This window comes from Vulpes vulpes, chromosome 8, assembly GCF_048418805.1.
Source record: "Vulpes vulpes isolate BD-2025 chromosome 8, VulVul3, whole genome shotgun sequence".
NCBI lineage: Eukaryota > Metazoa > Chordata > Mammalia > Carnivora > Canidae > Vulpes > Vulpes vulpes.
This window is the reverse complement of record NC_132787.1, coordinates 87,743,973-87,815,332: the sequence shown is the minus strand read 5'-3', so window position 1 is coordinate 87,815,332 and position 71,360 is coordinate 87,743,973. Positions and strand designations below refer to the sequence as shown.

The 71,360-nt window shown below is 47.6% G+C and overlaps 1 protein-coding gene across 1 annotated transcript; it reads left to right on the top strand.

The window, feature by feature from the left end:
- The first annotated feature begins 24,249 nt into the window (after positions 1 to 24,249).
- On the top strand, positions 24,250 to 49,897 carry LBH (LBH regulator of WNT signaling pathway). Its single transcript, XM_026016018.2, has 3 exons — positions 24,250 to 24,635; positions 27,235 to 27,337; positions 47,355 to 49,897. Exons 1-3 carry the CDS (start codon positions 24,610 to 24,612, stop codon positions 47,541 to 47,543), a joined length of 318 nt encoding a protein of 105 aa, XP_025871803.1. The 5' UTR covers positions 24,250 to 24,609; the 3' UTR covers positions 47,544 to 49,897.
- Positions 49,898 to 71,360: the final 21,463 nt, after the last annotated feature.

Below are 71,360 nucleotides of genomic sequence, written 5' to 3'. Positions count from 1 at the left end.
AGGCTGCTCCCCTAACATCATCTCTCACTAGCATGTGAGCTGGTGACAAGGTGGCCATGCAGACACCTGTGCTGGGGAGTTGGGGTGAGGCCGCTGGCTGGCCCTGAGGTGATATACGGAGGGAGAGGGGAATGCCCTGATGTTAGGACACTCCATCCCAGTGCAGTGTGGTTCCAAAGGGCTCTCTATCCCCTGGGGTCCTATGTCCTCAGACGAAAGCCCTGAACCTCAGCTGAGAAGCGTGAGGGTCAGTGATGTGACCCACCTCCCTCTTCCCCAGGGGCCACGGACAGAGTCCCCTCCAGGCCAAATAGCTCAGAACTGAAAGGCAAGAGGGAGCCACAGAGCCCAAAGCCCTGTGACTGCTTACCCTGGCCAGCAGTCATCACAGGAACAACCCTTTACACTTCTGCCCAGGGGTGCAACTTCAGGTCACATTCATAATTTTATTCATCAGGCCACCAATCCTGAGGCAGGTAGGACAGACATGCCTTTAACCTCATTTAACCTCATTCAAGATGAAGAAATGTCACCAGCTTGACTGATCTGTTCAGTCATGCAGTGGTTAAAAAACAAACTCAGAACCTAGTCTTAGGGCTCTAAAGACACTACCTTGCACTAATGTATCAGCATCAGAGATCTTCCATCCCTCTCCATCTGATCCTTCTCTCTTTTTAAATTTCTGGTATAGAAATGTAAGGTCATCATTCTCAACATAGAATATATCACCGTTATCAGGCTGTGCAAAGACCCTCTCTGGCTGGTTTAATTTCTTCTATTTCATCTTCCCATCATCTCCAATTTGTATTCCCACTCCCTCAGACCCTTTCTCTGCCCCCTATTTGGCACCACCTCCAATTTGTTTGGTTGAGTTATTAGTTCATTCATTCATTCATTCATTTGGGATCTAGATCCAGATACATTTCTGGCTACTACTGTGCGATGCTTTCAACAAGTGTTTCTCTTTTTGACATTGTTGTTTTCAACTCATAGAGCCTAACTAACCTCTGGTCCTTCTTCTGCTATATTCCTAGTGGTTTCTCATCTTATATTGATAAGCTTTACTCATTGCCCCCCTCCTGCCATCCTGAAATATATAACTTGCTACTTGTACCTATTTTATTTGCTTTATTCCTACTGGCTTCTGATTTGTCTTATATTGCTCTGGACTTTATTTTTTATTTTTTTAATTTTTTTTTGCTCTGGACTTTAATTCTCACCTTGGAGGTGTTTCCCAGGTCATTTTATATTATTTGCTTATTTGCTGTACATGCTTTCGACTCCTGGATCCAACACAGTGACAGTGATGTTTAGAATTAACTGAGGTTCAGGGCTTTCCTCTGATAGGTCAGTCCTCAACCATCACCTAAAAGTCCAAGTTAACTCGTTATAAGATTTACAGTAAATCACTGCTGCTCTTGCTTTGATCTTGATCCTCTCTACGAGTTTTGCATATTCTAATAGTTGAATGATAGAGCACTGGAGTCCAATGGAACATTCCATAATAATTGAAATGTTCTATATTTTTGTGCTGTTCAGTACAGTAGCCACTAGTGACATGTGGCTATTGAGCAGTTGCAATGTGGCTTGTGTGACAGAGGAGCTCAATTTTAGGTTTGATTAATGTAAAATAAAATTGAAATATCCTCAAATGGCTAGTGGTCGCTACTAGACAGTGCAGATCTACTTATTTCTACTCACAATGTGGTCCCCAGACCAGCAACATTGCCATCACTTGGGAACAGAATATCAGGCACATCTAGTTCTAGTGTATTCGATCTGCATTTTAATAAGAACTCCAGGTGATTTCTATGCACACTCAAGTTTTTCCCCCCAGATTTATTGAGATATAATTGACATAATAGCATTATGTAAGTTTAAGGTGTACAGGGGTGTTGATTTGATATACTTCTATATTGCAAAATGATACCACCATAGTGTTAGCTAACAACTCCCTCATATCACATAATTATTATCTCTTTTTTGTGGTAAAAAAACATTTAAATTTTTTCCTCTTAGCAATTTTCAAGTATATAATACAGTATTATTAACTATAATCACCATGCTGCAGATTCCCCAGGACTTACTCATCTTGCAACTGGAAGTTTATACTCTTGGACCAACATTTCTCCATTTTCCCCACCCTCCAGCTCCTGGTAAACACCCATTTGTCTATTTCCATGAGTTACCTTTTTTAGGTTTCACATATAAGTGGTATCATAGTGTTTGTCCTTCTCTCTGACTTGTTTGCCTTAGTATAATGTGCTCAAGTTCTATCCATGTTGTCACAAATGGCAGGATGTCCTTTCTCATGGCTGGGTAATATTCCAGTGTGTATGTGTGTATATACCACATCTTCTTTTTTTTTTCCCCCACATCTTCTTTATCCATTCATCTGTTGATGGACACTTGGGTTGTTTCCAATTTTGGCTATTGTGATTAATGCTGCAATGGACGTGGGAGGGTAGATTTCTTTTTGAGAACTTGTTTTCATTTCCTTTGACAATATACCCAGAAGTGGGATTGCTGGATCATATGGTAGTTCTATTTTTAATCTTTTAAGGAACTTCCATACTGTTTTCCATAGTGGTGCACCATTTTACATTCCCACCAACAGTGCGTGAACATTCCTGTTTCTCCTCATCCTCACCAATGCTTGTTGTCTTGTTGATCATTGACATTTGAACAGGTGTGAGCTGATAACTCATTGTGGTTTTGATTTTAACTGCCCTACCTAGGGATGTTGATAGGGATATCCCTATCCCTAGATGGGGATATCTAGGGATGTTGCACCTTTTCACCTATTGGCTTTTATTTTATTTATTTATTTATTTATTTATTTATTTATTTATTTATTTATTTATTGAGAGAGAGAGAGAGAGAGAGCGTGCACATGAGTGGAGGGGCAGAGGGAGAAGGAGTATACCAAGCAGTCTCCATGCCCAGCATGGAGCCCTATGTGGGGCTCCATTTCATGACTCTGAGATCATGACCTGAGAAATCAAGAGTTAGACGCTCAACCAACTGAGCCATTCAGGCACCCCCCTACAGGCCATCTGTATATCTTCTTTAGGAAAATGTCTCTTTAAAAAATTAAAAAAAAAAATTTTTTTTTGCTACCAAGTTGTATGAGTTCTTTATATATTTTGGATATTAAATTCCTTATCAGGGATGCCTGGGTGGCTCAGCAGTTGAGCGTCTGCCTTGGGTCCAGGGCGTGATCCTGGAGTGCCAGAATCGAGTCCCACATTGAGCTCCCTACATGCAGACTGCTTCTCTCTCTATGTATGTCTCTGCCTCTCCCTCTGTGTCTCTCATGAGTAAATACATAAAATCTTTTAAAAAAATAAAAATAAAGTCATCATATATATGATTTGCAAACATTTACTTCCATTCTGTAGGTTTAAATCATTTCTGTTAAAAGGTATGATGCTTCTTTGTAAGAAGGATTCTCAAAGACTTCATAGTTTGTAAAAACAAATTTTGTTTTTACTATTCTGAAAAAAATGTACACTTTTAATATATTTCCTATTTTAACATACTTTCCATTGCTGATGTAGAGGAAAGATATTCATCTTAGGAGTATTATCTTTATTCAGCAAACTTGCTGAGCTTTCTTAGTAGCACTAATAATTTGTTGATTATTTGTTTTCAGTTCTCTTTCCTTTCTCTCCTTTGTTCTAATTATATTGCTTTGGCTAAGCCTCCAGTACCTGTGCTGATCCACAGCAGTGATAGCAAGCACATGTACTAGTAGGGAATGCAGGTAAACTTTCTCCATATATGATATTTGCTACAAATATTCAATAAATAAGCTTCATCAAGTTGAGAAAATATACATTTACTCTAGTTCTGTGAGATTTTTTTAAATTCAAAGGTGTTTATCAAATGCTTTAAATACATAAAATGCACATTTTTCTTCTTTAGTTCATTAATGGTAAAAATTACCTTAATAATTTTTTCCCTTTACATTAAAGTTTCCCATATTCTAGAATAAACCTTAATCGGTCATAACTCTTTAAATACATTGTGGGATACAGTTAACTAATATTTTATTTATAATTTTTATATCTATATTCAAACATGAACTAGCCTGATAGTTTGGGGTTTTTTTCTTACAATCCTTATCTGACTTTGTAATAAAGGTTACACCAGTCTTACGACAAAGGAGAAACTGATCTCTAGTTTCTAGAACAGTTTGTATATCTCATGTGATGATCTCTTCCTTAGAAGTTGGTGGAACTTTCCTGTAAAACCATCTGAGCCTAGGGCTTTTCAGGAAGAGGGGAGGTCTTTGATTGTCTCATAATTCTTAGTTGAGTACTTATAACTCAGTGTGCTCTTTATTCCTGTTCTAATTTTGGAAATCACATTTTGCCAAAACCACATCAATTTCATTGGCTCCTAAGACTTCCTGTTGTGTTTGTGGTTTCTTTCAGTGTTTATTCCATGTTTACATCTTCTCTTTTTTCCCCTCATTAATTTTGTCTTGTATTTGTATATTTTATAATCTTTTCAAAATACCAATTAGTTTAATGTCTTGTTGCTACTTTCTGTTTCTCTGATTTTTTACCTTACCTATACGTTTTTCCCTCCCTCCTTCTATCTCCCTTTCTTCCTTCCTTCCTCCCTCCCTCCCTCTCTCTCTTTATTTCTTTCCCTTCTCTCCTTCCTTCCTTCTTTCCTTCCTTCCTTTTCTTCTGTTTCTGTACTCCTTTTCTTCTTCTTCTTCTTCTTCTTCTTCTTCTTCTTCTTCTTCTTCTTCTTCTTTATTCTGGAGCTTTTTTCTAGCTTCCTTCCTGCACTAAAAGATCAGCTCCAAATATATTTCAAAAAGGGCTTTGAGGATAAGCTATCTGAAAGCCTTATATACCTGATACTATTTTTATTTTACTTACATTTTATTTTTATTTTTTTAAAGATTTTATTTATTTATTCATGAGAGACACAGAGAGAGACAGAGGGAGGAGCAGGCTCCATGCAGGGAGCCCGATGTGGGACTCGATCCCAGGACTCCGAGATCAGGCCCTGGGCTGAAGGCAGATGCTCAACCGCTGAGCCAATGGTATTTTATCTGGATATAAAATTCTAGATTTGAATTCTTTTTCCATCAACACTTTAAAATTTTACTTCATTGTCTTGTATCCAGTTCTGTTATTGAAGTTTCATGTCATTCTGGTTCTTTCTTTCTTTCTCTCTTTCTTTCTCTTTCTTTCTTTCTTTCTTTCTTTTTTCTTTCTTTCTCTTTCTTTCTTTCTTTCTTTCTTTCTTTCTTTCTTTCTTTCTTTCTTTCTTTCTTTCTTTCTTTCTTCCTTTCCAGATTTATTTATTCACTTTGGCAGGGCAGGGGCAGAAGGAGAGGTAGAGAGAGTCCCAAGCAGACTCCACATCAAGCACAGAGCTTGACTTGGGGCTTCATCCCACTACCCCAAGATCACAACCTGAGCCAAAACCAAGTGTCAGATGTTTAACTAAGTGAACCATCCAGGTGCTCTGATTCTTTTTTGTTTTTAGTTGATCTACTTTTTCTTTATAGATGAGAATTTTCTGTCATGAATGTTCTTAAATTTCATTACAATGTATCTAGGTGTGTTTCTTTTTATGTATCTTGTTTAACACTATGTACTTTCAATCTGAAGTTTTATATTTTCTTCATTTCTAAGAAATTCTCAGTCATTATACCTTCAAATATATCCTATCTCCGTAATTTATTTTCCCATTCTGGCTCCAAAATCTGTGATCCTAATCACTTCACTGCCCACCCTCTCTGAAAAGAGATTCAACATTTTGTTGCCCTTGTCTATTTAGGTACTACCTCCCTCCACCACACTCTGAAAGGCAATGATACTGAAGATTTTCTGTCTGTATTCCTAGTGCATCAGTGCCCACTGTGTGAATGAGTGAATGAATGAACTAAAAGAATGGGGGACTGAGAAATGCCACAGAGCCAGGGCATGTGGTGCTCTAGGGCCAGGGTGGCAACCAAGATTCATGACAATACTGTGTGCCCACACCCAGAAGCACAACTTCTATCAGAGTGGCAGCCCACCCTTTGGCAGATCACTCCCTGTGGGAATAAGCACCTGGGGCAGCCAGCCTAGCCCAGCAATGCTCTTGAGATAATGCCTTCCATATCCTCAACCAGTTTTGGCCTCTAGTTCTATTCTGACAGTAGTGGGGATTCAGAAGTGAAGCTGGCCTGACTTTTTCCTGTCCAGCTGTGTGACCTCTGACAAGTTGTCCTGCTCTTTGACCCTCAGTTTTCTCTTCAATAACTTGGGGATAATGACATTGCCTTGTTCAACTGGTGAGGGTATAAAGAGCAGCAAAAGAGATGTTTAAGGGCTCTGTAAGTGTGAAGAACTGCACATAACAAGGTGCGACTATCATCAGGGACACATCACAATGCACCTAAGAATCTCTAGCTCTTGCATCTGAGTTCTGAAGGGAGATTCCCCCATGGTGATGTGGAATCCTTGATTTAAATCCTGCCTCCTCAGAGGGAAGTCTGTGGTCAAGATACCCCACAGGACTGCGGCTCTCCAGGTAATTGGGAAGAAACTTCTGAGAGCCATAGCCAGCTTCTATCCAGAGCAGCATGTCCAGGCTGGTGATTCTGCCCATGCTTCACTCTCCCCTCCCACATGCTCAGCCAAATACTCTATACTGTATTTCCCCACTCCATCTCCCCACCCTCCTCTCCTTTGGTTTCATTGAGTTCCCATTCTGGTCTCCTCTGCTAAAAGAGGGCCCCACACTCATAAGCATTTCCCTTCCCCTCTACCCAGCAGAACTTCCTTCACTACATCTGTACCTTATGAACTTGCTCTCTGCTAGGCCTATGCTGAGGAATTCAATCTAAGGATCTCCTAGCTGATATAGGTTTACTCCTCAATATATATACTCCTCTCTCTCTCTCTCTCTCTCTCTCTCTATATATATATATATAGATAGATAGATAGATAGATATAGATATATACGGATAGATAGATATAGATATAGATATAGATATAGATATAGATATAGATAGATATAGATATGTTTCTCCTTATCCTCACCAATGCTTGTTGTCTTGTTGATCATGGACATTCGAACAGGTGTGAGCTGATAACTCATTGTGGTTTTGATTTTAATCTCCCTATCTAGGGATGTTGATAGGGATATCCCTATCCCTAGATGGGGATATCTAGGAATGTTGCACCTTTTCACCTACTGGCCTTTTTTTTTTTTTTTTTTTTTTTGAGAGAGAGAGAGAGAGAGTGCCCATGCACATGAGTAGAGGGTCAGAGGGAGAAGGAGAATCCCAAGCAGTCTCCATGCCCAGCATGGAGCCCTATGTGGGGCTATATATATATATATATATATATATATATATATATATATATGAGAGAGAGAGAGAGAGAGAGAAAGGGCACCCAGAGTCTTAACCCAAAGATGGTATCAGTGGTAAGAAATGTCAGGGGCCACGGCAGCCTGGTGGCAGGGAGGGGGAAGGACATCTTCCAAACCCTCAAATAGTCCACATAGGCAGTAATTTGAATCTTGACAAATACTCCAAGGGTATTGGGGTATACTCAATTGGAGTATTTGTATCCAGACATTTTTCTGGATAAGACTCTTTTTCCTAGACCTAGGCTATCAGCTCCTAGAAAACACCCTTTCACTTTTGGCTTCTCTTAATGGCCACTTCAAGCAACCTTTGAAACCTTTATCAATTCATGTGATTTTCTATCATCTCCTCTTTTTTTATTTTTAAAATAGTTTTGATGTCCTTTCAATATTCTTGCTTTTCTGATCTTTTATGAAAGTCTGACTCTGGTATAGCTTTATTTTAAAGGCTTCAAGTATGAGGTGGGAAATTGAATTGGATTATCTTGGGCACCATCCAACTCTACACTCATTGATACTGTGAAATTTATGACACAGTTAACACTAAACTAGCACCACTGAGGATCACTAATGATTAAACCTTCAATTATGTGGATGGTGCCCTTCTATTTACTAAAAAGAGACAATGTTAACCAGCAACTTCTTTGTTCCCTGTTAAGCTTAATGAGTTACTCTGACATTGTCTAGTTGGAACATTCAAACTGGCCGTATTCCCAATGTGCTTTGGAAATCCTATCTTAGTAAGGACAATAATAGATAACACACAGTATATCCCAACTTTAAATACATTATGGGACAGAGTATGTCCCAACTTTAAATACATTAACTTGTTTATTTCTCATAATAATATTATGAGATAATTAATATTTTTACCCCTACAGTATAGAAGGGAGAACTGAGGCATAGAGATACTAAGTAATTTGCCCAAGACTAGAGTCAGTAAATGATAGAGCTAGGATTCAAACTTAGCAGTCTGGCCTTTTAACTACTACCCATGCTACCTCCTGAAGCTCAGAAAAGATTATTGTACACTCCCTCATATGTAATTATGCCATCATATCTCCTCCCCAGAGACTATGAGAACCCCCTCTTTTACCTCCTTATCATTATAATGTGTGTCTGGATTTTACCTGTTACACACTGAAAAGAGAAGAATTAGGAGTCCTTTGAAATAGGTGAGTACTGGAAGTAAAGATACTGAAGCTATAATAAGAAACAGGATGTAAGCAATGTTTGAGTCAAGGTCAGAAGGGAAGGAGAGGGGAGCAGAGAAGGAAATGAGAGTCTATTGAGGGCTACAAAATTATAAGCACATGCCATACAAAAGAATATGAATAGGAACGCTCAAAATCATAAAGTTGTCAAATTCATCAATAGAATTTTATTTGAAGTCTAACAGGGTGTTTTGTTTTGTTTTGTTTTGTTTGGAACTAGACAATCTGATTTGGAAGAAATTGATTTCTCAAAATGGATTTGGAAGAGCAAAGAGCCAAGAATAACTGAGAAGCAATTTTGAAAAAGTAGAACGTGGAAGAACTTGCCTTACCAGATATCAAGATTTATTATCAAAATATTTTGTAATGAAGACAACAGACTTTGGGCAAAAGGATAAACCTTGGAACCGAACAGAAAGCCTAGCCACTGGCCCACCCATGTTTGGAAACAATACGGCAGAGATGATGTTACAAATCCATGTGGAAAGGGTGGTCTATTTAATAAATGAGTCCTAGGAACAGCTTTTATCCATATGGAAAATACAAAATTAGATTTCTTACTTTGATCAACCCTATGTAGCTTAAAGAACTAAAGACCAAAAGCAGACCTTTTAAGCATAAGGTGAAAATACAGAAAAATTCTTCATGACCTTAAGAACAATTTCTCTTCAAGAAAGCAAATGAACAAAAGAGAGAACATAAAAAATCAATAATTTTGACTTTATTGAAATTAATTTCTTCATAACAAAAGGCCATTATAACAAAGTGAAAAACAAGCCATAGCCTGAGAGAAGGCACTTGCAATGAGTGTAACATGTAAGGAAATCTCTCAAATGAATTAGAAAGAGATAAATAGCACTTGGGAAGAAATGAGCAAAGAATATAAACTACCATTTTGTAGAAGAGGAATCCCAGAAGGTCAATAGAAATACAAAAAGATGCTTGCTTCCCCTATTAAGCAAAGAAATACAAATCAAAACAATAAAATATTATTTGCACCAACAAGATCACCAAAAATTTATGTCAGCCAATGCCAAGTGTTGGCAGAGCTGTTAAATCATGGAAATTCACTCCGTGCTAGTGGAATTGTAAGTTGGTACAAGTACTTTGGAGAGCAATATGGCAATAACTAGTAAAGTTGTTAGGTAGTCATGTCCAGAAGTTCTACTCCTAGGCATCTAGACATGTATTAAGATGTTTGCTATTGCTTGGAAACAACCTAAATGTCCATCAACAAGAAAATGGATAACTAAATCTTATTATAGTTATTTAGTGGAGTACAGGACAGCATGTGTCAACATAGATAAAAATCTCACAATTGTAATGCCAAGGGAGAAATGAACATTGCAGAAAATAAGGATACACACACACACACACACACACATATGTAACTTCATAGCTTTCAGGGCATAATAAGTTCTACTTTTTAATGTTTATGGAAACATTAAAAAATGCAATAAAAATAGTAAAAAATATAAAAACACACATGAGGATGACTAATACTGAATTCAAAACAATGTTAAGCTCTGGGAAATGAGGGAGGAGACGGGCTGGAGAGGAGTACAGAGGGGAACTCCATTGTATCTCTAATATTTACTTTCTTTGAAGTAGACAGACCTGAAGCAAATAAGGCAATATGCTAATATTTGCTAAAGCTGATGTGGCCATCATTAGCGCTGCCCACCAACCGAATATATCTGGCTCTCTGCCTTCCAGGCCCATGGTAGGACTGCATTTCCCATCCACTCTGAAGTTAGGGGTGGCCTTGAGACTGACTTTGGCCAATGAACTGGAGTGGAAGTGACTTCTATTTCTGGCCTCATGAACCAGTGCACAAAAATTTTGTCCAACATGGCAGCACAGAGTCAAATCTTCTCACTTCCTCGGTCCCTGAGCAGACACCATGTCTCCAAGCAGCCCATGGAGGATGGGTGGATTGGTAAGACGAACCTTTGCTGCTCTCAGCCACTGAGATTTGGGATGTTTGTTAGCACAGCACAACCAAGTCTTTTCCTGACTGATACAGCCAGGAAGTTGGTCTACGGGGGTTTCCTGTATTGTTAGTCTCTGACTTCATCTACATATTGAAAAATTACAAATAAAATTTGTAAAATTATGTAATATTTGTGAAATCTGAAACAATTACAAATAAAATTTTTGAAGTTCTTAATCTGGACTGGATGAATCCTATTTCTCAGTCCATAGCACATTATCTTTACTGGTCTGTGCAAGGCCCTGCTCTTATTTTATTAATTCTGAGTTCCTTTTTCTTTTTTAAGATTTTACTTATTTATTTGAGAGAGAGAGAGACTGAGAAATGGAGCATGAGCAGGACGAGATGGCAGAGGCAGAGGGAGAAGCCAACTCCCCACTGAGCAGGGAGCCTGATGTGGGTCTCCATCCCAGGACCCTGGATCATGACCTGAACCAAAGGTAGACACTTAACCAACTGAGCCACTCAGTTGCCCCACTTGTATTTTCTTAATAAGTACCTCTGACCTGGGATGGAAGCAATGTTGATCTTCAGGAGACCTTGATAAGGGGAATGAATGATGGGTTCCCCTCCCCTTGCCTGAGTCCAGATGGCCTCCAGCGCTGTGTGCTAGCCTACAGCATCTCTCAGTGTCTTGTGGGAACCAGAGACCCAATTAGAAAATCTCAGCTCTTGTCCAGAGAAGTGTAAATAAGAATTGTGATGAAAAAAAATAATTGTGATGAATGCAGTGGCCGCCAACCGTTGCTGACCGTTTGTGTGGCTTGTAGAAAAATTGTTTTGCTCTTCCCAATTCGTTCCCAATTCTCTGATGTGTCTGAGAGCAGTAGCCTTTGCTCCCAGGGAGTCCTTTTCCTGCCCCTTTAAGCAAGCACCTGCCCTCCATCCACACCAGCCAGCAACTGTGTCCCCAGATGCAGGTCACCTCTGCAAGAAAGGCCAGGAAAACTCTCTCACCCACCTCTTGGCTTCTAGGTTCCTTTCCAGGGCTGCCTGCAAAACCCAAGGGGAAGTCAAAACCCCAGAGAGAGGTGTGGGGGGCAAGGGGGCAGAGAGCTTTGGAGAAGGAAGAGAAACTTCCTGGCCAGTTCTGTTCCGCACTGTGCAGCAAAACGCACACGGTGCCTGGAAGTCACCGTGAAATGCAATGCCTTTGAGAAGTTCCGTGGAAAGAATGATATCATGGCCAACCACTCCCTGCCCCCCCCCCAACCTTTTTTCCAGTGGGAGTGAGAAGTAAATAGACTGACACATTTTCCAGTCAGGGAGCAATTCTGGAGAGCAAGTTTACCTTGGCACCAGCACTCAGGTGGGGCTGTGAGAAACCTTATCTGTGCTTGCCCAGTAAACAAGGAGCCCTCATCTCCCCGGAGCCTTGGCCACCGCACAGGTGACCGCAGGAGGCAGGTGAGCGGGGCAAGCAGCAGGCTGGCCAGCGCCACCACCAGCAGAGCCAGACTGGCCCAGGGGCAGCCGTGTTAGGTAAATATTGCCCAGATTTGATTGACAGACTCATTACTCTGTCGGTTGCCAGGAGAAATGCCATCAAATCCACCAGATTCAGAGGTAAAATCAAGGTCCCTTAATTCGATGATTCTCAAACTGTAATGTGCACAAAGTCACCTGGGGAGCTTGTGAAAATGCAACTTCTGACTGGGCAGGTTGGGGCAGGGCTGAGAGATTGCATTTCCTACCAGCTGCCGGGGCCTTGCTGTTGGTGCTGCTGGTCCACAGACCACACTGAGTTAACAAAGTCTCAAGGTCCAGATGACTGTGTGCCTTTTATGTGGTCGAAATAGTAACCATTTAAGGAGTTCTGTCTTGACTCTGCCTTGACAGGTTCTGTCACAGGTGTTTTTATCATCTGGCTCTTACCCTTCACACCAGCTCTGCAAGGTGGGTACTTTTATTCCCACCCCTCCTTGACAGGCAAGGAAATAGAGGCTTAAGAGAGGTTAATTCATACGATATACGTGTCATTTCCAAGAGATTTCATTACTAACCCTCCCCCACACCTTCCCAGTGGTCTGAAATAACCCAAAGACAAAGGATAATAAATAGTCTGTAGTCGGGCGGGGTGATTCTGCTTGTGGCGCTTTGCCCTCTTGATGCCCGGGAATGAGCAACTCCTTTTGTACAGAATCACCAGGGCCAAGCACAGGAATTCCGGAATCCTCCAATCAATATCCAGTCCAGTAAGTCCTAGCCTCAGTAGAGACAGCTCTTCAGAAAGGTGGACAAGCCTTGTGTTAAATCCCTCTGGTGCTGATGTGTTCACCCAAAGGACATGCCCTTTGAAAGTCTTAATACCTGGAGCAGATGCTTTGATGCATCAGCTTGGAAAGAATGTCTTTCAGGGCCATTCAGGATTGCAAGAAGAAAAAAATGCCCCAGCCTGTGGAAACACCAAAGTGAAGGCAATTATAACCTGGACTGACCGAACTGGAGATATTTAAATGCCTCGAAGAACTGTGATGTGCCCTTGCAAAACCCAGCCTGCCTCCAGCAATGAACTTGCATCATGTCCGGATCTTAAGGAGCAAGGTAGTTCTACTGGCTGGTCCTGGCCAGGCACCAACACACAGGGCCAAGCAGGAGCAATGAGAGACTCCCCTGCAGACTCTCGGAAGACCTGATTTTGCATGACCACTCAACTAGTTGGGCTCCCCCAGGACACTATTAGCATTTGAGCCTTCCCTGATCTGCACTGCAGGCTGGGGAAGGGAAGAAAAAAGGGACCAGAAGAAAAAAGGGCCCAATGGATCTCTCAGGACCTCCTGGAGATCCATCACAACTCCACCCTAGGAAGTTGTTACACAGAAGAAAACACTCAGAGCAGCAAGTCCCTAGACACAATGGAGGCCTCCAAAGAAGTCATATTAATATTGTTGTTTACATATAACATCATTCTAGGAAGCATTTGAGAGGATTTACAGACACCACATAAAATAGAACAAAGTTTTTAAAAATGAGAGAATATGAAGGAAAGGAAAATGAAGGGAAAAGAGGATAAAGCCTAATTGGGGTTAATACTTTCTCATATACCATAAGGTCTCATATACTTGGGCTAAGGTATCTTCGAATCAAGTTCTGACTCCCTAACCCAAAGAGTGACAGTGAAGAGGAAAGCACACCCAGCACTCCCTGCACCCACCGTGCACAAATAAGAAGCAGTAGCTTCAGAGATGTGCATCCATTCCATTCCTGGTGCTGAGGCTCCCCATGGGGGCGAATCAGAAGACACAGTGGAACGTCATGAAGAGCATCGGCAACACTACTCTATGGGAAACCCCACGGGCTGTTTCCTGGGGACATCTCCTGTAACACCCCACTGCAAGCTGATGGCCATGATGGTGCCTTGTTCACAAAGAGCAGTTATGGAAGAAGACTCCAGAATGACCCCTGCTTAGCTAGCTTAATCCCAGGATAGAAAGCAGAGGCTAGGAATTGCTTTAGGCTGATTTCTAAGGACCTCTAGGCCCTGCTTCTCTGGAAATCTCAATGCAGTCTTTTCCCTGGGTCTGGGGTCACCTTCACTCAGTGCTGTGGGGAGTGAGCCCCTCGTGCCCCCAGCAAACCTGCAGACACTGATGGACAAGTTGGGGAGGGCACAACATGCAGCCTGTCCACAGTAGTCTTCCTGCCATGAGCCGTTGGGCACGGAGTAGGCTCCTTTCATGGGACAAGCACAGGCCAAGGAGCCAGAGGGCCTGGTCAAGTGCTGGTCCCGAGTTCACCCTTCCCTGACTGTTGGAGCTGAGGAAAGGCAACTCCTCTCTTGGGGCCTTTGTTTTGTTGCCTGCAAAATGGAGGGCATGTGCTAGCATTCAGTCTGTCCCCTCCCTGAGGATTCTCCAAGCTATAGCCCTCTGCAGTGTACAGTAAAGTGAAGAGAGGCCACAAAGTAGAGTTGCAAGCTTTGGGGTCTGTGGCAAAACTAGAAATGTGCCACCCAGATCCCCTGTCAGAGGAAGACCTGCTGCCCAGCTGTGGTGAGTGGGGTCATCAGATGGCCTCCAGCTGTCAGCTCCAGCCAAAGAGAGCCACCTCTCCCGAGACCACTCCTTCTCCAGGACAACCCACGCTGTGACCTGAGCAAAGCAAGGGAAGGCAGACCCTGCAATCTTGTCCCAACACAGGCCACTCTGACAAGTAATATTTGCTCCAAAGTTCCCTGTAGAATTGGCCGAGACTTGGGGAGCCTGCATCTCCATTAGCCTTCCTTCTGGGCCTACTCCTACTTCATCCCCTGCCTTTCCTTGGTGTTGGTCCCAAACCCTGTTTCTCCATCTGCCTCTGAAGAATCATCTGCAATAGCATCGAAGCACCCATGGTACCCAGAAAGGCCAGGCACCAACCTTCAAAACAGAAGCCGTGGCCACCACGGACCTGAGAGTGAGAGAAATGACTGGCGTGTGGACACCAGGACAGCACATGCAGCCATAGCTACAGCTCAGGACAGTCATCTCGTGGGAGCCCCACCCACCTAAAAAGCAGGACTGCCTGCTCCCCAGACCAGCCCCTTCTGCAATTAGGTTTTCCTGCAAGTGGTTTGCAGTCCCTCAAGCTCAAGAAATCCAAGCCTTGTCCAGTTCCCTTTCTCTCCTGCTCCTGCATCTAAACAAGTCCTGAGTTCTGAAGTCTCCACCTCGGCACTGCCTCCTGCCATCACCTGCACCTCCCCTGAGTGCCACCCCCTCCTTGGGCCATCACAGCAGCCCCCTGCAGACCTCCCTCCCCAGTTCACCCCTCCTTTCTGTCAGTTGACTCTCCTGGAGCAAGCTCCTATCACTGTGATGCTCGACTCTGCTCCCCATCATTGCTCTGTAGGAGGAGGAGAGTGCTGGAAGTGTTGGAATCACACCGGTCCCTCACACCTGTTTCCCCCGAAGTCACTGGGAGGTGTTCGTTGCTGTTTATAAGAAAAACACAAAGGTGATAAAACAATGTGAATTGGAGAAGTTTTTGTTGCTATTTGGATTCGGGTCAGTGTTATTTCCTTCCCTTAGACCTAGAAGACAGAGCACTTGTTCAGCTGCTGAGATGTCGCTGGCACGGAAGTGCATGTGCTTGTGTGGACATGTAGAGTCTCAAGAACAACCAAAGAGCTGGGTGACTTGCTAGCACTTGATACCAGGGTATTGAGAAATACTCTGTGACACAAATAGCTACGTCCCCTCGTTTAGACGGGCAGGCCGTGCATGTGGGAGACAGTATACCTGCCGGCGAAGCTGGTAGCTGGTACAACCAACCTGGACTGCCACGGAAAAGCAGTGGCTCACACACCTGTATGCCTCTAGCTAGGGTGTCAGCAAGTGCAAAAGCCAGTGCAGATACTCCAAGAATGTGCTGGAAAGAGGGAGAGATGTGATAGCACCTGTTAGATTCAGCATCCTTCTCTTCTAAGAGAACTGACTTGGCCTTTCTTTCTCAGAAACCAAGAGAGGGTTGCTGCCCTTGCTATGTTTTCCTGTTAACAAGCAACAAAATGAAGTAATTAATGTGAGTTTCACTTTCCCTTCCTTTGACTATTCATTTTCAAGCAGATCCAATGGAGGATAATTTGATACTGCACTTTTCTGCCAAGGAAGTGGAGTGCTTGCCGGTCTTGCATCCTTACTGTGCAGTGAGCTGAGGACAGGGATCATGAGGCCCATTATACAGATGAGTAGTGTGAGGCCAACTGAAGAGACCTGTTCATTTTCTAGTTAAGAATGTCAGACAAGGGCAGCCCGGGTGGCTCAGCAGTTTATCGCCGCCTCCAGCCTAGGGCCTGATCCTGGAGACCCGAGATTGAGTCTCACGTCGGGCTCCCTGCATGGAGCCTGCTTCTACCTCTGCCTGTGTCTCTGCCCCCCACCCCTGTCTTTCATGAATAAATAAATTAAAAATCTTTTAAAAATATTTTTAAAAAGGAATCAGACAATATCGTAATCTGGAGTATAATTCATTAGTCTTTATGTGTCCTTCTTTTTAAATTGAGAATCTAGTAAGCATTGTGGAAGATTATGTCCTGCAGATGAAGGCAATAAGGATAACCCTGGGGAGTATGTGTGAAGGGGACCCTCCCTGGGGTAGAACTGGAAACAAAGTGAGTCAAAGCTCTCATTGGCTCACTCTCCAACCACTCTGAAATTCAAAAGAGCAGGTGGCTAGGAGCAAGGAACACCCACACCCTCCTCCCCTTCCAGAAAGACTCCAGTGCAGGTAATGCTAGCTTTTGTCAATAGTAACACCAGGACGGTAAAGCATAAAGCTAGAAAGCAGCCTCAGGAGAATCTCCTTCCATCTTTCTGGTTTTTGGTTCCTAAGAGGAGGCCTGGATGAACAGGTAGGAGAGAGACAGGGGCCTACTCCTGGGGTAGGCAGGGAGTGCAAGGCAAGGTTCTGCAGTAGTGTAGGCTTCAGAAGTGCCCAGCTGTCCCCCTGTCCCCAGTAGCTGCGATGCTCCCACCTGAAGCCACATTGTACCACTCCACTTGCTTACTAGGCCTCGAAGCCCCGTGTGGGAGCCTCTGCTACCCCGAGAGCCTCATTAAGCATGTCATCGGCTTCACTCAGGCTGGTGCAGGTTTTCTCCCCTGGTCCACACCTGGGCTGCTCAGCCTGGCCTGGGCTTGGGCAGGGGCCCCGGGTGCCTGGGGCCCACCTAGAGGAGTCGCCTTTGGTCTAAAGTTCTGCCCCTTAGCAAAAAGGGTCTGCTAAGACCCTCCCCCAGCCTCCCATTGACCAGCAGATTTAATCCACAGGAGGGCTGTTGCCAGATTACAGCTGGGGGCAAGGATTCCAATCTGATCCCTCCAGAAGGAAAGCCCATGGGTTGCACCCACCCCAGCCCTTCTGAGGGGTTCACTTGCTGCTCCATCTTGCCATGGCATGGTTCCCGCCCCCCCCCCCCCCAGACTCCTGTAATCAACCATCATCGGCCTCTGTGATCACAGAGCTCTTTCCTCTCACCCACTTACCCTGCCTGAAATGCCATTGTTCGGCAGAAGCCGTGGATGTATCGCGAGCGAGCGTGCCTCTCTCACTGCGTGTGTGAACCTATTCGGCAGATCAAGTGTGCTTGCCTAGCAGCTGCCTGGGATTCGGGTGCTGAAGGATGGACTCTCCCACAGAAAAGAAAAGCGTGGTTTCGCAGCTTTGCAAGGCTGTTATGAAGGGAGCACGGGTTTCCTGAGATGGGTGCACAGGTCAGAGAGAGGTGTGAAATGAGAGGGAGTGGAAAGGGCAAGTCTCAGAAGACACAGTTCACATAAACTCAATTCGACCTACTTAACACTTCTGCTTGGGCGCTGCCTCACTGGAAAAGAAATGCTGATGTTCACTCCAATGATGGAGCCGTGAGGGAAACTGCATGGGTTTGGCTGATGGAGGTGACGGGCTTTTTTTTTTTTTTTCCTGCGAGGAATTCTGTGCACAGTCCATTCTGCAGAGTACAGGGGCCTTTTCTAACAAATAGGTATCCCACCCAGCATGCAAACTTGGAGTTGCGGGAGGTGCTGGTGCCCATGACCAAGATCGGGATTCCTCTGCTCACCCCTAGTTCCCAGCATGCTCCTGGCATTTTCTCACCCCGAAGCCTTTGCTCTCGCTATTCTTGTAGGATTACCATTCTCTGGCTTCTACCCAAACTTTGAGGCCAGCTCAATGGCACCCTTTCTCTTTAGCTTTCCCTGATGCCATTCATTTGCTCATTCATTCATTCATTCATTCAACAAAGGTTTCTTGAGTGTCTACTATGTGCAAGGCACTCTTCCAGGTGATGAAGTCCAGCAGTAAGCAAAACATACTCAGTCCTTACCCTCACAGAGAGTATATTCTGAACAAGAGTAATCCCATGCACCACCACCCCCCACCCTCATGGTCACATGTCTCTACTGCAGTGGTTATCACACTGTCTTGGAAGGGGCTGGTGTCTGGGGTTCTCCCAGTCTCCTCAATGATGGACCCCTTGCCAAGCACCAGAGGCAGCCCCTGATTTCTTTATACAAGGAACTCAGTGCAGCAAATCTGTAGGAAAGGCAGAGACAAGGGGTCTTATATGCAAACTCCGCAAAACTTGTATGCATGGTGTGTGTGTCTTTTTTACGCAGATTGTGTGAGGGATCATGAAAGCAACTTAGGGAATTTATCCTAAAGCTGTGTTGGCCTGGTAGACACACTGTTACCCCCAGGAGCGTGTTTATTTGGAATGGCTTTGGAGGGTGTGATGGATACAGTTCCCCTAAAGCAATTCCTTGGAGCCACCCCCATCTGGCCCATAGAAGGTGCCTAAGACCTGGTCAAATTGTTGTTGAAAGGGCAAGAAAGTGTAATATGGACCTAGCTATCGGATCCCAAGGCTGGGCACTGTGTGGGTGTGAAGCACACCTGGGACTCCAGCAAGCTGGTGTGAGCTCGGGTTACACTTGGCAGAGGCGGTCTGAAGGAGCTGCTCCCTGGTGCATAATTCACTGCTCACTCCTCCAAGGAAGAGGGGTGGGTATGAAGCCAGGAGGGACGCAGCTGCCCCTGGAGGAAGCAGGGCGACATCCTGTATACTTGAAAAGAAAACTGAAAGTGCCTTTCTTCACAAGAAATTATTGTGTTTTCCTCTTTTTTTCATAACCCACAGGTATGACAGGGTTTCTCTGGTCCGGAGCTGTGGGTGAAACACAGGGTTGGGGGGAGGGGGAGACAGAGGTATGAAGGGAATTTGGATTGTTCCGTGGTGCGTGTTCTTTGTCTAATTCAGGGAAGATATCAGCCTGCTGGAGCCCACCCCGAGGAGCCCCGTGCTATATGATACGGGTCCTGGTGATAGGAACCTCTCTTCTGGCTGTTAAAGTGCATTCCTGTGTAGATGTGGAAAGAGAGAAAGCATGCTGGAGCCGGAGCTAGGATAGGAATGTGAGTATTTCCTTAATTGGACATGAGGGCCTTGAACTGGTTCCAGTTTTGGTGTTTTCTTTCAAGAGCCTGGACCCTAAAGATTCCATAGAGTTTTCTTTCTCTAAAAATCCCTTTGGTTCAAAGGCCCCTTGATAGAAATAAAGAAAAGGCCAGAGCTGAATCTCTTTGATATTTGGGAAGGCAAGAGTTTGTGGGCTGCCAGATATCTGGCTTCTTTTAGGGGGTGAGTGGGTTCTGGGTGGGAAGGAAGGAGGTTCCTCCTAAGATGGCACATGGCAAGAGTACCCACAGGCGTTTACGTCGGGTCTCAGAGCCCGGATGATAGGATGCAAAGCACTTTCCCCTTAAGCATTTATAGAAGCAATTTCTCTTAGCCTTATTAGCCTTCTAAGAGCTGAAAAGATGCATGTTGCCTGCCCTATCGCTTTAGGAGTCTGGGACACGAGAAGCCATGCAACGTGCCTGAGAACTTACAGCAAAGTAAGTCGAAGGCTAGAGGATTTTGTCTGGTGGGTGCGGGTGGTTTTGTATGAAGACTAGCTTCCTGACGGCTGACGTGGGAAAGCATAAGCATGCCCACACTCAGGCCTCGGGCATTCATCGTGTGTCCAGAACCCAGCTGGACACTTGCTGTGAGGCATCAAAGACTGGTGGAACTCGCGGGGTATGAGGGGGTGATGTGGGGACACTGGCACCACAGCAGTGCCCACTGGGCAGAGCTTCACTACTTTCCTCTCATGTCTGCCCCCACCCTGCAGCGCGCTGGAAACTTCAGTCAAAGGACTCCAGGGGAAAATGGGGCGGTCCGTGGTTGAAATGAGTGAAAAACCAAAGCAGATGCAATCGACTCTGCTGAACCCCATCTTTTCCCCCAAACACCTTAAAAACAAGCCCTGCGTCTGCTCAGTGCTTTCCAGCTTACCAACTGTTTTCATAACACTATCTCATTTCATCCTCACATCAACCCACACACATTCTTGCCTTTCAGATTTCTTATGTACTCAAACGAGATTCACTGAAAAAATTGGCTAGAAACTCCCCTTCTTCTACTCAGTTTTTTTTTAAAAACCCCAAGCCTTTGACTGATATCTTTAAGAAACTCCCAGATTCCCAGGGTGGGAAATGTATTTATACTGCCAGTCCTACCCCACTGGATGGACTCCAGTAGTCCTGGTCTTTGCTATTGGGACTAGCATTTTTTAAAAGAGATTGATTTATTTATTTGAGAGAGAGAGAGAGAGAGAGAGAGCAGGGAGAGGGGCAGAGGGAGAAGGAGAGGGAGAGAAGCAGGCTCGCTGCTACTAAGCACGGAGCCTGATGTTTGGGGGTGGGGGTGGGGGGCTCAATCTCCCAGCCCCAAGATCATGACCTGAGCCAAATCAAGAGTTGGGCACTTAACGGACTGAGCCACCCAGGTGCCCCTGGAACTAACATTTTCTATTCAGTCTGTAGTTTATGTGTTTAAACAAATAAATCCACAAGGACCAGGTTAAGTGTAATATTGCAGGGAAAACATAGGCTTTAGAAGCAACAAGGCCCAGGGTCAAATTCTGGTTCAGTCAATTCGAGAACTTTGGGCCATGGCCCAGTTACTTAACCTCTCAAGGCCTCTCTTTCTTAGTCTGACAAATGGGACAATAGTGCCTATGTCATAAAGTCATCGTGAGGCATAAACATGCTAGCAGACACAAGTGCACATTAGCCAACAGCTACTTCATGAAGTCCCTTAGAGCTAAACAAAATACCAGCTTCACCACTACTAAGCAAATTAAATGCATTATTGTCTTTTTGCAAGGCAGGAGGCAGATAAAGCATGGGAATGTATCACTAAGTGAATTTAGATGGAGACTTTTGTACTCAATGAATAATTTGCTACAGGGCCTACAGACTCGGAACACTGGTGCCACAGGCAACTCAATACCTGTATTCCTTTTGTAATTCTTATTTTAGGCGTGAGAGAAAAGGAGCTGGGAAACTGGATTTATGCGATGCTGGAAAGCAAGCCAGTTCTGATTACGGGTGGATTTTTATTAAAGTAGAAATTGCAGTTCAACTCTTGAGTTTCTGAAGACAAAGGTGGCAGAAGGAGGGAGTGCAGAGGGCTGTTTAGTTCACTGAGCTGCACATTGTAGGTGCTCAGTAAGGGCCAACTAGGTGTCAGCAGTGGGCCAACTGGGTTCGGAGGGTCCAGATCATGTGTTTGACTTCTGCTGCTGACTTGGCAGAAGCATAGGATTGTGGTGGAAAGAACATTTGCCCAGTGGTCTGAAGGCCTGCGTTCAGGTTCCATCTCCACCACTTAATAGCCTGGTGACCTTGGACATGCCATTTAATCTCTTCGGTGTCTTCTCACCTGTAAAATGAGGAGACCAGACTCGGTGATTTGGAAGGTCTCCCTTTCAGCTCTAGGGTTCTGGGGCTGTAAGTTAACTTCATTCACTGGTATTTCTGTTTCTTTATTCGAAGGAGGTAGGGATAGAAACCTAGCTCGTAGGATGTTGGGAAGCAATGGCCAGTCTGCATGTTCAAGGACCCTGTGTCTTTACAGATATGATCAGAGCAATGTAGCAGAGTAGCTCTGTGATCTTTGGCAAGTGCCCTAATTTATTTCAGACTCGGTTTGTACCCTGTAAGCTAGGGACTGTATATTGTGCTATGGTAATCTTACTACATTCTTTTGAAAACCGAGATCATGAAAATGCTTTGCAGACCTTCAAGGCACTACATAAAGTATTATGATTGAGAAACGGCATAGTTGTTATAGTTACACCAAAGTTTAGCCCCTGTGCCTCCCATATTTTCATATGAATGAATGCGTCGCCATGGTTTCAGAGAGGAAACAGTGTAGTTTTGGGGAGGTGAATTTTAGCTAAAATGGGCATTAATGCAAAGTTTCCTCAAGAGCAGGCATCAGTTTCTCGTTTCTCTCCAATGTAGGGGATTTTTCAGGAGGCCAGACATCTGTTGTTGGAGATCTTACATCCTACCTTCTTCAAAATGAGGCCATTTTGACATTTTAAGGGTGTGTGTGTTGCAGGGGGTAGTCAAACACTAGCTTTCTGAGTTTAGAAAGTTTCACAAGCGATATTAAAAAATACATAACGTGTTGATGTGTAAACGTGGTGAGTCAGCCTTTCATCCCAGGCCTTGCCAGGGATTGCTTCTGGGGACAAATGGCAGAGGACATGGGTCCTATTCTCCCAGGGCCTACCTTTCCAGTCCCTGGAAAGTCACAGTCTGGAAACTAGCTCTCCAAGCAGCGGCTTCTCCTTTGACTATGTAGATGACAAGATGTCACACCCCCTCTCCCCCCTGTGCAAAAGGCACAAACAGCTCCCTCTGCTAGCAGCAATCCCATACTGGAGCATCTTCCCTTATCACCTGTCCGCAGAAGCATTGATCTCCATCAGGGCGCTACCTCCAGAGGAGCAGCATGGAGGTGGTGCTTGGCAGCATGAATCAATTTCTGATTTATTTTACGGAGTGGGATGGGGGTGGGGAGAAGCTCCTGAATTTCTCTGGTTGGAAGGAACACCTGGGAACTGGGGGAGCGGGGAGAGGCAGGGTGTGAGGGTTTGTCTCAAAGCTATGTTTTCAAAGGAAGTGCACTGTTAGCTACCCAGGTTGTGTATGTGGATGACTAAACATAGCAAAGTTGGGTTTTTTTTAGTTTTCTCGTTATTTTTATTTGGGTGAGCTTGGGAGGGCTGATGAAAATTATGAGGGCCTGCCACTGTTAATAAACCCCCACCATTAATCCTATCACCCTTCACCCGGGATAAGTTTATGTATTTCCACTTGTAAGTGTATATATATACATATATATATGGATTTAATCCATTCACTACCTTTCAAAGAGCGGACTGACTTCAAAGCACCTTTAATTTTGCCAAGTTTTTGAAGGCTCCCCCTTTCTCTCCTGCACACACACACACACACTCCGTGGACCCCCCAGTACACCTATAGATCAGGGTTATAAAGCCATTTTACAGGAGTTTCTGAAGCAGAGGTGTGAAGCCACGCGCCCAGCCACGGAGGGGCAGACTCCCATCCTGGCTCTGGGGGCTGCGGGGCCTGACCACCTGGACAGCCCCCCCCCCCCCAGCTGTAATTCCTGGGCATTGTGGGAGGGGTTTGGCTGAAGCTCTTTGTCTCTCCTCCTCGCAGCAGATGCGGAGCCCAGGCCAGTGGGGCGTGCTTGTGCGGCGCCACCCGCACCCCGTGCCCCAGGCCGCCGCATGTGTATGTGTGTAGGTGTCCAGTGGAAAAACCCTACGAAGACACCACATCCTTTCCCACACAAATAAAACCCTCCACGGATCTGCGGGCCGCGGGCCGGCCCCTGCAAGCGAGCGCGACCCCATCCGCCGGCGCTGGGCCGCCGAGCTCCGCGCCCCCTCCCCGCCCCCTCCCCGCCCCCGCCCCGCGCTGCTCTCCTTTCCGAGCAGCCTGCGGGAGGTGGAAGGACGCGCCTCGGGCGCAGCGACCAGGCGTCCGCGGGCGCCGCCTAGTTTGGGGGACGGACGCTGACGGGGGTCGCGCGCCCCGGGTGCAGAGGAGCGAGCCGGCGCCGGGCGCCCCGGGCCGCGTCGAGGGAGGGCGCCCTCCCGCCGCGCACCGCCACATCGGGCGCGAGCCCAGCGCCCCCGCCCCAGCCCCCGCTCCGCCGCCGCGAGCGCCCGGGGGGAGCGCCGGGGAGGGCCGCGGACGGGGCGCCGCCGTGGGGCGGTGCGCGCGAGCTGGGGCGGGCGCCCGGCTGGAAGCGGAGCGCGGCGGGGGGAGCCGAGCCGAGCGCGCCCCCGAGCCGCCACCCGCGGGAGCGGCGAGCGCCGAGGCCATTCATGATTTTGGTGACGTTATCCAGGAGTGGGCGAGGGGGCGGGGCCTCCGGGGCCGGGCCCGCCCCCGCCCCTATAAGTGCGGCTTCCCGGGCTCTTTGTGGGGCCGCGAGCTCGGTGGAGGAGCGGGAGCTCGGAGCGCTCGGCCGACGCGGCTGGCAGCCGGGCAGTCCCCGAAGGCGGCCCCGCGGCCCCCGGTGCCCGCGCGCCGCAGCCTCCCTCGGGACGCCGGGGCCGTTCCTAAGTCACCAGGGCGCGGGTCGGCCTCCCCCAGGACTTCATGTCTGTATATTTCCCCATTCACTGGTGAGTACGCGCGCCCTCGGCGGCATCCGTCTCGCGGCCATGGCTGCGGGGCCCGGGCGCCTGCCCCTGCGGGCTCGGGGGCCCGCACCCACCCGCCGCCGGCCCGGCAGGAGGCAACGTCAAGGTTGCAAGGTGGGGGCGGGGGCGGTGGTGCCGAGAGCATCCAGACAAAGGGAGTGAACTCGAGCCCCCGCTGAAGTGACGGCCGGGAGGGTGTGTGGGTGCTGGTGACGCGTGGGGGTGGGGGACAGGACCGGGGATCCAGCCCGAATCCCGCTCAGGAACCCCCAATGCGGAGGGCTGCGGGAGGCGCGCGCCCAGGCTGGCGCAGGGGGCTCCTGCCCCCCCCCCGCCGCGCCCCTCCTTTTTGTTTGCGCGCAAGTCTCGGCGTCGAGGCCGGCGGCCGCGGGGCTGAGCTGGTGCAGAGGCGCTTTTGCAGAGCCTCGAGGCGTGGGGAGAAGCGCGCTCCCCGCTCGGAGCCGCTCGGAGCCGCTCGGAGCCGCAGGCAGCAGCGCCAGCTCGCTGCACCTTCGCGAGCTCACTCCTCCCCAGAACCCGTGGAACCCGATGCGCCTCTGCAGGGGCCGGGCCGGGCCGGGGGCCGGGGAGCCGCCCTCGCCGGCCGTGCTGCAAGATCCCGGGACCCCGGACCCGGCGGGCACAGAAGGCTCGCACGGACCCGGGATCCGGGCCGGGAGGGATGCGCGGCGGGCGCGGCGCTGGCTGCGGAGCGAGGCCCCCCGGCCGCGGCGGCCGCCGCTTCCTCGCTGCGCCCGGGAGGAGGAGCGGCCGGGGGAGCCCGCGGGTGCGGGTGCGGGTGCGGGTGTGGGTGCGGGTGCGGGTGCGGGTCGGCGGCCCGACCCACGGCTTCCAGCCCAGGAACCGGAAAGTTCGTGCTTCTCGCTGCAACTTCTGGGGCCCGCGCCGCAGCCCGGAGCGAGGAGCGAGCGCCCTACCCCGGGGAAGCGCCTGGCCGGAGCCCCGGGGCGCTCTTCTGGCCCGTTTCTTTGGGGTCGGCAGCGGCCTTTCCACGACCCGCGGTGAATCCGCCTTGGAGCCCCCCCCCCCCTTCCTGACCCTAACCATTGCCCGGAAGCCCGGCATCTTCTGTCTCTCCTCCCCCACTGTGGCTCTGTTTAGAGAAATGAACTCTCAGAACAAAGTAAAAATTCCCCTCCCCGTGAGGCTTGCGTGCCCCCTCCTTACACGCGCCCCTTCCCTCCCACCTCCGTGGTGTGTGAACAGCCAGGTGCCATGTGGGTGGTGGAGGCTTTGTGCCCCTGGCCACTCAGAACTGGCCAGGGGGGGTGTGAGGGCCCCTTGGGGTTATAATCCCCTGAGAAATCAAGGAAGATAAAATAATTGGGAACTGTTTTATGGTTGATTAGCACTTCATAGTTTGCAATACCCGACCTCCCCCCCCCACCCCTGCCAGAGATTAGCCATTTAGCATAACTGTAATAATAGGCATTATTAGCATCATGGTAAAAAACAGGGCACCTGTGGCTCAGAGAGGTTCTACTGCTGGTTCAAGATCGCACAGCTCTTCAGTGGCAGAGCATGGGCCAGACCTAATGCTTCTGTTTCCAAACCCAATAAATACTATTTCTACTCTGTGGTAATCCTAAGTGAAGAAGAGACCTTAAGGAAGCCGGTGTCCCTACATGCAGTCAGTCTAAAGCCTTGCCCACTTTGTTGTCGTTGCTGCTGCTGCTGCTGCTGCTGCTGTTGTCGCTGTTCCTATGTGTAAAGACATGGTGGTGAAAATATTGGATGTTGTGTAGAGAGTACACTGACATCGGTATGTACTATTTGGCATTATGCGTTCGGGACCCTGTATGTGCCCGGGGTTTGTGTGAGGATAATGGAACATTTGTATCCTGCTTACACAGTACAAAGCACTTTCACATGTCAGCCATTGGTGGGCCAGCTTGGCCCCTCTGGAAATTTCCTTTGCAATCAGAGTCCGGGCATCCTTAAGGCTTTTAATCCAGGGGATGTTTTTCAAGCTATGAGCTTGCAGCTGCTGTGGCCGGACTAGAGAAGGGGGTTGGATGGCAGATGTGAAGCTTGCAGAAAGCTGACCCCTTGGGGCTTTAAGTGGGACATTTTGCAAAAAGGAACACCAGAGAGAGAGAGAAATTTAGGAAGAGAGAGTTATTGGACTTGGTTTCCCTACGGTTGACCAGTTATCATTACGTAATAATAATATGCAGTTCCCCTAGAGATGGGTTGAATTGGTTTTAAAATAGACAGATGGACTCAGCTACCTATTGTTTTGGTTTTTTCTAGTCCTGTCACTTAAAAGAAAATCGAGTTGCGCCTTGCCAGTGGGGACTTTTACAGGAAAGGAGGGAAGAGAGGTTTGCCAGAGAGGCTTTCAGGCAGTTTCAGGGCTCTGTTGGTGAGGCTGAGCGCCCTGATGCCCTGGGCTTATAAGGGACTTCCTTAGGGTGTGAGCTTGTTTTTCTGTGATTTCTGTTTTGAACACCTCTCATCCTGCCTCCAGACAGTCCCCTGATCTAACAGCAGAAAGCACCAAGGATAGGAATGTGAAAGCGCGTGTGTTTGTTGACTTTTGGTCTGGGTTTCTTGGCAGCCCCGACTATCTGAGATCTGCCGAGATGACTGAAGTGATGATGAACACCCCATCCATGGAGGAGATTGGCCTCAACCCCCGAAAGGATGGCCTCTCTTATCAGGTGAGTTCAGTCCTGGGTTCCTCTGGTGCTTCGGAGCCTGGTGACATTTGCTGGGGTTGGAGGCAGATGTGGTTTTGCATCCCAGTGCTACTTGGAACAGCTCTGTGACCTTGGGAAAAATCCCCTCATGCCGTAAGCCTCAGTTTCTTTCTCTGTAAAATGGGGCAATAACAGTCCTTACCTCAGAGAACTGTAGCAAAGATTCAACTTGATGAGTTGGTGTGTAGAAGGCATTCATGGTGCCCGGGACACGGTAAGGGTTCAGCAAGTGTGAGCCGATGTCATTAATTAGTCATCCTGGCTACAGGGGATGTTCACAGCAGCAAGGGGGAGACATGATTTGTACAGTCAGTTCAGACCAACGATTCCCTTCGCGTCCCCAGGGGCAGGCTATCTCAGGAATGTGATTTCTGGCATTTAGATTCGAGATTTGGATCCTGTGTGATGGATCCAAAATACACGAGGACCTCAAAAAGTGGCCTGTCACCTTCAGATTCTTAACAGAGTGCTCTTCCTCGCCTGCCATGCCCACTGCCCCCGGCTGGCTATACAGCTTCTAGATGTCTCTGGGGCAGCCACCTGTTTTCATATTTTCAAGGAGCGTTCCGAGGTTATTACATGGGGGAGAGGAAGGACTCTAGTTTTGAGGGAAGACCTTGGAGCTAGGGAGATTGTGTACATATGGTGCTTGGCCTGGGGAAGATGAATGGGGTGTGATGAGCCCATCCAGTAGATGTTAACTGAATGTCTGCCGTGAGCCGTGCACATTACAGACGTTACTCATTTGCTCTTGACCATTGCTCTTGACCGTAGCTCTTGGCTCTGTTTAACAGATGGAGAAACAGGCTCAGACTGTAGTAGAACCAAACTCCAAAGCCTGGCTCTTCTGATATGTCTGTCATGTGTCTGTACCTCGAGCTGGTTCTTGCTGAAAATCTCGGCTTGCTCTGGCTGGTCATTCTATAGAACCATTCCAGGGCATTGATTTTGTTAAGGAAGAAACCAATTGAGAACTCCAGGCATGTGATGGGGAGGGTGGGGTGAGGATTGATCAAAGAGCTGAGATGAAAGCTGATTTCAGGTAAAGTAACTCGGTAGGTGACAGCAGAGTCACCTGAGACACACTGAGAGGCTCAGGAAGGCCCCTTTGTTTTGTGTCAGGCTCTGGCCAAGCCCCTTCTGCTGGCTGGAAAGGAGTATTCATGTAGCCCAAGGAGATGAGGAAAGTGAGGGGGAATACCCTTTCCTGGTTGGTTTTGTACCCTCCACCCCCAGCATGGGTCTGAAAGAGACCATCAAAAGCCCCACTGCCAGTGGGAGGGTAGAATTTTCCTGGCCCACCGGCTGGGCTGTTTTTGGATTCCAGTTTCCAAGCTGCTGAATCAGACCGAATCTCTTTGTGGTTATAGGTGAGATTTTCTTTCAGTTTTGGGTTTGAGAGTTCCATCACAGAACCTTTCCAAACAGTCATCAATACGTCTTGTGTGTGCATTTTATATTCCTTCTTGGAACGTGTCCCAGGATCAGGGGGCCGTGCCCTCCCGGGTCCTGGTCTCCACCTTCAGGCCCCTCTCCTGGAGCCTGGGGGGCCAACACCGCTGACCGGGGCAGAACCGGCTGCAGCGCTGAGGGAGGGAGGTAGAATGGGCTTTGCAATGGCAGGGGGGGGTGGATATCAGATTGCTTCTGGGCTCCCGAGATGTCATGATGCTGTCTGAGAAAAGGGCCCTAAATCTTCCCAGTGGTGCTGGCCTATAGGATCCATTCCCATGAGTCCTCAGGAAATCTGTTCCTGCTATCTGGGTGGGGGCTACTGTCTAGTTCCAAAATCTCTTACCTGGAACTTCAAAGCACTCTTGTCACCAGATTTCAGAAAGTTCCTCTGGTGGCACAATGAAGAGAAAGAGAAGAGGTTGTAATCTTTAACCAAGCAACATGTTTACAGGGCACTTGCTGTATGCATTGTGCTATGGTGGGCACTCTAGAGGGGGCCCGGGGCTCCTATGGGAAAGTGGTATGTGCATAATACCTGGAAGGTAGGTAGTCTGGGGCAGCAGTGCAAAGCCATGGGCACTCCAGATACGGATGGCCACGAGAAGGCTTGGCCAGTCAGACAGGGGCTGGGCCTGAAAGAATATTAGGACTGGGAGAGAGCATCTCCATGTCTAATTTAATTTTGTTTTGCGCCCAGATGCCCCCTCTGGCTTGCCCCTGTTTATGCCAGGTGCGGGGCTCTGCAGCCAGCTGATCTGACAATTTTCATATGACCAATATCCTCTGGGCCCACTCAGAGCCAATGTCATGCAATTAAACACATTCCCACCAGAGCTCTGGGGACTGGCCGGGACCACACTGGCCGAAGCCCATCGGCTGTGCATGCTCAGGCTGGGCTCAGATCTGGGGCGGGATATCTCAGAGCTCTGTTCTTGGCATCCTTCCTGAGGATATTAATAGTACATGGCTTTTACCAGGACCTGCTTTTCCAAGGAACTGAAAGTGGGAAGGAGACATCAATCCCTACTTGGCAGATGAAATAGAGTCTCAGGCCTGTGATCTGACCTTGAAAGAAGGTCGTAAAATAGGTAGGCACGCTGGACTTCGGCAATCGTTCCCCCCACCTTCCAGACCTCCCCAAGAATGAAGCTTTCCTAATTTGTCTACCCCAGATGTGACCTCTTCCTTCTTTCAACACCTGTGGCATTTGTGCTCTGAAGTGATGCTGTCCCGGGCCTCTAGGTGCCCATCAGCCACTCCAGACCTTCCCAGAGCAGGTGCCAAGTAAATGGTGCTGGTGTTGGTGAAGTTGAGGCTCCTGATCCCAAAGCTGGCCATTTTCACTTCTACTTTGGGTTTTTTAAAGGGCCTCCTCAGCTCATGCCCACCAAGGTTTCAGATAAATCTTTTTATCCCCTGAAAAATTGAGGTGAGCCCTGTTTGGGGGCTTATGAAGTTAGTGTCACTTTTGTGGGCATGTATAAAAATCAACAGAGCCAGTGCTTTGTTTCGCCTTAACATTTATGTAGAGAGTCAGCTCAGTGAGTACGTGAACTTCATGTCTGCACACCCACTCGGCATGTATTATGGCACCTTGCTGGGTGGGTGAGGACACGGTTCCTCGAAAGTCTGAGTACCTTCTGGGCAGGTTGCGGGGAGCAGCTGGTCCACTGGGGCTGAGTGGGAGGGTCCCCATGAGGACATTTAAGGTCCCCGGTGGCTGCAGCTCCCTCCCCACCCTGCGTCCATCTGTGGGCCTCCTGTTCTCAGACCCGCCCACAGCACAGGAATGTCCACCGCCTACACCATCATACTTGCCCCAAGTCAAGGAAGCAGGTCCGGGGCTGCCTCGTGGGCCCCTCCATCAGCTCCAGGGGCTCTAAGTATGTGGCATTTTTGGAATGCCTCTCTGACTGGGTCTCCTTTCCTGCTGTACCTGAAGCGGCCTGGGTCCTGCGTGGGGAAGGGTCTTGAGCATTGTCTGTAGACGCTGGCATTGCTCCCACCTCCAGGCTCTGGGCATCCTGGCCTTGTTGCCTGACCTGCCCCCTCACACGGTGTGCTGAGGCTTCCACACTCTTACTGCCCTCACTGAGTCCAAGACAGAGGTCTGGCTCCTTGACTTTCATTTAAAATTGCCCCTTCTCAAGCATCTGGACCAAGGTCTGATACGTCTGCCCTTCCCCAGGCTCTGTAAATTCTTCTCTGACCGGCACGCGTGTCTCTGACCAGCTGCCCCTTGCACTCCTGCCGCTGTTCTTGGTCCCGTACTCCTACCATCTGATGTCCATCCACCGGTCCAACAGGCAGCGGGCTGTCCGCAGGGAAGCCAGGGAGGATGCATCTTAAAGCAGAAGGAGCTAGCTCTTCACTCGCCGCAGTGTTCTGTGTGTCCTATACCTTCCCTGTGAGCCACAGAGCTCAGGGCTTCCCTGCATCTTCCCCTTTGCCTGAGACAGGAGGTGGGGAGAGCCTGGGTTTTGCACCAGAGGGAGGAGGGAGAGCAGGGGGTGGGAGGAGGACTCTTCTCACAGTCTGAGTTTCAGCTCAGTATCTAGGATGGGAGTAAAGCACTATGCTGGCTGAGAGCTTGCCCCTCCCTGGACAGGATCACTCAGTCTCTCCTCCCTGCAAAGGCCCGACAGCAGTGGGCTCCCCTAACCCCACTCCCACTGCTTCCCATTATCGAGAGCAGCAAGTTCCGTCTCAGGGAGCGGGCTCGGGTTAACCTCTAAGTTCAGGCAGCAGTTCTGAAAGCCTTTCTGTGCGGAACCTTTCTTTATGAAGACCTGCTGAGCCTCCCCCCCCACCCACGCGTTCCCACCTGTGCAAAGGCACGTGTTGAAATAAGTGATGGGCCGAGCTTCCCCCTCAGGGTCAGCCCTCAGAGAGGTTCAGGGGGTCAGCCCTCAGAGAGCTTCAAGCTCCTGGTCCCTGCCTCCGTCCCCCACCAGCCCTGCTGGGGAGGCCATTCCGAGTGTAGCTCATCCACCACCTGCCTCCTCCTCCTCATGGTTACCCCCAGTTGTGGTACCCCCACGTGTTCTCAAGAGTTTTGGAGGCCCCACTGAGTGGCCTCACGGAGTCCCATGGTCACTAGGAAATCATCTTTCACAGCACCAGACTTAAAAAGCCTCTGTTGTCCCTGGAGAGAAATAAAGCTAAAATTGCAGAGCATTTGGCAGGAGACGTCCAGCCACGGACACGACATGTTACTGGAATCACAGCAAGTTTTCTTTCTCCGCTCCCTGCCCCCCTCCACTTCGCTCCCTCCTTGCTACAAAGCACAATGATATGAGGCAAGACAGGCAGTTAGGGCCACCGGCTGCACAAGCCCCAGGAGCGCACCGTTTCTGAGTGCGCTTGTGTCTACACACCTCTTGTTAAGTCAGTACCCACCTTGTTCAGATCAACTCTACTTTGCATGAGGGATCCAGCACCTTCCTTCTTAGGCCTAAGCCTTGACACAAACATCGTGTTCACTGTTTTGGAATGCCCCCGGGGTGAGGGCCTGCAGAAGGCTGGAATCGTTCCACTGGGGGACCCCCTCCCTCACCCCCCAAACACACACCCACACTGTGGTCACAACAGTGAGTCTGTAGCATGGCCAGGGAGAGAACAAGCTTTCTTCACTTTCCTGGCCAACATGTTGCACACTAGAACCAAGCAACCCAGCTTTCTCTCAAAGGGCCTGTGTTAGGCCCGACGCCTCTCAAGTGGTGGTGTGTTCCTCACTCCCCGGAGGCAGGGGCTGTGTCTTAGACGGTTCTTTGTTCCTGAGGTGCCGGCCACTGTGTCCTGCGTGGTGCTGCGTAATGAGTGCGGGCAGATCGACCTGACCCTTCTTCTCTCCCTTTCCTGCGCTGAGAACTATCCCTCTACCTTGGCCATCCCATGGCGTAGATTTTTATAGCATCAGCATCTTCTTGACATCAGCCCAGTCTTCCAAGTTGAATAGAAAGAAGGATTGTACCGTGAGGGGAAGGGATGAGTTTGGGTGGCAAATCTTGTGACTGGAGCCAAGAGCTATTCCTGGGTGTCTAGTGAATGTCCTGAAATAATCTTTCAGGTCCGAATCCTGAAATAATCCTCGGAGGATGTGAAAACAGGCCCTCATTCACATGGGGCTCAGAGTTGTCAGGGCTTCACTCCGTTCCAGTTCAGAGATGCTGGACACCCCACCCCACCCCCGCTACCTCTCGCCTCACCACCTGGCCTTCCCTTGTCCCTGAGCCCACCCAAGGAGGATTCTTGATCAACAAATCAAGTCTGATCCGATGTCTGCTGCTTCATTCCTCGGCTGGGGTAGGGCCCCCTATTGCACAGATCTGCGTTAGAAAGAAATTACAATTTGCCAGAAGTTTCTCCAGATTATTATTCAGCTAGCATTTTGATTTTAAAGGAAGTTTGGGAGCCCCTTTGGCCCTCTGACTGCTAGAATTAGTTGCCTTGTACTGTCAGAAACTCCTTTTTCAGGTGAACTTTAGAGAAGAGGCACCTGAGCATTTAGCTGAAGCAGCATTGACTACTTGCCTCTCAGCCACAAATTTTACTGGAGCCAATGGGAAGGAAGGTTCTCGATCTCTCATCCAAAGTAGAATTGGCCTGGGCATGGAGGGCATTCACAGATCTCAATTCAGAGGTGGTTGGTTTCTAGGTCTGACCTTATCCTAACTTGAATCTCAAGCTGGCTCCCAGATAGAATTAATAGCATACTTTGAACTCACCTCCTGCCTTCATTTTGTAGAACACTTGTCCATCCTGGATTTGAGAGGCATCCTTGGCTTTCCCAAATTCCTAAATGTTTTTTCCAGACAAAGCCTTGTGTACAAGCTCTAATTTAGTAGGTCACCATTAGCCCAAAGTGTGTGGGCAGCGCTGAGCTCAGCCATTGATCTCTGGACAGAGCCTGAGATACCTGCTAAGACTCATACTCACACACACACACACACACACACACACACACACACACGCATATACTCACACACACTCACTTATGACCAAAGGACAGCCAGTGGAATATTAATATTAATAGTGGTTGTTTTAGATTGGAGTGTTGAGATGATAGGAAAATTTTCTCTTCCTTTTCTCCTTTCCAGTAATTTCATGTTTTTACTGATAAAGTATGTATTTTATTGCTCTCATGCTAATTTCTCAAATTTTAAAAGTAACCTCTGCCCGTGATGGAATTTTAATTTTCTTTAACCTTTTTGTCTTCTAAATCACCATAATCTCACAATGCCTAAATCATAGCTGTTCACATTTTAGCATCTTTTCTCTTCTTTTCCAGTGCACTTAATAGCCGAAATCACAGTTGTGTTCTGCTTTTTTCACTTAACAGAGTGTAAGTCATCCCATCACATCATTACAACTTATCTTAAAAATGCTTCAAAGCCAGCGTTTATAATAAGTGCACAGTATTAGATCCTAAAGTTATGACATGATTCTTTTTACCGTTCTCCAGTTGTTGAAAACTTTTAGATTATATACATATGTATATATTTTCCTCTTATAATAATTTATATATTACATTATATATCAGTCTTTGTCCATAGTTGACACCGTTTCCTCAGAGTAGAGTCTTAGGACAGAGTTTCTAAGTAAAAGTTGTTAAGTGTCTGAGTGTGTGTGTGTGTGTGTGTGATAATTATAAAGGTAATAGTTATTCCTTTTAGAAATTTAGAAAAATTTAAAATTAAAAGACCCACCCATATTTCTATCAGTGAAACATTTTGATATGTTTGCTTCCAGCATTTTTGTATGCATTTGTTTAAAAAAATGAAATTGAGATAAATATGTATGCTCTAGTGAATCGTTTTTTCACTTACTGTAATTTTGTGACTATGTCCATTTGCTTTTCTTTGTAAAAAAGGCATTTCATTTTGTTACATGCCACTTCTTTCTGCTGAATATTTAGGTAGTGGCATATTTTGCTCCTACAAAGAACACTGCTCTGAACATCATTTTACATAAATCTCTGCACAGACCTGATTTCTTTCCTTGGAATAAATTCTTGGAAGCACAATTACTAATTCATAGAGATTCAACATCATTAAGCCTCTTGATTATATATTACCTTAAAGACAGAAAACAAATAGAGGGATCCCTGGGTGGCTCAGAGGTTTAGCGCCTGCCTTCAGCTCAGGGCGTGATCCTGGAGTCCTGGGATCGAGTCCCATGTCGGGCTCCCTGCATGGAGCCTGCTTCTCCCTCTGCCTGTGTCTCTGCCTCGCTCTCTCTCTCTCTGTGTGTGTCTCTCATGAATAAATAAAATCTTTATATAAAAAAACAAATAGAAGAGTTAGTCAAAATATAAGCTCCTGGCATGGAAAGCTAGCACATAGAATTTCAGGGGTGTAAAATCTATAGAGATGAGATAATGGGAGAACTCTATGGATAGAGTCAGAAAGGTGTTTGGTTATTTCAGAGGGTTTGGGAGTTGTTGTACATCTTCTAGTTTGTTAATCGCTTATTTTGAGCAGAGATGATAACAATTAATGATGTTTAGGCAGCATTACGCCAGCATTGCAAAATAGCTGGTGATCATATTTTCATCCCATCATGGGTATAATGCCATACTGGATTACAAATGCATATGGGTGGATCATTGCCCTACTTGTCTCCTTTATCCTATTAATGACATTGGAGCACCATATAACCTTGAGAGAAACCAGTGAATTCACCTTCACTGAAGACCCACAAAGTTTGGACTGATGTACATGCAGTCTTCTAAGCCATCTTGGTCTCCTGGGGTTCCCGGTTTGGCTCGTGGAATGGTCATAGTTTAGAAATGTTGCTTCTCTGGAATGCAGAATGGACTGAGCTCTTAGAAGTAGATCTGAACATAAGAGAAGTTTTGGGCTCAGAGCGCAGGGGTCTTTTACCCAACAGCTGTGCAAGCCTCAGGTTCTTTGCAACAAGTAAACAGCCCACACCAGTGTTCCAGTAGGGTTCACAGACTCTTGGTGTTTTTACAAAGTCAGTTGAGATGTTACACAAACTTTAGAAATGTTGGTGTCTTTTTATGGTTACTATCTATGACAAATAATACTAGTTTTCCATCTGTGTAGTGCTATAAAGTTTCATTTTTATATGTCTTTAAAAAATGAGTAAAGAAAAAATATGATTGAACCATACTGTGTGTGTGTATACTGTGTATTTGGACGTGGAGGATTAGTTACGGTAGTGTTCAACTTCCTGAGGCTGGCATCACTATTGTTACGTGAAGGAATTTCTTTTCTTCAACTCTTGTATCCCCTTAGATGAAAGCATTCTTAAAGATCAGCTAACACTAAATCATGATTTTCATATTTCTTTGGTCATTTGCCCCCTCACATGTGGCAGTTGAAGCATTAGGATCCTTCCTGGCTGTTTCCCTTGGCAGCCTAATATTAGAGATTTTCATGCCAAATTACTTCTTAATAATGCTCCATGTATATACTACTTGATGTTTTAACAAAGTGTTAAAAGCAGAGGACAGCTGCCCCTGGGGTTCACAGAAACTTTCCAAGGGATATGACAGCAGAGAACATTTTCAGAAACCTAGTTCCACATCTTCAGCTTCTCTGTATTGTTTTTTTTTTAATCGCATTTCCTGAAGCCAGTCCTCACCAATTTCTTTGCCTACCTTTCCTGTCAAGATTGCCGTCCTCCCCCTTTATAAGAGAATGACCTACTTCTTGCCACCCGCCCCCCCCCCAACTCTTTTAAGGTGACTTTCCCCAGGGTATAGAAACCATAGGGGCATTCAACAAATGGGCCATTCAGAATGTTATTCTCTAGGAAGCTCCATAAATCCCACCTGTCTATCACACTAAGAAACCAATAAAAAGATTATATTTGGGTGTAACAATTATTTGTGGTATGTTTATTGATCAGTTACATACTATTAACTGCAATGAGCCAGTCTAGATTTGTTGTTGTTGTTGTTGCTGCTACGGGGCCTTAGGGCCATTGACAAAAAAATATGAACTGTCAAATTATATACATAAACACATCTCTTTATTGCAGAGAAGTATGAAAAAAAAAAACTAATGACTAAAAAGTTATATTAAATTGAAATTTTGTAGAACAGTAGGCTGGAGATACAGTTTCAAACAGAGAAAAGAATAAGATTTTAGAACTTGTTGATGAGTTTTTTAATGGGTGATGGTTGAGGAGCACCTGGGTGGCTCAGTGTTGAGCATCTGCCTTTGGCTCAGGTAGCGATCCCAGAGTCCTGGGGTCGAGTCCCACATCGGGCACCCCGCAGGGAGCCTGCTCCTCCCTCTACCTATGTCTCTGCCTCTCCCTGTGTTTCTCATGAATAAATAAAAAAAATATTTTTTAAAAATGGATGATGGTTGATACCAAGTTGCTTTGGTATTTATAAGGCATTTGGTACATTTAAAAGAGTAGTATAAAAGTTTTATTTTAAAATGTTAATGTTTGTAATAGATTACAAGTTTTCAACATCAAGTTAAAAACACGTGGAAGGACATGGAGTTTTTCAAAATTCTTTTAAGGAGTAGACAAACATGTGGAGTCAAACTGTGGCACTATAGCATCTCAGGTGTGGGAGTGCACATAACAGCAGCATGGCATTGGGTCACTTAGGTGCTCTTTGGACATAACCAGTGATGTGGATTTCAGAACCTCTCAGCACATGGGATTGTGGACTACAAATCTGGATAACTGGTTTCTAATCTTGGCTTTGCTCCCTACCTGTGTCACCGATGGAAACTCACATCACTTCTTTTGGCCATGATGTCCCCATCTATAGAGAAGAGAATTGATTCTATCATTTTTGTTAGAATGTTGTATAATGAGATGAAATCCTCCATCCTGATCCTAGGTCCTCCCACTGGAGTTAAAAAAAATCTGCTCTCTTTTCTTCAAGTCAGCCTTTCAGCTGTTTAAAGGCAAATTTATGGTCCCCCCAAATCTTTTCCAGTTTTAAAACATACCCTCCTTCTACCTTGACTTAATGTGGTCATTCCTCTGGAGGGTTTTGTTTTGTTTTTTTCTGTAGGCCAGCAGCTCTCAAATATTTTGATCTCAGCCCCTTTTACAGTCTCAAAAATTATTTAGGACCCCCAGAGATATTTGTTTATGTAGGTTACATCTTTTGATATTAAAACGGAGTGTTTAGATTTTTCATGTGTTAATTCCTTTAAAATAACAGTAAAAAGATTACATGTTAATATAACAGTTTTTAATAAAGATAAATATGTTTTTCAAAACCAAGTCCAAACCAAAGTTTAGTGAGAGAAAGGCATTGTTTCACATTTTTTTGCAAATCTGTTTAATATCTGGCTTAATAGAAAATGGCCAGACTCTCAAATTTGCTTCTGCATTCAATTTGTTGCAATATGTGTTGGTTGACTTAAATGAAGAAAATCTGGCCTATGAAAGATCTGTTAGGAAAGTTGAGAAAAGGAAGAAATATCTTAATAGCCTTCTTCAGATACTTTTCTTTGCTATTTCACCAAAACTCAACAAGTGGTAGTTTCTTAAAGGTTAGCAACGTGGAATCTGAAACCTTATGAATGAAGTTTTTGTGCTCTTACATTCAAATCCAGCAGTCTGACTGTCTGGCACTTTGAATGAGTCTTTCACCCACATTTGGTTTTATAATGCGGTGCATTGATCATTTGGAAAATACATGTTCATTGAGTAAAATAGATCTTCCAAATATGGACGCATTGCATCATAAGACATCAGAAAGTCACATTTATTAATGTCTTTACCAGTCTCATCAGAAAGCCCTCAATAGAGGGTGGACAAGTTCACGGTGGGTGATACAATTTATGCTTGTAAGTTTGATTTTTATCATTGGTAACAAATATTATTAGTCATTTTCCATAAAGCAGTGTGCTTGTTTGGTTCACGTTTGAGGACTTGTCTCCCAGACACCCAAATCAAAACAAACTTGGTTTGTTGGGTAATCATGTTTTCAAGTAAAAATGGTGTTCTATCAGAAAAGTGGTTAGTTCAGCTGGCAACTCCTTCCCACGAGTGCTTTTCTCAAGATGACCATTGTACTTTGAGATGCAGCAGAGTGCTGTCTGCTAGTTTTCCATTTTCTCACGTGGAATGCTAAAGCAAAATGTACTTAAAAGTTAATACTTAATAAAACGTAATTTTAACTACCTTATCAAGGATATTAAGTTTTTTTTTCATTGTGTGAGATGGTAAAGAATATAATGACCACAAGTTCAGTTTGCTGCTGCTGCATTCATTAATTCCCTGCTAAGGGGCCAGCAATTTCAGCCATCAGTGCTTCATATGCCATTAGTGCAAGTGTCAACACAGGGAGAAAGGCAAATAACATCTTAGTATTATTAAGAAAGTATTTCAACTCCATAGACACTCCTTTCATGAGAGGGCCTTGGGATTTGAGCTTTGAGAACTGCTGCTCTATACCAAACAGAAAGAAGTCTTCTCAGAGGCCAGCAGGGCCATTACCTCCCTATTGGTGTAGACTGCTTCTAGGAATTCAGCCCTGTTCATTTCAGTGTTGTAGCATCAATACTGCAGTTCTGACCAACTAAAACCTCCAGGCCTCTTTTTTTTTTTTTTTTTTTCCAGGCCTCTTTTATGGCACCTACTGTCAAGCAAGGTTTCCTGTTTGGGAGGGGAAAAATGTTTTCAACTTAAAGAAAGATGGGTCTATTAGCTGATGACCCCACTTTGGGATAAGATGAGTTGGAGATGATGGATGTCATCCAAAAGGAGACATTTCATGGAAGGTGGGAAGGTGGAAGTGCAGGTATAGATAGGGGAATCCTTCACCTGTGATGGACAGGTGAAGCCAGGAAGCTGAGTCTGAAGAAAAGCCTAGGATGACACTTAGTCTAGGGAGGGCACAGGGAAGATGAAGATAGCGAGTCAAGTGAATCAGGGCAGGGGTATAAGAATCAGGAGAGACCATGAAGCCTGAAATAGGCGGAATGGCCTGGTAGTGTGCTGCAGAGGTGATGGTGAGTGAAGGTTGAGCAAAGGCAATGGGGCAGGGCTGTAAGGGAATCCTCGGAGACTTGAAAGAGTTGTTTCCATGCAGGGATGTGTTTGGAAGACACGTGGTAGGGGTTAGGAAGGTGGACTCCAGCCAAGGATGGGAAGGCTATGGGACTAGGCCAAACATTCAAGATTTGTGGCTCCAGAACAAAGAATGAGAGAATGATTGGAAATGGCAGCCGTGCCATTCTGGGCTTTCTGAGAGAGGGGAGGTGTGGCTGTGGGATGTTTGGCTAGTACCAATGGAGGAGGATGGAGAAAGGGATCTGTCATCCCCAGAGTCCCAAAGGGGATGGGAAGCATGTCTTCTTTCTAAAGGGCAGTAATGTAGCCCATAGGATTGGGGTATTTTAAATCATCTATGCCAGATAACTACTCTTGTTCTCATTGCCCCAGAGAACTTTAAGAAATGTTATTTAACATTCCAAAAGCTCCATCAGCATACTGGGCCCAGAGTTATCAGTAGCAATTAGTGCTAATTAATTGGAATTTGGAACTCTTGACTTGCAGGATGGGTGTGTGTTTGAGAGATGTTTATGAAGGATGGTGTTTATCTGGAGGATTTCCTTTTCTTTTAAGTTTCAGGGCTGGAGGCTTAAGCATCTTTAATCCAGAGGAAGGAGATCCAACAGTTGTTACAAAGCCTTAAATCTCTCCTCAAGTCTCCTATAGGATTAGAGACACCAGAGAAGGGTAGGAGAGGGTGAGGTGGATATTCTAGAGCCCCAGGCCAGAGGGATTTGAGTAGAGTGAGAGTGTCAGGAATGAAGAATGAGGTGACTGGCACTGGACTGAAGATGCCACTCTTCTTCCTCCCTGAATCCAGATAGGAGTCTCTCTTCCCCTTTGCTCTAATTATTTCTATTCTTACTAGCCACATTTCACTTTGAAAAGTCAGTAAAATACAATAGTGATGAAGATTGTGATGGTGATGGTGATGGTGATGATGATGATGATGATAAATTAGCAGGAGGCAAGTTGTTTTCTTGTGGTTTTTTTTGTTTCTTTTTTTTTGTTTTTTTTTTTTTTGTTTTTTTTTTGAGGCAAGTATTTTGAAGAACATATATTCCTTGCCTTCACATATTGTTAGGGGACAAAAAGCAGGATGACTTTTCATTTAGATTAGCTGCAGCTCATTCGTTCCGCCCTTGGCAGAGCAGGATGCTGGTAGAGATCTGCCCATTGTTAGAAACCAGCCCCTCCTAGGAAGGAATAAACACACAAGGCCAATCCATTGTTGTTCTGCAGGAAAAATAAGAAACCCAGACTTTGGGAAGCTGAGGGGCAGGAGGGGTCTGATTGCCCCAGTAGCAGGCCCCTGGAGTGGGCTAAGGGGTGGGGGTGGGGTGGTGCATAATGGGAAGATTGCTAGTGCAGGGGCTTCCACTGAAGACCAGGATCTGGACAAGACAGTGGCTTTCGTTCCTCCTGGCCTATCCCATGCCCTAGGAAAACAGAAACACGGGGGAGAAGTGATGAAGTCAAACCCATTTCTCCAAAGAACCTGGTCTAGAATTGTTGACTGCAAGCCCAGGAGCGCTGCTCACTTGTTCCTGTCCCAGGCCATTGGGACTTTTGACTTTTCAGTCCCTCACTCTAAATGCTCCTTGGGCACCCCAGATTTACCTAATAAGAACCATCATTAGGAATTCAAAGGTTTTTTTTTTTTTTAAGATTTTATTTTATTTATTCATGAGAGACAGAGAGAGAGAGAGAGAGAGAGGCAGAGACACAGGCAGAGGGAGAAGCAGGCTCCATGCAGGGAGCCCGATGTGGGGACTCGATCCCAGGTCTCTAGGGGACTCGATCACACCCCGGGATGAAGGTGGCACTAAACCACTGAGCCACCAGGGCTGCTCAGGAATTCAAAGTTTACAGAACATGTTCACACATTCCTGTGTTTGATTCTCTCTAAAGCCCTATAAAATGGGAATTAACATTAATCCCAATCTATAGATGAAGAGAGGAGGGAAATGGGCCACCACAGTTTCAAGCCCGTTGGGTACTGTGCTGGTACTCGACATGCAGCAGCATGTAATCCTTCCAACAATTCTAAAGTATAAATCCTTTCCTAGTTTTACTCAGGAAGCAACTGAAGCTCAGAGAAGTTAAAATGACTTGACCAAAATCACAGAGATAAGACACAGGGACAAAGTAAAAGCCAAATCTTTCAGACTCCTGGTCTGCCACCTGTGGGAGTGGCAGTGGCAAGTTTCCATTGCAGGCTTGAGGTTGATTATTCCTCCTCTGGAACCAGAGAGCGGAGAAGTAGATCCCTCTCAGTGCCTTGGGGACTGCCTGGTTATTCATCTCAGGCCCTCTGCCCTAGGTCCCCTCTCCACCCCACCCCAGCACCCCTCAGCCCCCTGTTACAGCCCAGCAAAGAGGAGCGAGATGCCCACGCTCTGGAGGTCTCATCTTGCAGAGCTGGTAATTAGCCCTTTGTGTGTCCAGTTAGCCACCTTTCATCTCCTGCTCCGGGTGGTATCAGCTTTCCCTGTTAGCATCTCCCAGCTCCTTGCTAAGCCCTCCACCCTCTTTGTGGCCAGCTCGAGTTGTTTGTCAGGAATGATGGCTGAGGGATGCATGCACTCAGGGGAGGGCTGCTCCAACCAGAATTGCTCACATTTTCCATCCCAGGTGCCAGACATCTCTCTTCTCTCCCCACCGCAGAGGCAGCCAGGTTTAGGTCACCTGGCTTAAAGGCAGACAGTTGATAGCTAGGCCCCCAAATTTCAGGCCTTTGGAAATCTGATATTACCTTTCAGTTCCTCTCCATGGGTGAAATGGGAGCTGACTGACCAGCAATTCTTATACTTAAGCAAAAAGCCTTCAGACTAATCCCCCAACCCAAGACTTCTCTGCTGGGAGGCTGTCCATGTTGGTCCATCAGCCAAACCTCCTGACCTTTTTCCTGGACAGCCTGCTTACATGGTCCTCATATTTATCTATGTTTGTGCTGTCCAGGGCAGCAGCCACTAGCCACATGCAACTATTTAAAGTTATATCACATTTACATATGTCAGATAAATTTATATGAATACATGTGAGAGAAAACTTAACAATTTAGCCTCATTTCAAGTGCTCATTAGCCATATGTGGCCACTGGCTACTGCTTGTGCAGATAGAGAACATTTCCACTCTCACGGAAAGTTCTAATGGGACAGCTCTAATCCAGACAGCGAGAAATTCCAGTATATTGGCATCCAAAGTTCATCTCATAGACCGTTTCTTCTTCATAGAAGGTCCTAGGGCCTCCTTGACCTTTGAAGTGAACCCATTTGAGTTCCCAACATGTCAGGGCCTGTTGGGGTTAGAAGCCACCTGGCAAAGGATGCCTCTGAGGAAGTGTCTTCTGTGAGACTCACTAGTGCCAAGTTTGCATGCCTGCTGTTCCTACACAGTGGGACACACAGGACCCAGCCGGGATGCTGTGTGTGATCTTCAAGACCTCACTCCATTTGCAAAGGAAGGAACCTGGTGTCTATTCGTGTCATCCAAGCCATCAGCCCTGGCAGCGAGTGTGGCAGTTGGATAGCTGGAGTAGAAGTCCAGTGTTGGCAGGGCAAGGCTGAGAGAATCACAGCTGGGGATGGATGCTTCTAGATCTGCCCTGCCCTGGGTGGCTCTGTGGGGGTCAGGGTGAGAGATGACTATCAGAGCCTCCCATCTTCCTTTCTGGACCTCTTGTTGATGAGTCTTTGGTGCAGAGGGAAGAGAAAAGAACATTCATTCTTTCATTCATTCATTCATTCATTCATTCATTCATTCATTTCTGTTTCCCAGTCCAGAGAGAAGGGGCACATTGGAACAAGAGGTTTAAGCAAAAGCAGTTTCTTTTTGGAGCAGGGGCAGTTCTTTATTCCCTGCCAGCTCCTGCAGGCAAACAGCATGCCGGGCTGGCCTCCCGCCCCAGCTCTACCTGTCATGTGCTTGGCAACTCTGACCTGAGTCCTTCTTTCCACTGCCCTCCCTACCCTGTCACACTGCAGTTGCAACCTCTCATTTTTCTGCTGCCTGGATGATTAAAAAGCATGACTTAGTGGAAAAATCTCAACCTCCTTAGGGTCAGCCTCTTAAGCAGCTGTTGGAGATAAGATTGTGCTCGCAGAATGCTCAGCAACACTTTGCAAGGCTGTCTGTCTGCATGTGAGGAAATGAGAAGCTGATTGGTGCTGGGTGCATCTTGTTTGTCTTTGGAGAGAGCTACAATTTTCAGAGGCATAAATTGGCATTATTTGAAAATAATATAAAATCTTTGATGGAAAGGTGAGATTATTGTGGTGATTTAAAAAAAAATGCTATGAGCAGGCTTTTTTTTTTTTTTTCTTTATAATGGCTCCTGCTTTGAGTGATCCAGGGAGCAAAGTTCTCTGGCAACTGAGCAGTATCAGAAGTTCAATGTGCAGACTTCTCCCCAAGGACTTAAAAGACTTAATTGTGCAGCTCCTGGTATGAAAGGCATTGTTTGGAGTTATTTTGATTACCATGTGAGTATTACCACCTCTTGCTTGGAGATTGAATACTTACTGTCATCCTATCGAAACAGCTCCAAAGAGGACGTTCCGATTTTAATTCAGCATATGTCCTCAAAGCGTTTTATCTTCTTTGTGTTTGCCAAGAACTTGTACCCATCAGTGAGACACAAAGGTCACTTTGCTTTTCAAAGGGAGAAACTGAGTCATGGGCAGTCGAGAGGACTTGATCGGGGTTATGGAGATGACGTCAAGGACAGTGAGAATATGGGGTCTGTGGCTCTACACGATGTGTTATCAGATGAATGCCTCATTTGAAGTCCTACAGGTCTAAGTTCAGGTCCCCATTCTGTCACTTTCTAGCTGTGTGGCCTTGAGTAAGTCGCTTGCTTTTTCTGTGCTTCAGTCTCCCCCTCTATAGAATAGGGCCCATCCTACTACATACTTAGTAGGATTATTGTGAAGGTTGAGATTCTGAACAGCAAATCTGGCCTGGCTTCTCTTCCATTACTACCATCATCAAAAAATCCGTTTTCTCTCCTAATTTTAGTTCAAGACTTATTCCCAGCCTGAAACAAAAGTCCACTCTGACTGTCCTCCTCCTCTGGCCTCACTGCAGCTGGCCTCACTATATCTTGTCCCTTTCACTCTTACCTGGTACGGGTGATCATAATTATGGTCCAGTTGCTGGGCCATCACAGGTACGCCCCACCCTGGGAATGAGGGCAGAGGGTAGAGGCAGGGCCCCAGGTCTGCACCAAGCCAAATGTCCATTTCCTTGTGATATTTCATAGCTCTGTCTCAAGTCCTGATGATTTAGGACAACTGTCCAGACTGGGAAGCTCATCTTCTAGACCTAGCTGCCCAGAGGTCATGCCAGGCACCTGAACTGGATGGGCAGTTGAAGCCCAGAGTCTTGCCCGCCCTCCCTGGTCAGTTTTCAGACTCTAAATTGGGCATCCATTCACTTTTCAAAAGGCATAGGCACTGGAAAGAGCAGATCTAGGTCAGAACCCTGGCCCTTACAGGTGTCCCTCAGAGCCCAGGATCTCACTGCTCCTTGGGTGTGGGAAGGCCTGAATGAGGCCATGTCTGAAAGAGGTTTGCAAACTGGAGTGTGCTTTCCACTTGCTGGGCTTCCCCTTGCTCACTCCCAAAGCCCGTGCGTGGAAAGTACCTGTGTTTCACCCCCGTGGAGGGGCCCCAGCTCCACGTGAGAAGTGAGGAGGAGCCCACATAGACTCCTTGAGCCTCTCCCTGCTCAGCAGCTCAGGCCTGTGCGCAGAGCATGGTCCAAGGACTCCATGGGGTGGGCCACAGCAGGAAGAGAAAACCCGGAGTGGGGGTCCATTCTCCCACTGCGTCCTGTCGCCCCAACTAGTCTAGCCCCTCCTCTGGCTTGTTTTCCTCCTGGCTGCCATTACGATACTTTTTATGAGCCTGTTAAGTCTTTAATGATGCCTGGTTGTGCAGCTGGCTTAAGGCTTAATCCTCAGCAATAGGGCTTTATTGGATAAATGGTTAATAATCACTTGTCTGCAGGGATTGGGGAGGTTTTGTTGAAGCCCAAGATTCCCAAAAGCCCCACATGGCTTTGACGTGGCCTGTGACGTGGCCTGTGATGTGGCCTGTGACTGAGCACTCTTAAGGGCTACAGTGCAGTCAGATTGGGCGCCCCAGAAGTGGGGAAGGCCTGAGTTTGTAGGAGAGCATTTCTTCCACCTCCCGAGAATAGAGGATACTTGCCGGCTGTTGCTGGCCTATCCTGCTCTGTGCCTGGCTCAGGCAACGCCCAGGCTCTCTCCAAATGTTGTCTCCACCCACTCCCAATTTTGCCTTCCTTTCTCTTACCATTAACAAGCTGTGTGACCTTGAGCAAGTCCCTCAACCCCTCTGGCCCTTGGTGTCCTCATCTACCAAATGGAGAGATTGAAAGAGGTGGCCTCTAGGTGCCATGTAGCTCTCAACATCTGTGCTCTGTGAGCCTCAGTGTCCCAGACAGAAGCTCCTTTCTCTGGCTCTTGGGTGTGTCACCGAGGGCTGCGGATGGCAAGGGACCCATCGGATTAAGTACTTAAGCTGCCTGGCCAGGAATTAGGTCAGCTGTAGTCACAGGGCAGTGTACAGGGAATCTGCAGGGCCCCTGAGGCCCTCGATTTTATAGCCTGGTGTGGGTTTCTCCCAGGTCCGGGCAGGACACACAGTAAGCATTTAAAAAAAGGAGCCTCACTGATGGGATGCTGAAAAGACTCTTGCAGGTATAGAACCATCGAGGAGCACAGAGCAGCTCACAGGTGAAAAAGGAGTCTAGAATTCTGTTCGTGGCTTGCCTGTGATTGGGGCCATGCCAGCAAATGTCCCAAATCCACCCTGATTTGGCCTTGACTTTACAGTTGCAGCAAGATCAGGACCCATCTATTTGAGGGGCAAGGTGTTATTGGGGCATGGGCATGGGGGTCAGACGGATCTGGGTTTGAATCTCATTCCACCACCACTCATTTCCAGGCTGTATGGTTTAGACAACCTCTTCCTTCAAACCTGAGATTCTTTCAGGTAGTATTAGCAACACCTATTTTCCAGCACGACCGTACTGGTACAAAACGATATATGTGAAGCACCTGGGAGCTGGCTACTAGGCGCCGACCATTGCCCTGGAAGGAATTCAGTGGTACGGGATGTATGGCGTGCTTTGGACTGCCAGGGTAAAGTGCTGGCTGCAGGCAGGTGTGGCTTACCATGAATGATGTGGCGTTAAGTTCTTTCATGTGAAAATAAAAGACAAGGAAATGTACTAACAGAGCGACACCACAATTTTGGGGGCACTGCCCTGAAAACTTGCAGCTTCAGGATTAAAGTCTGCGGAGGGACCGGTTTCCTCAGAATTTGCTCTGTGGGCTTAGGGCTTACTTAGGGCTCCCTCCCAGTGTCCTGAGAGCCTGGCACAGGTGCTGGCACTTGGCAGGGGCTCAGTTCTCCACGTGCAATGGAGGACGGGATTTCTCTTCTCTTGTACTGTAGGTGACCGGGGACTTGCTCTGCTTCTCTTTCAGATCTTTCCTGACCCTTCAGACTTTGACCGTTGCTGCAAGCTCAAAGACCGTCTGCCCTCCATCGTGGTGGAGCCCACGGAGGGCGAGGTGGAGAGTGGGGAGCTCCGGTGGCCCCCGGAGGAGTTCTTGGTCCAGGAGGATGAGCAGGACAACTGTGAAGAGACAGAGAAAGACAACAAGGAGCAATAGAGCCCCCCGTCGACTCCCTTGGGGAGGGCCACACCAGAAGGCATCTGTCCCTGAACTGTGTTCTTTCCCATTGTGATGGAAGAAGGGAGTGAGCCACAGTAGTTCTGAACATGTCAAATGATGGCTTCCGTTTTGCACCTGCAAATCACCGAGTTGGTTTTCTTTTCTTTTCTTTTCTTTTTTTGAAATGTGCTGGGCAGTGGAGCCCTCTGCGACAATTTGCAAGGCCTTCTGAGAAAGGAAGCTGCTTGGAGCAGGGGTGGGGGGGCGGGGAAGTGGTGCATCTTCGCAACTGGTATCCGAACCCGAGCAGGCTAGAGGCAGCGGTGGGATTCCAGTGGGCTCCGGGGGGTGGGGGGAATGGGGGGGTGCAGCGCGAGCAAGGAACATTCGGGGTAAGAATACAGACAGGAGACAGGAGTCGGAAGAGAGAATACGCGCTTGAAAGGAAGCATCGAGCAGAGGAGTGCAGCCAGGAAGTTGCCTGCCAGCGGCTGCTGGGGCATCAGACAGCAAGCAGCGTGTTCATCTCTCTCTCCGGTTCTGCCCACCACCTTTGCTTTTATTCAGCTGTGTGGGTCTGTTAACAGGAGGCCGGGAAGGAGAGCAGTACAGACTGGCTGCCTGCAAAGCTGGCTGGAGGCAGGTGTGGGAAAGGACTCCCTGCTCCTCCTCCACCCTGCTCTCCTCCACCCTCCACTCCAGCTGTGGCAGGTTCATGTACCCTCCATAATCTGGAGGTTTCTTAAGAGGCAGGGCTCTTGAGCTTCTCTCTCCTGATTTATCTTTTACCCCTCACCCCCACCCTTTGGGATAGAGGGAGCACTTCCTACCCCCATGGGAGGACTGCGCAGTGGACACTTGGACATGAAGATCCCTCCCCACTGCTCCCCCAGGCTTGCTCTGTTCTGAGCAGAGGCACAGAGCTCTGGCGCTACCAGGCCGGCCCTCCCTCTCCACAGCCCCTGGGTGGAGCAGTCAGGAGGTGCCTACTTCCACATGGGCCCCTGGCCAGTTTTTCTGGTGGGAGCTGAGTGGAGAGAAGAGGAGGCTCTGTTTCTTGTGATGGGGAGGTGAACTTTAATGGAGGTCCTAGTTCTGGGAATTATCAGAGGGGGATAACAGAGATCTCCTGCAGAAGTCTGAAGATCAAGTTTGAACTGAAGATGTTGTGAGATCCCTGGCTTCTCCTTGTGTTCTGAGGGGTGAATGGCATGGTGAGGTGAGGGAGCACTAAGCCTCCGTCCTCATCCCTCCCCACCTCTCACCTGTCCCCTGCAAGGGCACAGTTGAGGAGAAAGCTAGCCTTGGACTTAGAGCTTCTTATAGTTAAGAACCATCTGGAGCAGCAGGTTGCAGGACACACTTTTCAAACCTTCTCTAGCTCACAGCACGTGTGTACAGCCAAGAGATGAGCTCAAGATCCTCCTGGAGGCCAAATTGGGCCAACAGAGGCACCCTTGGAGTTCTCCAGGGGGTCTCGGTTGACCCCAGTTTGGGTCTTGTGTATAGATCTGTATTTAATACCTCAAGGTTAGTGTGGTTCTCGGGAGCTGGGGCAGGAAGATGAAGGTGCGCGGTTGACATCTCAGCAGGATTTGGTTCTGGGAAGCTGACGCTCACCTCCCTCCCCCAACTCCCTCCCCCTATGTTGTCTGCTTGTGTTCCACACACTGATGGCAATAACTTCTTCCAGCTCCCCGGGAATGGGAGAGGCCTGAAGCCTGCACTGCCAGGGCATCTCTCTTGTACCCCCGCTGGTTCTGTTCTGGCTGCAGAGAATCCTCCCTCCTTCCTTATTCCCTCGCAGCAGCATTTCTCATCCCACACCTGCCTCCCTTGGTGGATGGGGTCTTGCCTTTTAAAATCCTGTGTTTCTGTGTCCCTTTCATCTGTCTTGGTCTTGCCGTGTGATGGGAACGTGCTTGTAAACTGCATAACAAATCTACTTTGTGTATATGTGTGTTTATGGGGGTGACTTATTATTTTGCTGGTCGCTAGACACCTTTGTGCGACCCTTTGGAGTCTGAGCAGGCTGGGGGCTGACCACTCAAGTCAGGACCTACAGCGGCGAGCCTGTTGGAGGGACCCAGCCACTCTTGGACAAGTGGCTGAGCTCCTGTCTGGCCTCCTTTTTTTTTTTTTTTTTTTAAAGTAACTTGTGTGTATTTCTAACTGATCGTATTAAAAAAAAAACAAACCCTAGTATTTCAGTAAAAATGCCTGTTGTAAGATGAACCTCCTGTAACTTCTATCTGTTCTTTTTTGAGGCTCAGGGAGAAACTAGCATTTTTTTTTCCGAACTACTTTTTGTCACTGTGACAGTTGTAAATAAAGTTTGAAAATGCTTTCCACCCTGGTCTGGTTTCCTTCTTCCTTCCACCTCCAGTGGAACTGGCACAGCAGAGCACCAAGATGCAACTTTCATGGAAGGCTGAGTCAGGACTTTCAAGCAAGGTTCCTGATGTATCTTGGCTGCTGGCCCTTCCAGGTGAATCCATCCATGGTTTTTCATCACCCAGCTGAGTGAAAGCAGCCTTTCCTTCTGTGCCAGTGGCTCTCAACTCTGGATGCACATCAGAATCACCAGGAAAGCTTCTTTAAATTACAACTTCTTGGGTTCCACCCCCAGAAACTTGGATTTCAGTGGGCTAGGACGAGGACCAAGCACTAATTTTTTTTAGAATCATGGGGAGCTTTTAACACACAGCCACAGTTTTAAACCACCTTTCTAAGGGAAGAGAAACACCCACAATATCATGTAAGGTCATTCACAGAGACTGGGGGTGAATGGATGGGCGTGTGTACAGCTAAAAAGAACTCTGGAAGTCACTCAAAACATTTACTGAATGCCTACGATTTGTCAGGCATCGTTAAGAGTTTGGTATAAACACCATAGCAGTGGTCCCAGCCCTCACTGCACTGCTTTAGTGGAAAATTAAATAGCAAGTATGGTGAGTGCAACACAGGAAAACGAGATGCCTTGAGAATATCTGTTGGAAGGGCCAAGATGGACATTTGAGGAAGGGAGTGAGGTAGGTGGAGAGAGTGCTTCCAGCAGATGGAAGGCTGGGAATAGTTAAGGCTGTCCTTTAACTAGTAAGGGCAGGGAAATAGTGACAGGAGGGCTGCTAATGCCTGGGTGAAGAGTTTGGATTTTATTCTACATGCAGGGTATGGAACAGTATCATTTACTTTTTTACACAATCTGACCCTATGGAGATGGGATTGGAAGGGACCAGGTGGAAGGCCCAGAGATCAAGAAGGCAGCTTCAGGGAGGTGGAGGAGGATGCTTTGTGGAAGGCGTTTTCTGACATTTTCCAACGTAAGGCTGGATATTTTTTGCCTTCACTCAGCCCACATCTGTGCTCATAACCATGGTGAGTACAGATAATCAACTGATCTACACTGAGGATATTTCCCAGTATTGATAGTATATGAATCCATTTTAACATTAGCCTAAATAAAACCATTAGATTTATGGACCAGCTGCCCTGAGAACAACTTGCAGCCCTCAACCATCCTCATCTTGGATTGTTTCTCTATTTCCTTCCAACAACCTGAGGATGGAGTTTACTAGAACGCAGCCTTCTTGAAGATAGCCCCTCATAAAATGGTTTTTATTCACATATAATGTCATCTACATGGAAAAATCTTACTAAATACACACACACACACACACACACACACACACAAACCCTAACACAAAAACCTACTAAAACTGAAGTGGAGTTCAGCATGGCTGCAGGATCTAAGATTGTCATACAAAACTCAACTATAGTTCCACATACTAGGAATGAATAATTAGAAATTGACATTTAAAATATCACTTATATTAGCAATAAAGAATGCAAAGTATAGGGATAAATCTAATCTTTTGTGCACATCACAAAAGATGTGCAAAACCTGTTTAATGAAACTATAAAACCCTGCTGAGAAAAATTAAATTAGACCTACATAAACAGAGAGGTATACCATGTTCATGGATCTGAAGAGTCAATGTTAAGTTGGCAGTTGTCTCCAAATCGACCTATAAATTTAACAATCAAAATCCAGAAGCTTTTTTGGCAAAAATTAACAATCTGATGCTAAAAATGCTGTGGAAATACAAAGGATCTAGAATATCCAAAACAACTTTGAAAAAGAACAAAGTTAGAGGACCCAAATCTCAAATTCAAACCTTATTACAAAGCTACAGTAATCAGAACAGTATGGTATTGGCATCAAGATAGGCAAATAGATCCATGGAACAGATGAAGGAGTCCAAAAATAGACACAAATATAGTCCACTGATTTTTGACAAAATTGCCAAGGCAACTCAGTGAAGAAAGGAGTCATTTATACATATGGTGCTAAAACAGTTGTGTAGCCATATGCAAATATCCCTTGGGGATAGAAACAAAGTCTTCACTTCTGTTTCCCATTGTCTCCATGTAAGTTTCTAAATAGAATAATTAATCATTTAGAAAAAAAATTTTTCTATACTTGGCCAATTGCTTCAATACTGTCCTCACTTTATCCCAGTTCACCTCCTCTCTCCCTAAAGGAAGAGCAACTTCACTATGTTATTCAGGCTGACTTGCATTCAAGGCCTACTCAGCCCCTCCATATGTAATTTGGGGCCAATTTCTTAATGCCAATTTCTTAATGTCCAGCATCTGCAGCATTGTTTTCCTAGTACCTCTTTTTTTTTTTTAGATTTTATTTATTTATTCATGAGAGATAGAGAGAGAGAGAGAGGCAGAGAAATAGGCAGAGGGAGAAGCAGGCGCCATGCAGGGAGCCCAATGCAGGACTTGATCCTAGGACCCCTGGGACCACTACCTGAGCCAAAGGCAGATGCTCAACTGCTGAGCCACCCAGGCATCCCTTCCTAGTATCTCTTTTTTTTTTTCTTTAATTTTTATTTATTTATGATAGTCACAGAGAGAGAGAGAGAGAGAGAGGCAGAGACATAGGCAGAGGGAGAAGCAGGCTCCATGCACCGGGAGCCCGACGTGGGATTCGATCCTGGGTCTCCAGGATCGCGCCCTGGGCCAAAGGCAGGCGCTAAACCGCTGTGCCACCCAGGGATCCCACCTTCCTAGTATCTCTTGCACAGGGATGTGAAGACTGAGTACTCAGGAGGTGCTCCATAAGTCAAGATTTATTCCCTCTTCTCCTTAAAGATCTGGCAGTTAAGAAACCAACTCTTGATTTCCTGTCCCCTGCTTTTAGCTCAGGATCACTTGTACACATATAGTCAAGGGAAACTTCAAGGTGAAGACACCTCCCTACCTGCAGATATAACTCCTGCAGTCTGCCCCTCATCACCATGAGGGAGGGAAGCAGGGAAAAGAAGAGAATGTTAATATCTTCTTTCCACCAAAGTATTGGAGAGAAAAGAGGGAGATACCTCCTACCAAGGTAGGCCTTTTGCCTGGCTCATTATTAAAGAGATGATCCTTGATCAGAAGCTTGTTTGAAGTGATGCTTGAATTTTGTGTAGACTAGGGAGAGATTCCAGGTAGGAGTGACAGCAAGTACAAAGGCCCTATGGCAAAAATTGACTTGATTTTTTCTGAGGTATGTCTCAGAAAAACATGGCTGGAGTAGAGGGAAAGAGAAGTAGCTGAGGTCAGATACTACAGAGCAGAGTTTAGAATCACTATTGCCCATTGTGAGAAACCCACTGGGGAAGGAAGTTGACTTATCAGACATCCTACCCCCTGGAAATCCACTGGGTCAGCCCACCCAAAGCTGTCTAACCCCGTGGCAAATTGCAGTCAGTATCAATTGACCTGAGGCACTGCCACATCGTGTAGGGGCAGCTGGACCATCAAGTGAGGGTTAAATTAAGTAGAGTTCTACTTGTATGTCTGTCCTTCAGTTCCTAAAAAGTGTGGTTATGGCTTAAGAGAAAGGGCTGGGAGACTAGACTCCTGAATCTGTAGCTCAGCCCTGCCTCTTACTAGCTGTGTGACCTTGGGCAATTTACATTTCCTCTCTGTGCTTCACCTTCCTCCTCTATGAAGTGGATTCCTACTTTACAGGGTTGTGGTGAGAGTTAAACACCTCTCTCCGAGTAACATGCTTAGAACCATACCAGGTACATAGTAGGTGCTCAAAACATTAACCATTGCGGTAGACAGAATAAAGATGTCCACGTCCTAATCTCAGGAACCTATGAATGTGCTGGTTCCATGGTAAAAGGGGCATTTAAATAAGGTTGCAGGTGGAATGAAGGCTGCTAATCAGCTGACTGGTGTGGGAGGCCCTGGATTATCCAGGTGAGCCCAATCTAATCACAAGGGTTCTTACAACAAAACAGGGAAGCAGAAGAGTGAGTGCCAGAGTCAGAGAGAAATTCGAAGGTGAAATGTTGCTGGCTTTGATGATGGAGGAAGGTCTACTAACCAAGAAATGCAAGGGGCCCTAGAAACTGGGAAAGACCTGGAAATCATTCTCCCTGAAGCCTTCAGAAGGGATACAGCCCTGCCAACATCTTGATTTTAGCCCAGAGTCACCTATTCTAGACTTCTGACTTCTAATGAGGTAAGATAATAAGTTTAAGTCATAAAATTTGTGGTAATTTGTGACAGCCTCCATGGGAAACTAATACAGCTGTTATTGTAAATATGATGAGGATACAGACTCCTGCAGGATGGCAATGAACAGGAGAAGGTCCTAGCCAGGCTAAGGCCGCTGTCTGGCCCTGGAGCCCATAGAGTCCTAGGCTCAGAGTCTACTCTGGGTGTCACCAGGCAGAGGAATCTGTCAGATGGGAGGCGGGAGGCACCACTGCACCAGACTGGATAAATTTGAAGCTGTAAAGCCCTTATTTCTACAATTTTGAAAATCAGTGATTAATGTAGGAGATATTTGTCAGTATAGTCTATGAAGCAGAATTATTTACCAAAATACTCCCTTCTCTTCTGTCTGCATGGAAGGTTCCACTTTGAAATGCAATCCATTTGGAATACTTGCTTTGCCATTTCCAATTAGAAAAAACATGAATTCTCTCTTGTCTGGTACTGGCTACGATTTACACAGCTCACTGGGCTACAGGTTGCCTTCATTTCTTCAAATTCTCAACAGTTTTTGCAAAGTGTGGGTTTTTATAGAGCTGGGTTTGTTTGTTTGTTTGTTTGTTTCTGTAAAAACGCCATTTAGCAGTGATGGATATTACACAAGATGGTGGAGTTTGGGATCTCATTTCAGATCCCATCACAGAGGCAAATAATTATTTGCATTTTTGTTTCCTTCCAGTCATTGTCCTTCTTACTTACCAGAATATACTCAGTGAATATAATTTTCCCCATGAAGTGGGTGTTTTTAATATTATTTACAAATAAGGAAGCTGCGGTCAGAAGGCTTCGAAATATACCGACTATGGAACCAGAAAAAGCAGAAAGAATGCCCACTATTCCCACTGTGGGAATCAACAGTGTGCTGGTAAGTAAGAGCTGGCTTTCCAAGGGGTTGGAGGGAAAGCCCTGAGTTGCAGCATTTGCCATCTCCCATGCTGTAAATGTTCTCCTGTGGCTGATTCATGGGCAAGCTACTCAGGCTGGTGGAGTCTCAGCTTCCTTTTCTGCAAAATGAACAGAACTCCAAACCAGGGCAGTGCCGAGTTCAGAGGACCTCCTGAAACCCCAGTGTCCTTCATCCAGAAAAGAGAACCAGCTCCAGAAAGAGGTATCTGGTACAGTATTTTTCAAACTGAATCATGAATCCTGATTGGGTTGTGAAATGGATTTACTTGTGGATTGCAACCAGAATCTTAAAACAGGGAAAACTAGAATAGAATAGGAAAAAAAAAAAAATCAGTGTGCAGCAGACATGGCAAGATTGTTATTATCTGAAACCTTCATTCTGATGTAGGTATGGATGTGTATACCAGGTCATTTAAAAAAAAAGACCTTTTTCTTGCCACCAGTCACAGTCTAAGCAGTTTGAGAGCCACTGACTTGGAGAACCTGGCTTGCTAGAAAGCAGTGCTTTTATCTCCTAGAGCTGTGGGGTGTGAGAGAGGCTGCTAGAACTAGCTTTCCCTCTTCCCTGCACACGGAGTGGGGTGGAGGAGTTGGGATGAGCCGGGGAAGGTCTCAAGGCCCTTGACCGCCTCCAGGGCCAGGGGCAGGCTCCAGGAGCCCCAGTTGCCTGCTTGTGAGCACTGGCGGAAGGAGGGAACCTCACAAGAGGGAGGAGGAGGAAGCCGTACAGGAAACCGTCCCTGTGAGCTCAAGGCTGCTGGAACCCACCACAGCAGCAGCAGCAGCAGCAGCAGCAGCTCAACGACCAACAATAGCACCATCAGATAAAAATAACCCATGGGGTCTGCAGCCTTGCTGTGCAGGGCAGGGGCCTGCTGTCTAGAGGGTGGAGATGTCACCGGCTACGGCTGGGGTCGTGCTGCTCGGCGTCCTGCTCTGCCTTGATTTTCTGATTGCTAATTAGAAGGCAGTTTTCCAGCTGGCGGTCACTTGGGCTGGTGCCAGGAACAGGGCTCCTTGCCCCAAGGGTCTCTGTCCCCTGCACTCTTGCATGGGGTGATATTAAAAAAAAAAAAATCACTCCTCTAATCACTCCTGCTTGAGATCTGACTGTACCACCTCTCTCAGGTGGACTCTCACTTTACAAGAGAAGGGTTTACCTGGAGCTTGTCTTCCACAGGGGGATGTTCAGGGAATCCTAAGGGCAGAGGCTTTCCCAGCAGTCCTCAAAGCCTCTCCGTGGGCCAGGGGGTGGGCTGACCCGGGGCTGATCCCCAAAGGCCACGCTCCAGGCTGCAGAGACAGGCTCCCCGGGGTCCCCCCAGGCCACACTCTGCCAGCCGGCTGTCCTCCCACACACGGGAATGGAGGGAGGAGGCCAGGGTCACGCCAAATGTTATTTTTACTACCACAAAGCCTATTGAGAACCCATAGGCAGCTCTGAAATACAGAGGCCAGGCTCTCCTGCTTGCTTTGGCCTCACGGCTTAGGAGGCTCCCCTGCCCATCCCAGAAGCACCCACGTCCCTCACGGACTAAGACCTTCACAGGCACCGGCTCTACGGTTTGTCCCTGACTTTCCTTCACTTCCGCAGTACTTTTTAACCTGAAGTATATAGGTAGAATTCAGGGGTGTGGGTGAACTCGGATTCACCCTATATCTTAGGTGTGAAAATTAGCCCTATGTCTTCATTAACTACCAAGAGGAACTTTGCATTCCCTGCTAGAGGGTGCAAGGGCCTGTGCAGGGATCCCAGGGGGGCCCACTCAGCCATGGTTGCTGCAGGCCTCGCAGTCGACCACTTGTCCTCGTAGCTACTCAACATCCCACCTGCTGCTGGATTTCGGTAGGTCAAGCGTTAATGAAAGAGGGCGTCTATGGCTGGATCATGAATGCAATCCAAGAAAACCTTTTGATAGCAGTCTCTCTGCATGATGCATCTTCTTTCGGACTCTCCACGTCCTATTTACATGCAGAAAGCCGCCTTCTGATATGAGCATTAAAACTTCAAGCTGGGGCAGCCCAGGTGGCTCCGCGGTTTAGTGCTGCCTGCGGCCCGGGGTGTGACCCTGGAGTCCCAGGATCGAGTCCCACATCGGGCTCCCTGCATGGAGCCTGCTTCTCCCTCTGCCTGTGTCTCTGCCTCTCTATCTCTATCTCCCATGAATAAATAAATAAAATCTTTTGAAAAATAAAACTTCAAGCTGAAGGATCTGTGGCACAAAAGGATCAGGAACCCCCAGAGGCACTGCTGCAGCCTCCCCCCGCCCCCGCCCCCGCCCCCGCAGAGCTAGAAGAGTGTGTGAAGGCAAGGAAGCCTCACTCATACCCCCAAGGGCTCAGGGCCAAGAAAAATACCAATAAGCAACTAAAAATTGCAAGCTAACCTGATGGGCGCTGCAAAGGTGGAGACTGTTTAGCCCGAAGGCGATTGGCGAAATGCAAGGACCTCGAAGGAGGTGGCTGCTACCTTCTCTCAGGCTCTCAGGGGATTCTCAGCTACTTCTGGCCGAAGAGGAGCGCACCCACCTACCTAACCTATCACGGGCTCCTCCTGGGCACCTCGGGGGCTCTGGGTGCAGGTGGCTTCTCCCGAGGCCTGCTCCATTCCCCCAGCCAGCCCAGTGTCAGGCCTGGGAGCGGGCTGCTGAGCTGTCCCCACTGTCTTGGCCCGGGATATTTCCCATAATACAGAACTTTCGGTGGCAAAACTGGGAGTCCTGGGCAAACCGGTCACCCTACTTGGAAGCCAAACTCTACCCTTTTCTCCTAGGACTACTTCAACTGCCTGGAACTTGGGTCCACTTCTCACAAGCACCTTCTCTGTTTGTCCACCTCGATCTGTGCCTGTCTATCTGGGTCTCTGGCTCTTCTTCTCTCCCCCTTGACCCCATTTCTGCCTCAGCTCCCAAGCTCGCTGATGTCCCCAGCTCCTGAGGGTCAAGTGACTTGAACTTTTCAGTCCCCTGGGGCCTGCTGCGAGCACCACTTGCTCTTTGTGTTTAATTGGGGTATAATTTACATAAAGAGCTCAATTCCCAGGTGAATAGCTCAGTGAAGGCTCATACACCCATAAAACCACCGCCCCGGTCTAGATCTTGAGTGCTATCACACCCCAGAAGGCTTCTGAGTGCCCCTTCACTGTCACTCCAATGGGTAGCCGCTATCCTGACCCCTGCCACCTTCATGTCAAGGGAGTCGCGCACTCTGTACCCTCTAGGGGCACACCTGTCCTGAAGCTGCTGATGGTGTCAGTGCTGGGAGAGGCAGGACCCCAAAGCCAGGGTGAGGGGATGGGGGGGGGGGGGTAGGACGGAGCATGCAGGGGAAACACTAGGTCTTATGGCCTGAGGGAATAAGTAGCCTCATTTTCCAGTAAGGACACCAGGAATTCAAGAGAGATGGTTCACTTAGTCCTTCATTAGGAACATAGCCTTTAGAAAAGAGGCAGAATTGGGGTAAGAACCCAGAATCCCAGGGCAACTTCCTTCCTCTAAGCCACACGGCTGCCTTCAGAGGGGGAAAGCCAGGACCAACCCCCGCTGGCTAGACGGTTGTTCCCTGGGAAAGAGTGAGTGTGCATCCTCTGTTTCTGCTTCTCCCCCTGCCCAGATGCCCCTCACACCTGAACACCTCAGTGCTTGCTGCACATTAGAATCACCAGGGGAGCTTAAAAAACAAAAAACAAAAAAACAAAAACAAAACACCTCTCAATGCCCAGGGCTCACACCCCACCCCACACCCCCACTAATGAAATCAGCGTGGCTGGGAATGAGACCCAGGTGCCAGTATTTTTAGAAAACCCTCAGGCAATTCTAATATTCTCAGCCAAGTTTGTGAGGAAGAAGCTCTTCTCAGACTTTTACAGTGTGTATGAATTTTGAGGGGGCTCTTGTTAAAATGCAGATTCTGATTCAGGAGGCCTGGGGTGGCCTGAGATTCTGCATTTCTAACAAGCTGCTGAGTGAGGCCAATGTTACCAGTCCAGGGAAACGGCCTGGAGGAGCAAAATATAGAGGACCATTCTGCATCCCAATTTTTCTTCATAGAAATCTATTTCTCAGTGATTCATTTTCTAGTTTGTCTTTTAAACAAAAGCGCCCCCTCCTCCCCCCCAAAGTAACTATGTTTACTCACCTTTACCAGGGAAAGGGTGCAGTGATTCCTCATGTGCCAAACATCGTCCTCAACAACTTTGAGGATAAAGAGGTGAAAAATATGAAACTATGGAGTAGAGACATATCAGAAATGGAATATCTAGTCTGCATCCAGTTGGGGCTTCGGAAGCACACAGGGAAAAAAATGAGAGGGGTACACTGTTCAAAGAAGTGGATGAGAATTTGTCATAAATGATTAACTACGGCCTCCCATGGATTTGAGAAGGCCACTGAATTCCTCCCTCTCAAAAGAAGGAGATACACACCCAGACACAACAAATTAAAATATAGAACAACTGAGACAAAGAGGAAATCCTAAAAGCAGCCGGAAAGAAAAAGAGCATTAACTTCCAGGGATTTAATGCTAAAGTGACTCCTGAACTCCCTCCCCACATCCAAAATAAAACCAACTCTGAGGAGTGATAGCCCACATTTTAGGGAGAAACTAGCTCTCAGTCCCATAAGATTTTTCTTTAAAGATTTTACTTATTCACGAGAGACACAGAGAGGCAGAGACATGGGCAGAGGGAGAAGCAGGCTCCCTGTAGGGAGCCTGATGTGGAACTCAATCCCAGGACCCCAGGATCATGTCCTGAGCCACCCAGGCGCCCCTCAAGTCCCATAGTATTAGTGGCAGTTTTAAATCCAAGGCACCAAGGCTCTTTTGGGTGAAGTATCTATCCCTCTCTCCCCACCTCTTTTTAAAATTGTGACTTCTAAGCTTTGAATCTAAATGAAATTGACCTTGGGGTGCAAACCTCACTCAGTCTCCAGTACAAACTGAACCAGAAAAAAGTCCAAGTTAAAAATCTCACCTCCCATCTCTTGCTCACATGCAGAGCTCTGATTCCTTGCCCTGCCCAGTCAGACCTTCACCAGAACTTCCTTCCCAAACATCCCTTCATCTCTCAGCACTGTTACTGCCCTACCCCACCCCAGCCTGGCCCCACCATCACACCCGGGGACTATGGTAGGGCTTCTCACCAAAATGAGAATGGCTTTTTTTTTTTTTTTAAATTTAGTCATGAGGGAGAAGAGAGAGAGGCAGAGACATAGGCAGAGGGAGAAGCAGGCTCTATGCAGTGAGCCTGACATGGGACTTGATCCTGGGTCTCCAGGATCAGGCCCTGGGCTGAAGGCAGCACTAAACCGCTGAGCCACCCAGGCTGCCCAATGAGAATGGCTTTAAACAGCCCACAAAAGAACCACCCAGTCTTGCTATGTATTTCTGTCCTTCCCCCAATACCACCAGCTAGGCCTAGGCTCTGGGATCCTGCCACCTAAGAGAGTTTCCCCCCAGAAGTGAGGGCAATGCCATAGTGCAATGCCAATCTGAGGGTCTGTCCTCCTGTCCCCTTACCTGGAGGAAGGCAGATTTTTCCATCAGGCAGCAGTGACACCCAGCAGGCCCCTCCCCCTCCCAGCTCCTCTTGACCATTGTCATTTCCCGGCAGGAACTGGTTGACCAGTAAAGTGAGTTCGCTTTGGAAGCTTGTGTCTCTACAGCTGGTGAGGAGGAAACCAGGAGCCGCTACATGTGAAATCCATGGGAAGCTCTACTCCATTGCTACAGCTGGGCATACAGGGCCACCAGGAGGACTGAGCAGTGACCCTTCCTGAAGCATCATGTCTCTCCTACCAAATGTGTGCAGCCCAATACACCTGTAAAGATTGGGTATGCATAGCACCATAGCACCTGGCATTCCATATGCATTCAGGTTCAAGCAGCTCTTACTGTTGTGAGGATTCCATGAAATGATATACGTGGAAGGGAGGGGACAGTTGGTTCGGCTCTGGGCCCATAGACGGAGCTCACCAAATGTTATGTTTCTTACCCGTCTGGATGACCATTTCTCTGATGCACAATGAGCCATTTCCCTGCTCTTTCTTCCTACCAGGTGGCAGAGGAGTGGAGGGTGGGACGGGTGGTGGTTAGGCCTGAGCCCACAAGCCTCCAACCTCTCCATGGGACCACCCTTCCCAGACAACCCCCTGTGACCATTTGTGCCTGCATCTTTGCTACAATTCCTGGGACGGAGAAGCCTCTGACCTTAGCCTTGGGTTGGTTATCTTAGCTGTTGGGGGCGGGAGAGAGAAAAATGGTGGCATGTGGAGTTGTTCACGATGACCCTAGCTTGCAGGCTGCCACGGATAATCACCGTTTATCAGCTCATTGGAAAAAATGACTACAGTTGCATTTCACACATCAACAAAAAGGAAAAATAAAAACCCCATTGGAATGTCTGAGTCACTCTTCAGAGCCTTGAAATTACCCATTCGTTATGACCCTTTTCCTTACTGGCTCCGGTGTGGGGAAGCATAGGGCCCTGCAAGCTGCCATCTGCCTGATGCTTGCCAGCCTGGCCTGAAGTCCCTGCAGATCGCCTACAACTCTATTTGGGGCTTAAAATAGACTGGGATCAGTAGGGCTTGGGGTGGGGGCGGGGCGTCATTCTTTTATGAGCTTGGTTCTCTGGGCTCAGTGGTGACTTGGGTGTGCCATTTACACGTACAGAAGCTGGGATCACAGTCAACAAGTCGATGTGCTGTCACTTGGTGCGAGCATCAGTGCACAGATGTAAAGCTTGCTTGCTTAAAAACCAATTGCTTCACTTAAGAAGGAGGATTGAGCAGTGACCCTTCCTGAAGCATCATATCTCTCCTGCCAAATGTGTGCAGCTCAATACACAATTCGAAGCATTCTGTACACGTACTGGAAACTGGGTATAGGTCAAATACCGGTCCCTAAATTCACAGGAACAATGGTTCAAGAGCATTTGGCGGGGGGTTGGGGGGGGGGTGGGGAGGGTGGGAGTGGGGGGGTGGGGTTAGTTATGCACTGCTTTGAGAATCCAATGGGACCTGTAAACTTTTCCCCTACAAATACCAGCATATTGCTTGCCATTTCCAGGGAATTCAGAGGCTCCCCTAAGAGACATGGTGTCCCTAGAAACATGCTTGTTATCCAGGGAAACCATGTGGCAAGTTTGTCAAGTGTCCTTCTGTCCTGGGACTCCCTCATCCCACCCCTGTTGTATGTTTTGTAAGATTCATCTTGGCAAATAGGGTTTGCTCATGTAAGGAGAAGGAGCTCCCACACTGAGGCCCGTGGGCCCCCATTCCAGGCCGTTGTGCCCCAGAGCTCTCCTTTCAAACCAAAACTTTCTTTCCAAACCAGGCAACCGGATCGGGCCGAGCTCAGCACAAAGTGCCCACTGTCAGGGCCTGGTGGGTAACCCGACCTCTCACAGGTCATTCCTCGTGCCACCAACATTAAGAACATCTAAGTTCTCTCAGCCAAGCCCATAGTCCTGGTCCCCCAAAGGAAATGCTATTAGAAGGCAGGGAATGGCAGGTTTCCAGGGTGAAAGTGCACGCTCCGTGATACTCAAGGCTTTGCGAATCTTGGCTACCATCCATGCAATCTGCGGCTACCGTGGGTGGTGAGCAACAGGTCTGGGCTGGAGAGGGCTGTGTTTACAAAGCACTTTTATGCCTGCCTGTCTGTGAACTTCGGAATGCTCATCTACCGCAGCCACTGCGCTAATTGTCAGCAATGATAATAAAACGATGTCCTACTTCTGTAGGACATTTTGCCCCATGTAAAGTGCTTATGTATATATTCTCTTATTGTGGTAGAGTCATAAAATGTGCCATTTGAACCATTTTTAAGTGTCTCGCTCAATGGCACGAATACATTCACAGTATTGTGCAACCATCACTGCCATACATTTCCGGAACTTTCTCACCATCCCACGCAAAAGCTCTGAATGACCTTCCGTCTCTACAGACTTGCCCATTCCAGGTACCTCGTATAGGGGGAGTCCTTCAATATTTTTCCTTTTTGTGTCTGGTTTATTTCACTGAGCCGGATGTTTTCAGATTCATCCCTCTAGCCCGTGTCAGCATTTCCCTCCACTTTATGGCTGAATAATGTTCCATGGTGCCGCGTTGTATGTCCATCTGCCTCCAGATGTTGACCTGGTTTCCGCTGACGGTGCTGTGAATGTGAGCGAATAAGTATCAGTGTGAGTCGCTGCTTGCACTCCTTTGGGGTATTACCTGGGAGTGGAATTGTGGGCCACATGGTGATTTTATTGATTTTTCCTATTTATGTTGCAATAAACAACTCTTACTTGATCCTACCTATTTGAGACATGAGGCTACTGAAGCTCAGAGAAGGGGAGGAAATAAAATCACTCGAAAGAGGTTTTAACTTCAGGACTGTAAATACTCCCGTTGCCTGGGGCTGGGACTGGGGGAGGCAAGTGAGGCATCTGAGGTGCAGAATTCAGTAGGACTCGGTCTCAGGCACGCATAAGCCCTCATCATGAGCAGCTTTGCCACTCAGCACTGTGCCTAGGGCCCAGGGCAATTTTAGGGACCATTAAAATGTTTTATTTTAAAATCAGAAGAAAAATGTGAGTATAATCCAGCGTGGATCATAGTGGTCTTTTGGTTAAAACAGTTTGAAAATATAATTTTAATAAATATATTTTAAGAACAAAGGCAAAAACAGTGCCTAGGGCCCTGAAAGCCCTCACGGTTCCCATCCTGAGAGCTACTCTCCTATTCAGAGCACAGGATTTAAGGAGACTCTCATCTCTAGAATCCTGCAAGGACCAACCCTCCACTGTCACTAATCCCAGAGTGTATGCCTCCCGAAATTTTGTGCCCAAAGCACCTGGCTTCCCTCACCAGAAGCCTTGCCCTCCCCCTGGGTCTTGACCAAGCTGGGTGGCTCCTCCTGGCACTCTGGGCAACAATGTCTCTGGCCAAGTTTTCCTCACTTGGTAGCACACTCTGTGTTACTTAGGGTAGGATCGAAGCCAAGGGAAGCCAGGCTTAGTCATTTAAAGGCTAGATGTGTGTCCATTGGCCATCACCAGGAGGGATCATGGTGAACCCTACACCATGACCACCTTCACTAACAGCATTTACAATACTTCCTCCATTTCATCGAGTTTGTCACATCTGTAGTTGTTTTACCTAGAAAGCTGCTGTTCGTGCTCAATCCCAAACCGTTAGCTCATTCTGCCAAGTCATAAGCACTAGACAAGGAAAGCTTTCCTTCGTAAAGTTCTACTCTGGGTTCACAGTCTTGGTTTTTCATCCATTCAAGGTAGCCCATCACCCCCCATTCACGAGACCATCATTTCACATTCACTGGTGTGGGCAGAGGGCATTTGGGAAGACAGGATATATTTTGCTGATTAATGAGTACATTTGGCAAGTCTTCCTGGAGCACCCATTCTATGCTTCAGCCCTGGGGACGCAAAAGTGGACAAGACAGTAAAAACTCCCTGCCTCAGTGGCACTCACATTGTAGGAGGAGGATAGAGACCGCAAAAAGTAAATGACAAACCTCTAATGAGCCCAGTGGTGATGTATAATGGAGGGAAATAAAGCCGGGGTAAGGAATGTGGGAAGGGGCTGGGAATGCATTGTAGATTAGGTGGTCCGGAGAGATCTCAGGGACCAGTTCCGTTTCAGCAAAGACCCCAGCCGCATGAAGGACCAAGCCATATGGATACCTGGGAAGTGTGGTCCAGGGAGCAAAAACTGCAAGTGTGAAGGCCCTGAGGCTGGAGCATGCCTGGTTGAGGACAGTCACTGTCGTGGCCTCACGAGTTGTTTCCTTGGTACAGCATCAAACTGGAGTCCCTGCTAAGGACCCCCAGCTCATAAGGACCCCCTTTTCTAAAAGTCACGGGGCTGGCCATATCGGATCCTTTGTTCCAGGAGGTTCTATTAGTGGTCTGGTCTGTTCTCAGGGGGAGCTGTGGCATGGCCTCAAGAGCCACAGGGTGGGCCCACTGGCACCCTCCTACACACACAAACACAGAGGCAGAGAAAACAGTTGGTGAAGAGATGGTAAAGCAGATGTGTAGGTGGGAGGAAAGGGGTAAGGCTCTGAGACAGGGGTCCCCACGGGCAGAGGGAAAGACCAGATAGAGGGACACAAGGGTAGAAAACGGGAGGCTAGGGACCGAGAGAGAGGGAGACTGCCTTTCGGGGTTCTAACAGCTGTGGGGTTCTGATTCCCATACATCCTGGAGAGCACGCCCCTCCAGTTTCCACCTTGGAATCCACCTGTTTCTCTGTAATTACTACCATCTCTTCCTCATTTCTCCTAAGTGAACCCCAGAGCCCAAACTCTGGGACCCTTCATGCTGCTCTTTCGCCCTGCCTTTGGCCATCAGCATCCCTACAGGGGTGGGACCTTCTGTGTGGGCTCCCCAAGGACTTTAGGCAGCACGGTGAGGCAGAGGGCTCTGGGCCTGGACTCGGCAGCCCAGCTTCGCCCTCCAGATCGGCCACGTCCTAGCTGCATCACCTCAAACAAATCATCCAAAGGCCCCAAGGCTCGTTCTCTCTCCACTCTTTGTGCGGAGACTACCCTCCCTGCCCTGCCTGCCGCTCACTGTCATTTCACTGTTGTGAAATGACAGTGGAGGCCACGTGCAAGTGTCCTGCTGGTTGGAAATGCCACGGAAGCGCCTGTAGTTATGACTCTGCCTCAGGAGGCAGGGCTCCCTTAGCTGCGGGCTGTGACTTAGTGGCTTTCCTGGCCCGGCGCCTTGTCACTCAGCTCGGTGGCTGAGCCTCCACCTCGGTCCGCCCAGCCTGGGTTCCACCCAGCAGCTCTCCTTCCTGTCTCCTCCTTCTCTTACCCTGTACGTTGTTCTCTTGAGTTGGCTACTCTGAATCAGCCCACCCCCCGCTGGCTTCTCAAAAATCTGCATTTTTCCTAAAGCTCCCTTGCTCTATGAAAGTCCCCACCCTCCCTGAACGACTTGGCTCCCCTACAGCCCCCCCTACCCACTTGGAGGCTACCTCACCCCTGTGCACGTTCATGTCACCAGGATGTAAACAGGTAGCATCTCATGCTGGGAAGATTCCCCACTGTCCTGCCTCCCAATGTTTAAAGAACTCCTTGACTCCTCATCAGGGGCAACCCCTTGGGCCACAATCAGTTGGGCTGGCTGAGAACCACATAATATCACTCAGCTGCTCCCTGGAATCCATCTTTTCCTTCCCATAACCACTCTCCGTCTTCCGTCGAAGTCCCCATCCTCTCAGATGATTGCTCCTGGCTCCTGGCTCTTCTTCCTGAACCTCTTCTATCATCCCCCCATCCTCAGAGAAGACCTTTGAAAAACTGGTCTAAACCCTTTCTGCCTCAGAACTGCCCATGACTCCAAATAGTCTGTGGGATGAAACTCTAGTTTCTTAGTCTGGCACCCACAGCCCTAAGTGACTTGACCAAAGCCCTTCCCCCAGGCTCATCCCCTGTTTGACATGCTCCGCGCAACGTGGCAGGCGGCCTCTGAGACGGCCCCAGTCAGCCCAGTTCCTGACTTGTGTGTAATCCCCTCCTCTTGAGAGTCGGCAGCTGGGGTGATTGGCTTCTACCATCAAAGTAAGGCAGGAACAATGGGGTATCAGTTCTGAGACTAAGTCACAAGAGACAATGGCTTCTATCCTGCACATCTTCCCTCTGTCTCGCCCTGAGGGAGGCCAGCTGCCATGTTGCGAGCTGCTCTCCAGAGAAACCCACAGGTTAAGAACAAAGGGAGGCTGCAGGCCCAGTGCCAGGGAGAAGCTAAGGCCCTCAGCTCAGTAGCCTGTGAGAAACGAGCATCCCCCTGGTCACTACACACGTGAGCTTGAAAGTGGATCTTTCCCTAGTGGAGCTTCCAGAAGAGACCCCAGCCCCAGGCTGCACGCGGGCTGCAGCCGTGTGAGACGCTTCAAAGCAGAGTCGCCCAGCGGAGCTGTACTCAAATTCCTAACCCAAAACCGACGTAGTAAAGGTCGGTTGATCTAAAATTTGAGGTAACTTGTTAAACAGTAATAAAGAGTAGAATACCCTCTCACCAGGTCTCAGAAAAGCACTCTAGAACTTAATACTACCATAAATTCTTGACCAGCATTTTCCACAGAACTGTCCTACAACCCCACATTCTGTTTCTCTGGCCACCTCAACCTTCATGTCTCCCCAGTAAATACTGCTGATCATCCCAACTCTCTTCAGCGTTCTAGGCCTCTTACCACCTACCCTTGAAGACGCCTTCCCAATAAACACACCCCTTGCTCCCAGTAGACAGCCTTGTAGAGACTTCGAGAGTTATGGGATGGGATATCTCTGCTGTTCCCACCCTAAAGGGACAAAGCTATTTACTTCAGCACCCAACCATTCATTTCTCAATCTTCTTATGATAGAGGGTGACTCCCTATCACTGACCCCAATCACTCTCCTATATTTGCAATTCTCCCATCTTTCTCCTGTATCTGCAACCCCTCCTTCTCCTTCCCAGTAACATTTCAGGTCACTCGGTTCTATCCCATCTTAGCAAATATCCCTTTGATCCCACAAACCCCTCCAGCAACCACCATCCTCTCCCTCTTCCTCATACAACTAAACTCTTGTGGTGACCTCTCAATTTCCTTCCTTCCCATTCTCTTCAGTCTGGTTTTTGCCCTAATTGCTCCACCAAAACATCTCTCTCCAAAGTCACCCGTGACCCTGAGGTTGATAAATCCAATCAACGTTTTCCAGATCTCATTGTTTTTGGTCTTCAGGAACATTGGACTTCTCTGGACTTCAAGACTCTCTCCAGCCTCTTATTGATAGATTCTGTTGCCACTCCTCAACCTCCAGCTGAGGACTACCTCAGCCTTGGTCACAGGTCCTCTTGTCTCCTCCCACCATACACATTTTCCTTTTGCTAGGCAATCCCAACCACATCTCAAATACTACTTCTACGTCCCTAACACTCAAATTTGCAGCCCAGCCCAGACTTCTCTGAGCTCCAGGTCTATGTATCCAACTGCCTGCCATCCACTCAGGTAGCTTCCTTCCAACACACCCAAACTCGAATTTATGTCATGACCCCACAGTTGGCTCTTCTCTGTTTTAGTTCTCAGAGAATTGCCCAAACCAAAAATCTGGTAGGTTGTACTTCTTGGTTACTGCTCTCTATTCAGCCTCCTAAAAGTACCCATCATTTGCTTTCCATCACCGCTGGGCCAATGGAGTGAGAGCTTCCTTCTCCTCCTCTTCTTCAAAGGGATATATCCTCATACTGCAGGCTTCTCACCCTAGATATGCCTGCAGTACTTTAACGAGCCACTAATGCCAGGCGCCTGGATGGCTCAGTCAGTCAAGCGTCTGCTTTCCGCACTTCTGCCTTCTGCTCTGGTCCTGGGATTGAGTCCTGCATGGGGCTCCATCCTCAGTGAGGAGTCTGCTCCTCCCTCTTCCTCTGCCCCTCCCCCAACTCGTGCATGCTCTCACTCGTGCTCTCTCTTGCAAAAATAAATAAATGAAAATCTTTTAAAAAAAATTAAAATTCACTAATGCTAAAAACTCATCCCAGACTAATTAAACACAAATCTTTGGTAGTAGGCCCCACACCATCCTTATTAAAAATGTCCCAGGTAACTCTAATCTACAGTTATGATTGAGACTCACTGGTTTAACTGGTTTAACCACATCCATTACTGGTCCACTCCATTTTCCATGGGGTGGTCAGGAACAAAAAAAATCTCAGTATGCCACCCTGCCTCCCCCTTGCTTTTAGGATGAAGAACAAAGCCTTCCGGTCCTGTGTTCTCTCACTCTGCCTGCATCCCATAGGCCAGGATGCTTTACTGTCCAGTGTCCTGTTCGGCACTACTCTCAGATATTCTGGAGACTATGCTTTTTCTACTCCAGAACTGTCGTGCATGCCGTTCTCTTTTCCTGGATTGTTTTGCCTGACAGTCAGCTCAACTGTGTCTTCCGCAGGGAACCCTTTCCTGATTCCCAGATGGATGGGGCTCCTCTCACTCCAATTATCCCCCTATAGCTCCTCTTCTCCTTCACACTCCAATTATCCTCCTGTAGCTCCTCTTCTCCTTCATATACTTCTGGGTGTGGATTTTGCTTGTTTAGTTTCTGTTTTTCCACTAGAAAGGGAGAAGGATCCTCTCTGACTTATTGTTTTTTAGACTCTTGACACTGAACCCAATGACCTGGAACCCAAAAAGTTTCAGGTAAAAAAATTCACAAAAGGATAATAAATACGTGTTCCTTCATATGCCCCTAGTTTAGTACAGTTTTCTGACTCTCTGGAATGCACCAATCCTGTCCACAGCCTCCTCACTTTTTCTTCCTGACCCGGTTTAAAAAAAAATCCTTCCTGACAATTCCTTCCTGGTTCCCTAAGGCAGTTCGTTTCCCCTTCTCTGTAGCTAATAGCCTTTTTCCTTTGTCATAATTTAATTAACTTGCTTGTGGACCTTCTTCTTCCTGCTGCAGCTGGACTTCACCATCACGTCCCTTGCTCTCGTGTTAATTACTCATTTGCCGGATGAATGAACAAATAAGCTAATGAGATCACATCATTTAATTGTATCTCTAAAGTGAGGAACATACATATGAATTGCCCCCTGCCATATGTGCTCAACTCTTGGGTCACATGGTGAGTTCGTGTGCTGCATCCATCCGGCAGAACTTTCTGGATTTCCCTCTTATGCCTCTCTGGGCCGGGTCCAGAGTAATTCTTGGAAGCAGGCTACCAGGTGGGCTTCTAGAAGCGGGAGGGCCATGGGACTCTGCTGGGATGGAGAGAGGAGATACAGTCCTAGCTCTTCCCCTCTCCGCATTACGAGTGAGCTGTAATGGGAAAGCCTGGCTCTGCTTTTTGGTGCCTCTTGGAGCCACGGCTTTGCTCAAAGGCAGCAGGCCTTAGTTCCAGACTAAGGATGTGAGTGATGAGGAGACACCACAACCAGGATGGAGAGAGGAGAGAGTCTGCATCAGGATGAGGAGATGAGGAAGAGATGCTTCATGGCCAGGCTCTCACCACCTTAAAATGGGAGTTCCTGGTTTGTTCCAGTGGCTGCTCCCTCCTGCCCAAGGTGCTCAGCCTAGGAAAGAGCCTCTGCACCCGCGGAAGTGCCCCAGTGCGTCCGTGGCCCCTGGCCGTGGGCAGCTGGGTAGAGGGCCTGCTGCGTTGGTTCATGTCGGCTGACCAAGTGGAGAGAAGCAGAAGCAGGGCTGGGCAGGGCCAGGGGAAGTCATGTGGGGAAAGGAAGCTGAGGGACCCCTCCCAGTAGAGCCCCGCCCTGCCCGCCCTCAGGCCCACTTTCTCTTCTCTTGTCCAGCTCCACTGCCTGAATTCCCTCTGTGATGTTGGGGAACAACCTTTATGAAAGGCGCATCGGCCACGTGTTAGGGACACTGCCAATGGAGTGGGCAAGAAACACCTTTTCCAGGTCACAGAGTTGGAACATGGTTGATATTATGCATGATGCTAGAAATAATAGGAGCTAATTTTGCCTGAGCATTTCCAAAGTACCAGGCCGGGCAAGCACTTTACACAAATTGTTATAGTAGTTATATTGAAGCACCTACTGCTCTTCAGACGCTCTCCGAGAACCCTCTGCATGTGGTGGATACAGGACTAACATGCCCTTGAGACACCACCTTGACCCTCTCGGCCTCTTGGCTACTGCCTGTGCCCCAGCTGCTTCTGTACAACCAGCCAGCTTCCAGGTGACATTACCTGCCAGCCCCTCACCTCATCCAAGCACAGTGTGCCTCTTCTGACCTCTGGGCTTCCATGTTGCCTCTGAAGCATGAGGTGCCGCTAATGGGCCTCATACACACAACCCCGAAGCATGAGGTTGGCCAGATCTGTGGCCAGTGGAGACAGTGCAAACATTCACCCCCCGCCTCCCCCGACTGCATGGGCTGTCCTGAGACTCAGAGCTTCACACAGCCTCTTGGAAAATGGCCCCATGATACCAAACAATTGGTTTTTTCACATAAGTGAGGGCCAGCTCAGTAGCGCACTGCATCTTGGCTCCCCTGGTTTCCTGCCTCACCCCTTTTTCATTTGGTCTTGTTTCCCAAGAACTGCACACCCTAATAAAGCAGTAGCATATCTGGTTATGCCTCAAGCTCTGCTTTGTGGGGTACCCAGGCTAAGGCAAGCTAGTGGGGAAACAGATGCAAATGCACATCAGTTCTACTAAGGAAAAATAACAATCGTGGAGAATGTCAGGCTGGAGGTTGTGGATTTTGTTCTGTAATAAGAGAAGGCTGTGGTTTGCAGAAAGATAACTCTTGCAGCCAGGTGGAGGGGGAAATTGAAAAAATTTCCAGGCTCAGACAGTCTGTTTGGTGGCAGAG

What these genes read in the sequence shown, in the direction of transcription:
- LBH (XM_026016018.2), top strand. Translation starts at nt 24,610, where the DNA reads ATGTCTGTATATTTCCCCATTCACTG. An exon ending in GTATATTTCCCCATTCACTG is followed by an intron (nt 24,636 to 27,234) that starts GTGAGTACGCGC and finishes GTTTCTTGGCAG; the next exon opens with CCCCGACTATCTGAGATCTG. An exon ending in AGGATGGCCTCTCTTATCAG is followed by an intron (nt 27,338 to 47,354) that starts GTGAGTTCAGTC and finishes CTTCTCTTTCAG; the next exon opens with ATCTTTCCTGACCCTTCAGA.